The sequence below is a fragment of the Meriones unguiculatus genome, chromosome 19, assembly GCF_030254825.1.
Source record: "Meriones unguiculatus strain TT.TT164.6M chromosome 19, Bangor_MerUng_6.1, whole genome shotgun sequence".
Lineage (NCBI taxonomy): Eukaryota > Metazoa > Chordata > Mammalia > Rodentia > Muridae > Meriones > Meriones unguiculatus.
Window position 1 is genome coordinate 69,549,561 of NC_083366.1, and position 72,089 is coordinate 69,621,649.

Below are 72,089 nucleotides of genomic sequence, written 5' to 3' on the forward strand. Positions count from 1 at the left end.
AATCAGGGGCTTGGAGGCTGCTTCTGAGGTCACTGTGCTGGAGGAGAGGCCCGAGCATATGAGGAAACAGGTAATAAGGGAAGAAGGCAGTTTATGGGGGTGGATTCCGGCTCAGCTCTCTTACGGTGTTCTCAGTGGATAGCATGATTCCTGTCGTAGGACATCATTGAAGTCTGTTTTCCGAGACTTTGGCAGACACTTGAGCGCTGGGATGGGCTGGCAATCGCAGGCTCACAGGGCCCCTTTAGCAGTTGAGGAATTCAAAGTATGATGAGGTCATGGGACTAGGCAGTACGAACTCAGCCTTAGGACCCCAAAGTCTTCCTCCCTGCAAAAGCATGATTTATTTCCCTATTCTCTGATAAGTCTTAAGAGGAGACATTGGGCACGACCTTTGAAATAAATTTAAGTTTTAGTGTTGATTCCCTCCTTGGCCCCAGCTTCGGAGAGAGGGTCAGGAGTTCTCCTCTGCTGGTTTTGGCACCAGTGCTGAGCCATTTTAGTGGAGGACTTGTGGTTTGCCTTGTAGTTTGCAGTCTTTTCCCCATGAAGCTAAAGCTTAATGATGCTTCCCTTCTGGGTATATAGTGAGGAGGGTTAATTAGACAATGTTTGCACGGGGCTTTGAAGATGAAAGCATCGTATAATTGGTATTACATCTCATCTCTTCCAGAGACCAGGAATGCTTCTACTTCAGGGAGTTTCAGCATGTCTTCACTTGTACCATTCACTTTAGGATAAAACTTGTCAAGCACCAGTGAACTAATGATACCATGTAGCGAGCCAAAGAGCAAAATAAACAGCTCACACTAAGACTCACTGGAACATCAGGAAACAGCTGTCAGGGTGATGAGATGAGCCCACCCATCCAACTGAGAACTGCCAGGAAGCGCTTCTGCCTATGATGTGGTCTCCAACCCAAGGGAGCCCAGGTCACAGAGCTCTAGGCTGCTCCATGCCACCCCAGACAGGAAAGGGGGCGAGGAAGGGCGCTTTTAAAGGCGTGAGCTACAGAGCAAACCCTGGGAGAGGAGGAGTACATTGACCTTCCTGTCTCTGGTGGTGCTGTGACGCATCAATTCACGTCTCTCAATGACAAGCTGATGGACTCTTCATCATGGTGAGCCCACGGCTCCAGTCTTCTGAGCTCTCCTCTTGCCTGGTTTTCTTAAACTTTTACTCTTTAAGGTCCTCTGCTTCTTGCTGATTTTTCCTTTTCCCTTTCCCACTGACCTCTATGGAACCCTCTTTCTAGGCAGTTCTCGTAGGCACATCACACTCAGGCTAAAAGCCCACACCACCCATAGGACCGCTTTTCCACGAAAATCAGTGACATCTGTCAACTTTTACCCAGGTAGGTACTTGAGGCCCACAGCTTTTGTGTAATTCTGAAATGCTCTTTGCTTGCCTACATAAAAACTTGATACCCAGAAGGTGGTGCTGTTATGGGAGGTTGTGGGATCTTCTGGATGGAGGGCTTACCTTAGAGCTGAGTCACCGAGTCACTGGGGTGAGCCTCTGGGGGTTTTCCCTTGGTCCTGCTTCCTGACCTCTCTCTCTCTGATCTGCCAATGTGCAGGATGTGTGCTCCCCCAAACGTCTGCAGCCTAGATGTATTCTAAGCCAGGATGGTCACAACTTCTGAATCTAAGCTAAATTAAGCTTCTGCCCTGTTACTGGAATTGTGAGGGTCAGAGCTGGGGCCCTGGCAGCCCTTACAAGCTAAGATTGGCCCTTTTGTCTCAATGGGCCAATTAATTAGACAAGTAACAGCAGAAAGAAGAGAAAGATTGATTTAGTATGGCCACTTTGGGAAGAGGAACACATAAAGGATTCCGGTGACTCACACCCCAGTCCATCTTTTTGATACTGACGTGACGTTTAGGTTTAAATAAAGGGCAGTCCTAGTCAAGGTGTCATGCCCATCACGAAGGAATCATTGTCTTAGATCCTACAAGGTGGCCTAACAAACCGTCTCTTCTTGGGAGACAAGTCCCCCCTCCAGCCGGCAACATCAGGCTCCAGGCTTTTTTCTTCTCCTAGGAAGAGATTCCTGGGGAAATTCCAGTTCCTTGGATCCTTTGTCTAGTAGCCAAAGGGAGAGAAGTGTCTCCTGAACATCAGATAAACCCTCTTTGGCTGCTTTCTATTGGGCATAGCACCCCATAAAAGGTCTCATGCTTCACCTTTAACGCTAGAAAGCCATGTCTGGTGGGAAATGGCATAGACCAACTCACAGATTGAGGATTTGGATGCACGAGGGCAGGGACAGTGATTTTGAAAGTGAAGAGAGATGGACTGACATCATTTGGAGGAAGAGGCCTAGTCTAGCAAAGAGACCAGATGGGCATCTGTGGGCAGCAGTGAAAACAGGTAGGAGGAGATGGGGAAGGCCAGGCTCCGAGGGTTTGGTGTCTGGCATGCAGGTGGAGGGGCGCAGGGGGAGGGGCGCAGGGGGAGGGAGCTGAGAAGGAAACTCGTGGGTTGGGCAGCCAGGACAGGCAGAGCGAGGCTGATGGGAAAGTATGGCGGCTCACATCGGTTCTCAGCCTCTCAGCAAAGAGGCCTTACTGCAGTGGGAGCAACTTTCTTCCCTGCCGAGGATGTCCTTAGAGCCAAGCACGGCAGCACTGCTGTACTGAGGACCAAAACGGGAAGATGACGAGTTTGAGGCGAGCCTTGGTTATGGAGTGAGGTTCTGATTCAGGAAATGTGCAAATGTGCCCAGGTTTGGTACCTTTGTCTCTCAGTGTTGTCTGTAATTCCTGTCAGCGGTAGAGCTGATGCTTGGCAGGGCTTACTTCCCTGATAATATTCTTTGGGCATTTTTTTTTTCAAAGAGTCTTCTAGGTACTTCTTGCCTCACATAAGTGGGTATGCTGCTATTTTCTGAGAAAGCTTTCCCCTCTCAGCATCGACCTGCAGGCCCGTGGGGGAGGTGAAATGCTTTCATTTTTACCATTAGGCAGAGGGGATGGCTTCCTGGCCTGTGTCAGGTGGAGTTAGAATACTGAATCCCGTTCCCTGGGGCCAGCTGCCTAAATTCCCCTCTCCTCCCTGGTACAGCTGAGAGTGAGCTGTTTGTTCTGCCTCCAAACACCGGCGGATATCCAGAGAGGAGGTGCTTTATATGCCAGCTACATTTAGGCGTGATTAGCTTTATTTTGCAGGAGGATAAAAAACAAAGTCCAAGATGAACCAGGGCTATTTCTTCCACAGCAGGGCTACAGATGTGGCCATTTCTCTGTTTGTTAAAAAAATCCACATTTGGTAAATGAATCTGATGGCCTGTGCTGGGGATCCCAGCAAATGTTTTATCCTGTGCCCTTGCAAAGAGCAAAAAATGGCTGCTATGTCATTGTTAGAAGGTAAGGATTAAAAAAATATGTGTAATGACAAGTTCTCAGGGCAAATAGCAATGCTGGATCTTCATGGTACATGTCTATCTTAGAAAGAAATTGGGTTCTCTAAAAATTAAAACACAGAATTCTAACAATCTCAGTCAAATTCAATTCAAATTACATTTCAAACCATCTCTCCTTTTATGACATCTCTAGCTATTAGAAATTCATGATTGCTTCTTTACAGCATTAGTTTAGGATTACTAATGCAAACAGAATTAGAAAATAGCTAACCACTTGGAAAAGATGATATAAAAATATAGCTGACATTAGCTGCACTGTATAGGCAACACACACACATAGACACATAGAGACACACCCACACCTACAGAAAGACAGACAGAAGCACAGACATACACACACTGAGACACATACACAGACAGAGATACACACAGACACATAGAGAAACACCCACACCTACAGAAAGACATACAGAGACACACACACAGACAGAGATACACACAGACACATAGAGATACACCCACACCTACAGAAAGACAGACAGAAAGAGAGAGACACACAGAGATACATACACAGGCAGAGACACACATACAAGATACAGACAGAGACACACACATAGAGATACACACACACACACACACACACACACACACACACATGCTTGCTCCCAGTGTCACAAAGCTCGTCTTCTGGACCAACAGATTTCTCCATGCAGTGATTTAGCGTACAGTCCCCTTCGGTTTATTTGGACGGAGCTTGTTTCCCCATGCTTAAGCTGTTAGCATGCATGCAAATACTTGCTTCCAGGGAATTGAGGCCTGAGCTGCTTTGGGCCTAAATTGATTGCTGAAGTTACAGGACTGAAATGCCTCAGGTGAAAAATTCAGTCAAAAGAAAAACATTAAGTCGACAGCTATGTGAGGCGTGCCGCCTGACAGCCGGCGGTGCTGGGGGATGGAGGAGCGGTGGCAAATAAGGTCAGCGGAATTAACATTCAATTACCCCTTGACTGCGAGGGGGCCATGTGAGGGCCCAGCCACTTATCTGAAAAAAATGGCTGATGTCAAGCAAGTTTATCTTAGGCCCTTTCTCTCCCTGCAAATTAAAGATAGGCGACCAACTCTCCCTCATCTAGGTTCTGCAATGTTCTCTCTACTATCTGTAACTCTTTGGGTGTTCCAGTGCAGAAAACTGTGTGCGTGTGGTCAGCTGTGATGTTTAGCTTGTGCTACACTAAAGAGAGTATAACCCTGGCCCGGGAGCTCATTTCCTTCTGTTTGCTTAGCCCCACACCAACCATGTGGCTGCACATGGCGCTTCCTAAGCATTCAGAGAGCATCAGACTTCTGCCCATCACACCTACGAAACATCCGAGGCGCTTCTGGTGTGCGTTCAGATGTAAGTATCGCCGCGGAGTGTGCGAGGCCAAACAGCTAACATAGTTTTCTTAATTGTTCCGATATCAAGTTCTTGGTAACTAATTCATCTTCTTTGAGCTCCACATGGAGAAAACATTGCGTGTGCAGGCAGCACCTCACAGTTTTCTCTGCTGTCAGGGCTTAGCCTTCGTGCACACTTATATGCAAAGTGTGTTCATTTGTGTGCCTGTAAATGCAGTGTTCAGTGCTTGTGCATGGTGTGTGGAGGCCAGAGAACAATCTGCTCTTCTTCAGGCATTTAGTATGTGTCTGGTGTGTACGTGTCTAAGTGAAAATTTACAGTGTAAAGTCACATGACTTATGGGCGTCACTTGGATTCTAGGGGTCAAATTCAGGCCATCAAGCTTATGTGGCAAAATCCTTTATGCACTGAACCTCTGCCAGATGCAAATCAAATGGTTTTACCTATCTATCTACCTATCTATCTATCTATCTATCTATCTATCCATCCATCTCTCTCCTGTGTGTGTTGGATGAGTAGCTTGTGGGAGCCGCTTCTTTTCTACTACAGTGGCTCCAGGGGATTTCACTCAGCCATTACTGTTGGCAACAAGGGCTTTTATCCTCTGCGCTCGGAGCTTCCACTCAACCTGCAATCTGCCGATAGGTGAGGCTGGCTGCCTGGCAAACCTGGAGATGCTCCTGTCTCCCCCGCCTCTGGCTGGAATTACATCCTGTATCATGGTGGCTTTTGTTTTTAAACTGTATGTTTTGGAGACCTAACCCAGGTCTTCATGCCTGGGAGAGTTTACCAGCTAGCGGAGACATCTCCCCAGACCCTGTTCTAGGATTTTTACATGTTATTTTAAATTGTATGTGTGAATGTGTGTCTGTGTGTAGACAGGTGTGTACATGCAGTTGTGTGTAGGTGCCGGAGGAGTCAGAGCTGGACTTACAGCAGTCATGAGCCCCTGACACAGGTGCTGGGAATCAAACTCAGGTCCTCTGGAAGAGCAATACATGCTGCTAGCAGCCGAGCCATCTCTCTGTCCAAATTCTAGCAGTTTTATACACGTCTGTGCATGTTCTGGCCTCTGATGTGCATTTTTAGGGACTCTTGTGTTGTGGAGCGTGTCCCCACAAAATTCTGCTCACATTGCTACATGGCGTACCAAAATGGCTACACAAACATTTGCGAACTTACCACTTGAGCCTATTCCTTACCCCACACACTTGCTAACAACAGCTACTGTCTGAACATTTATTAATTTTGATATAGGTGTAAATCGGTGCCTGTGGCTTGGACTCTTCTGACTACCCATGAGTGAGAACCCTCTTCCTCCTCACCCGTAGCCTGTGCCATCTTCCAGCTGGGTTACTTTTCCTGTTGTTATGATTTGCAGGCTTTTTATCAGTCTTCTGGCACCAACCCTTCCCAGGCTGCACACAGTGAGATGGTGTTTTGTCTCTGTCTGTCACTGCCTTTTAAGCTTGTCTGCCATGCATTTTGGAGCAGGGATTTTCATCAGCTCCATCCTTTTCTCCCTTTGCTTCTTCTGACATGTCTAAGAAATCCGCTCTGATCCAAGGTGAGCAAGCTTTCTCCCACCCCACCCATTCACTGAGCGTCTTTTGTGCTGAAGTTGTCGATTTGTCTGATTTACTCTTGGTTATAGAGTGAGGTTAGGATACAAGTGGATGTTTTCATTAGCATGAGTTCATTTCCCAGCAGACGAGCACTTTGTTTTGTGCTCACATACAGCAGCGCGTTTGCTATGTCCACTTTGCCATGTATGTAGATCTGGCTTTGCCATGTATGTAGATCTGGCTTTGCCATGTATGTAGATCTGGCTTCATACCCTTCATCCTGCTCCATTGCCCCATCTGTAACTGAGACAGAATGGAACCTTTTAGTCCTTATTGAGGGAGCCGTATCTCCTGTGTGGTAAGACGGTTCCCATGTTAGTTATTGCAATGCAGCCATGGCTTCTCTGAAGCCCTGTATTCTTTATGAGGTTTTAGGCATCCCTTTCTTGTACATATAAGGTGTTATTAGCTTTATTTTGTACACAAGAGAACTAAAGCACAGCAGTCCCAATGGTCTGACTACTGGCTTGGGAGGGGTGGCTGCTCTTCTGATGCCTTTTGATTCCAAAAGACCAGTAAATTCCACCTCGCCACTCTGCATGGGCCAGAGTACATTATCAATCCGATAATTTGCCAAAAGGGCCAGTGGCTATGTCTGTATCTGGGAACCAAAAACTGTGCTAAATCCTGTGGGTTTTCCCTATTCCCCTTACTCGGGCACCCATATGAGGACCGAGCTCTTCAGTGGCTATATTAGTGTAGGAGGCCTAGGTCCAGTCCATGGTTGAGATTCAGTCTCCACAATACCCCCTCCCACCTGGGCCCTGGCTAATTGGCTCTGCTGGTTTACTTGTGGAGCTCCTTTCCCCTCTGGCTGCTTCTATCCTTCCCCCACTCTTCCACAAACCTCCCCGCACTCCACCCAATTGATTGGCTGAGGGTCTCTGCATCTGTTTCCATCAGGTGCTGGCTGGAGCCACTCAGAGCACAGCTATGCTTGATCCCGTCTGCAAGCACAGCAGACGCTCGTTAATCATGTCAGGGGTTGGCTGCCTCCCCTGGGGTGAGTCTCAGGTTGGGCCGGTCTGTTGCCTACTTTTTGGTCAGTTTCTCCTGGCAGGGATACCTCACCAGGAAACGGAGGAAGAGGATTCGCTCTGATGCAACTTGATGTGCTAAGGTGGGTGAGCAGGGAAGGTGGGATGGGGGAAACAGAGGGAGGAGGACTGCGAGGTGAGGAGGGAGAGACCTACAACTGGGATGCAAGACGAATAAATAAAAATTAAAATTAAAAAAAAATTTTGTGGGTTTCTTTGTGTAGCCTGGCAGTGGTGTGTTCGCAGAAAGCCTCTCATTAAGGGGGAATTACTCTGACCTTGATGTTGAAAGACCCCAGTTGATCCAGCTCTCCCTGGGGCTTTTCACACTGCTGTCTGTCTAGGCTCTTCAGATATACTGGTTCCAAGGCTGACAGAGGGGAAGATGCCATCTTCTCATCTGCACTCCCGCCCTTTGCGGCTTTCAGCGTTCACAGCACAGGGCGCTTCAGTTAGTCAGCATATCACTGACACAGTTTTGGGCAGTTTTTCCTAAAATAGCTTTTTTTAAAAGGCAGAAGGAGATGACCTCTGATCCCGGCAAGTTTAGCAAGGCCTTCTTGTTAGGCAGGACTGAACAATGGACTGAAGGTCCAGCTCTTTCCTGGCCTAGTGCTGGCCTCCTGATGCCTTGGGGTGGGTCTGAGAGCATTTCTGCAAGCCTGACAGGGTCCTGCTTGCCCTCAACAGGCAGCACACACTTAGTTAACTCTTTAAAGTTAGACGATCTCATTTTTATCTCCCTTAGCTTAAGCTCATTCATTATTCTTTTAAATTGCATTAATTTTCAGTATCCTAAGAAATGGATTCCCAAGAAAATTAATAAGAATAACATGTGAGATTTTTTTTTTTACTTTGCTTCTTTGAGTAACACAGTGATTTACATTTGATGCATCAATTACAATCACTCTTCCACTCATCTTCCTATGGTGTGAGCTCTCAAAGTATCTCAAGCTAGAGAGAAAATGGTGGCCACTTGGCTTTCTGTCCTGACAGAGGCACATGATAAAAACAGCGGAAGGCATAGCTATGTGACTCACACACAGAATCTCTGCTGGCAGAGCTGGACTCACAGCAGTGTCGATGGGGTGCACTGACACAGTGCTCATCATCAGATTGTGCTTGTTAGGATGCACGAGATGACATAAATAGTTGTTATCAGAATGCACTAGGTGATATTAATAGCTCTATTACCAAAGTAGAGAACCACTGGTGTCTGGGAAACCCCAGTTTGAAGATGCAAAAACCTTAGAGGATACAGGTTTGAGAAGTGAGCCAAGCAGGACTACCCCCTCCTGTGTGTGTGTGTGTGCAGGCACATGTGTGCACACGTAAGGGGGAGGCATAGGTGTCCTCTTCTATTACTTTCTCTCTTATTTCCATGAGACAGGGTCTCCCTGAACCCGGAGCTTGTCACTTTTCAGCTAGGCTGGGGGGTTCAGAAAGCCCCGACCGTTCTTATGTTCCACTTCCCACAGCTCTGGGGTAACAGGGGCAGGTGACTGTGTCTGGCTTTGGCCTCACACTAGCACAGCAGGAGCTGTTCCCTGCCACGCCCTGACACCATGGCCAGCTTTCTGTCAGGGCTGGGGATCTGAATGCCAGTCCTCATATTGGTATCTTAGGTCACCTCTAGCCTCTCTCTTCTCTTCGAAAGTCAGAGTGTGTGGAAGAGTGGACAGGGCAAGGAACAGTGCTCTCGTGTCTCTGCTGACAAGAAGCTTTGGAAACTTACGAGGGAATGACAGGCCCTAGTCAGCTCATGACTGTACTGTGCTGGTTCGTTTTGTCAACTCGACACAACTGTAGTCCCTTAGGAAAGGGAAAGCCTGACTGAAGAGTTGCCCTCATGAGATTGGCTCGTAAGCTTGTCGATGAGGCATTTTCTTGATTAGTGGTTGATGCCGATGTGGACCGTGTCACCTGTGGCAGGTAGGTGGTCTTAGGTGGCATAAGAAAGCAGGCTGAGCCAGTGAAAGAAAAGTAAGTCAGTAAGCAGTGTTCTTTCATGGCCTCTGCTTCAGCTCCTGCCTCCGGGATGCTGCTTTACCCTTCTTAGATAACAGGCTATCACTTGAAAGTTCAAATAAATTCTTTCCTCTTCTCCAAAGTGCTTTTATGACCATGGTGTTCATCATAACAGCAAAAAGAAAGTTAGGACACACAGCGTAGACACTCACCACTCTAGAGATTCCGAGGGTCTCAGCAGCCTGTCAGAGAAAACACATGGAGGTCAGAGACCAGCTACGGGAGCAAGACTCCTCCAGCTTCTTCCTCTCCAGTAGTTTCCAGAGGCCTGTGCAACACTGGAGGAGATCAAATCTGTACTTTCTGTCTCTTTAATGTTCCAGCCTTGGCTGGTGAGCCTCGGAAGCAATGTTTCCTATTAGCATGATACTGCATTATAAAATGTGTGTGTATTCACTCCTGACCACAGCACACGCTGATTGCAGGTACCTCAGAGCTGCAGAGAAGATGGGCTCCATGGCAACTCTGCTATCCTGAGGGGAGACTAGGACTTTGGCTTTATCCTTCAGTAATCATTTATCTTTCTCCTTATTTCAGCATCTCCTAGTCACTGATGTACGCAGTACAGAGTGAACTGGGACCCCGCAGGAAGAGAAAGATAACGAGGACTTCTGTGGGCAAACAGCATTGTGTCCTTGCGGTTTGAAAGTACTAAGAACTCACTCTCTAGTTAAGATTCCAGGGGATGGCATCCCTGCCGGGTCTTGCCGTGTTGTCTTAAATAAGGCTTCTTGGGGATGGAACACCGAGTCAGAGAAGGGACCTGGAGTCTGCTCATGGAACCTGCTTTGAGGGCCAAACTTCTGCCAGGCTCCTTGGCTCTGTCATTGCGTCTAGGTCTGTCCTGAGTCGTCCTTCTTGCATAAATGGTATGATAGTAAATTCATAGATATGGCTTCTGTGGGACAGCCTGTTTTGGGGGACCAGCTGCTGCCCAGATACCTATGGGGCACTTCTTCCAGACCGACATTTTCTGGTTCATCTTTCCAAATGGCTTCAGCTTTACAAATTCTTTCCTCAGTGGATCTGATCTGATGAATACTGAAGACCTGCTGGTGATTTGTAAGAAATAAAAATTTTCTTGAATAGTTTTAGCCAGGATGACAGATGGGGGAAAAGCTGTGCTGATTCAGGGTAATGGTCTGCAGAGGCTGAGCAGCTCCAGAAACCACCATTTTATACATATGTGGACAGTGCTGGGTTTGATGAAATCCTGCTATGGACAGGTAAAGTTTCAAATGGGTTGGAATGTTAGGAAGCACAGCAGTTTGAATTATAACTAATTAAGAGTAATTATGACTCCCTGGAAATAGGCAAAGACACACCTTGCTGGTGGCATTGTTCTTATATCCGTCAGGGGCAGAGCAGATGACAGTCCTTTGTTCTTTCTAGCTGGATGCCTGGCTTGGTGGCCAAAGCTGTTTTATGCCCATGACTCATAAAAAATCAAATCAAATCAAATCTGAGCAGTGAGACAAGGGAGGAGAAAGACAGACAGAGACCTGTGGACCTCCAGGCCACTCCCAGACCCACCCTTTAGTGCATGGCACAGAAGGGCTATAGATACCCACTTGCTGCCATACCAGGCCATTCGGCATGGATGGAGGCTGTCATGCAGGGGCCTGCCAGCCTCTTGGCCAGCCTGCAGCGGGAGCCACCACAGCGCACGAGTATGCGGTGGGCAGATGGGAGAGAGAGAAGTGGAGCAGCCTGAGCCTTATGAAGAGATGGGACTGGAGGGTGGAGAGGAGAGCCTGGTGTGAGTGGCCAGCCCCGCCACCTGGGGCCGTGGTGAGGTCCCAGCCTCTGGACTGTGTTTGAGTTTGTGGATGCACAGCAGCAGGGGCTGGTGTCGATGTCCATGGCTCATATTACCACTAGAGAACATTGGGATATTCATGGTTGGGGCAGTCTGAGGCAGCTATATGGAGGTCCAAGGGCTGTACAGAACTGGCTCCATCCCTCAATGGCCGCGGAGCTCTGAAGAGCTCGTTTCTTACCTGCAGTAGCACTTGGGAGAGCAGGCCCTGCACCCTGCCCAGGAAGCACAGAGGCACTGGCTCAGATGGCAGGGGTGTGGGTGAGCCAGCCCGAGGGCGTGAGAGCAGAAGAGCTGAGCCTGCCTTCTGTGGATGGCAGTACCAGCTAGCCTACCCAGAGCAGCCCTGGAGAGCCCTGGTGGTGCGGATGAGGGAGAGAGCCTGTACTGACCAGCTCAGCACCCACCCAGGCCCAGATCCAGAGCTCCGAGTTGACCCACCCCAAAAGTTATGTTATCTGTTAATGGTTGGGACATGTGAAAGGGCCAGTCCTGCTGACCCGAAGCTGCAGGATCTCCACACACAGGGCAACAACAGGATAACTGGGAGGAGGCCCAGTGAGCATCCAATATTGATGAGGTCACAGAAGCCGGAGACCTTGAACCAGACCAATTACTCATTGGTTTGAACATTTCCAAGTGAAGATGTGTGGACGGAAGGATGCTGTGGGGCACACTGACACTCTACAGCTTCCACGATGGGATGTTTTCTGTGCTTTTTATTTTGAGGGAGACTTTCAGGATGAAGGTGGACATGAGAGGATAAGAAGACCGGTGTGACTGGGTTGCATGACATGAAACTCACAAGGATTCACTAAAAAGTCAAAAAAAGAGAATAATTATGATAGGGATATATCCTTTTGCTTATCAAAAAATAGGAATACATCATACGACATTTTTATCTTTTCTTGCCGTTTCTCCCTAAAAGTGGGAAAATATTCCAAGTAACAGAAACCAAAACCAGAAAGGGACTCACTTTTTCTAGCAAAGGCAACATACACATGCATGGAGTGGCTCCAGGCATGATAAAAGTGGCTTTATTTCTGGGGTAACAGCACACTCTGCAAGACACATCACTTGATGATGATGATTTTGGACAGAGTTAGCGATTTCTTGAAACTGTTTGGTCTTTCCAGAGGACGTGGGAGAAGCGTGTTAAAGTGGTTCCTTTATTTCCTAAAGCAAAAACAGGTCAAAACATGCATTCAAAAGTTTGTCACTCGGCAGACGTGGGTGCTGTTGCATTAGTCATTTGACTATGACAGTGCTGTACATGATCAGTCCTTTCAAAGTGATATTTAATAAAATCTGCTCCCTGGAATTGGAGCATTTAATAACATTTGGGCAAAAGGTTTTCTATTTTCTATGGGAACTTAATATTGTTCAAAGATCAGTATCTATATAAAATATAGTAGTTCATAAAAATAGAATTGATTTTTAGCATAAATAAACTCTAACACATTAGCTATACTTACTGAAGGAATGGATAGCAATTTTTAAGAAAGATGAACTTGGTCAATGTTTCCAAGAATGTATGGCACTGAAGTTATGAAATCTTCTTGTTAGGGTTTAGGTTCAAGTTTGAGAGGGAACACATAACAACCTGGAACACTGACCCCAGATAAAGTGGTTACATCATGTTACGCTACAGGCGGGCGGCTGCTGTATGTCTGGGTGACAGAAGACAGCTCTGGTGCTCGTGGCATTCTGAAATTCCAGACTCTCCTGGCTAGCTAGGTGAAAGCTCTGTACAGAAGCAGGTGTGGCAATCCCAGACAATGTCAAAACCATGACCCAATTCACCAGCACCCATTTACTCCTTTCCCATGAGGGCTGGCTGCATAGCACCTGGGTATGCTTAGAAGCTATTCGACAGCTGTAAAACAGTGCATGGAAAATGCTCAAAACTGATATGGGGTGGAAGTCTCTTAAATTTCTTGTTCAAAAAGCAACTGGTAAATTTCCTCTAGGTGAAAATAAGAAACGCTCAATGTTATGCACACGGTACTATCTCGGGGAAGACATGAACTTTGAAAACCTTAATTTTTCTCAAGACCCTTCATAACGTAATAAGCAGAGCTTCAAAGGCTTGATCAGTGGCTGGGGAGATGACTTAGTTGGGAAAGTGCTTGCACAGCAAGCCTGAGGTCCCGAGTTCAAACTCCATCACCCACATAAGAAGATGACTGTTTGGTGTGCACTTCTAATCCCATGCTGAGAAGCCAAGACAGTCAGGGCCTTGGAGCTCAGTGGCCACCCAGCCTAAAAAAGGGAGGGGAGCAGTGCTGGAGAAATAGTACCTAAGAAATGATCCTCTGGCCTTATGCACACGTGACACACGTGAGCGCACACACACGTGCACGGAGTGGAGGGTGGGCCATGCATAGTCTTTGTCAATATGATTGTTTTTCCTGAGTTTCTTGTTTAGATCCTGTGAGCAGTAACATGAAAGGTGAAACTCATAAACACATCTTTGGCGTTTAGCATGAATCAATTGCTTTTAAGTGGGTTCTGCAGGGCACTGGCCTTGTTTTTAAACTGAGGAAACTCAAGTTTGATACAGTTTTTCTGAAAGCTTACTGCCAAGAAGTGAGGGTCCCAGAGTTTGATCCAGAAAACCAACTCCTGTGTCTGGCCTTCCAGCAAGAGCTGGAGAAAGGCCTCTTCTCACACCAGCGCTAGGAAAGAACTTCAGGTATTTAAGTCAAATGCAAGCTACTGTGCGCTGCTTTTCTTCCAGGGATCTCCAGTTACAGATGACTAATCTGCTGTGATTGTTGGTCTCTCATGCTTGTTAGTCCCAGTCACACAGCCTTTAGCCAGCTGAGAGATGCATGGTGCGGAGACACATCCATAAAGCATGTTCCAGACACGCTGAATGCTCGCTCATGGACGTGAATGCCCTGCTCTCAGCAGCCAGTGACAGGGTAGGGCAGCTCTCCAGCCCTTTCAGACGACTCTGACATCTCTCTCTCAAGCTGTGAAAGGTTATAGGATGCAGTGGAAGGACCTTAGGCTCTGTAGTCTGTGGGAGCTTCTTCTCCAAGCACGAATGACCTAGCAGGGCATGCCTGACCGTCTCTCTCAGCATTTGGGAGAAACGGGGAAAGAAGCAAAGCTCACGTTTTTAAAGTATAGATAGACAAAGCCAGGGGCAGCAGGAAAGTGCTGGAAGGCTAAAGTGTGTGCAAGAGTCTTAGGCTTGGTAGATGAACCCAGCAATCTTAACTTGTAGTTCCTTTTTGCTTGTTGGGTTTCTGAGACAGGTTTTCCATGTGCAGCCATGGCTGGCCTGGCACTGTGCAGACCAGGCTGGTCTTTACTGGGAGCAATCTTCCTGCTTTCTTACCCTCTCTCCCAGTCTTGGGGCTGCAGGCACACGCCACCCCACCTAGCCTCTATCTTGTAACACTTCCTGCTTGAACTTCAGGCGTCCTATGAGGCCACATGTTTGTATAAACTCTATGTCCCTGTATACCTGGACATGTAAAAGGCATGTTTATTGTGTGCCTGTTAATTTGCGTGTGATAGCATTAGGCAACTAAGTGATAAGTTATTAACCACCAATAAAAACTAACAAAACAGCATATTCTAACTCTTATAAAATATGAGAGAGAAAATGTGGGGCCACGGAAGCCACATAGCAAAGGCACGTCTGCCAAATAACATCTGTTAGAATAAACTTGTCCTATACTTACAGAAAGGGTGAAAGATGGAAACAGTACTTCATCTAGCTCAGGTTGGCATCTAACTTGTCCTGTGGCTGAGGATGACCTTGAGCTTACAGTTCTCCTGTTTCTTCCAAGTATTAGACTTATAGGCATGCTCCGTTAGAACTGCATTACGCAGTCCTGGGGACTGAGCTCAGGCCTTCACGCATGCTAGGCAAGCCCTGACCCTGCTGAGGAAGTACAAGGATCAAGGTTTGACAGACGTTAGACTGGTTGGTGTTGACAGAAGAAGCAAACATTTAGATCCACAGTGGCCTTCAAGGAGAATACAGGCACCAGCTTTCCAGAGCGGAGCTGGAGGGAAACCGCAATCGTGTTGCCGTGCCCTCGGCAGAACTCAGTCTAGCTGTGCCCATCCCCTCCCTGCGCCGTCACAGGCAGCTCGCTTGTTCCTGTTCTATGTTTTGTGTAGTCACATAATAATAATAATTATCATTATTCAGGCCTTATTCAAGTATGTAATGCATTTGTGGGCATATTTTCCCATACCCTGCTCCTTCTCCCCAGTGTCCCCTCTTAGAACCCCCTTTCCTCAGTTTGCTGTCTCCTTTCTGGCTATTCATACAGATATGATTTTTAAAACACCAAATTCATATTTTTAAGCATGTTATGTGTATGTACTCCTGTAAATGACTATAGCTTCTGTTGCCTTTTTTCCTCTGTATGTCTGTTTTAGAGGAGAAAAAAAACTAATGACTGATCCTCCTGTTTCGGCCTCCTACATTCCAGGATCACAGTCATTCACCCAAATGCCTGGTTCTCTGTGAAGGCGGGGATGAAACTCAGGACTCATACATGCTAGTCAAACATTTTACCAGCGGAGCCACGTCTCTAGCTCTGGGTCTTTAGTTTTAAAGTCTATATGACTCCACTTTTTAATAAGGCTCTGTTCTCTGTTGTCATTCTGATCAGTGGGGGCCTGGATTTCAGCTTCTGGATGGAGAATGGGGTTCTGTTTCTCTCAGGAGCCACTAGAGCACTTTAGGACAAGGGCCAGGCACTAGGCTGGGGTGTGGGAAAAGTTTTCCATGAAATGTTACAGAACAGGTCTTTTAGAATGGGATCCCTGGAGGCAGTGGGAACTCTGGCATTTTAAAGCTTATGGCCATACCGAAGTGTTACAGCTCTTGGTTAAGCTGCTGTGCTGAGCGTGGCAGGGGTGCCTGCAAAAGCCCATGCTAGGTCAGCTTGCAGCTGAGACAGGCCCAACAGGCCCGAGAACAGGCCCATTGGGGAATAAATGAGGACTCTCAGGCAACCATGGTGAAGGCTGATGGTGTCACCTGGTACACAACCAGCCAGCAGCATGTTCACTTGAAATCAGGGATTTATAAACCCTGGGTGTGGGAGGGATTTCCAGGGTGAATGTGTTTGATTCGCTGGATCAGGGGGTCAGGGATACTCAATTTGTATGTAGTGGTGCAGTGCCTCATCTTTTATACAGTAGCATGGTCCTATCACAAGAAGAACATAGTACCTAATTATCCTATGGGTGGAAGAATCTTCAAGTACAGTTGAAGGCCACTGCTGAAGACTAAGATTATTAGCAAGGTGGGGAAGTTCTAGGAATTCCCAGATGCTTGTTGGACCAGTTTCCTTATAAGGAAAGAATCCAGCCTATAATCTGCCCTGAGGGCTATGTGATGCTCCTTACAAAATCTGGGGTCACCCAGATCAGGGGGGTCTTTTAGAGCCTCGCTGAGAAAAGGGAGTCCACTATCATAGACCAAGAACAAACAAATGGCTATCCCGAGCCATCAGACTTCATCCTAATAGAGCCAAATCCCATAGCACGCAATGGCTAGGGAGACTGAGGGAGATGGGAAAAATGAAAACTGAAAATCAAGAACCTTGTCAAGTAGTATAATGCTACTGGGAAAGGATTCCAGGATCCTGGCATCCCCCTGCTGTCAAGTCCCCTGAAGTCTTGAAGTGGAGGGGACAGACCCAACTTCAGGGAAGTTGGGCAGAAGGCAAGTCTAGCCTGTGGAGTTCTTTCTGGAGTTCCTCTTAGAGGGGGGAGCTTGGCTATAATGCAGCACTTTCTGAGACATCGAAGGCAGAAGTCAGCACAGAGCGGATCTCCCCAGCCTGTCATCAGGCTGCCATGGCACTAGCTGCAGTCGCTCTCTGGCGTTATTGGGCTCTGAGCATGGGTTCATTTGCAAGACCATTTTGCTGCTTGTTCTTTAGAACGTGAGAAACTCACAGCAGTGAGATGACAGCTCTGAGAGCTATGCACAGGGGGTCTGATGCTCCCAGTGACACACTGCGGCTGCATTCTCAGGCCCTTTCCTGTTCTTCAATCAGACCAAAGTTCTCAGAACTCAAAAATGATTTTCATAAGTGCCTTTAGAGTGCTTGAAGTGCAAGCATACAGACTTGAGTTCAAATTCCCAGCACTCATGTTAGAAAGGTGGGTGTGGTCGCCTTTGTTTGCAAACCCCTTATTGACAGCTGGAAACAGGCTGATCTAGGAGCTTGAAAACCTGCCAGCCTACCCAAAACACAAGCTCCAGTCAATGAGAGACTCTGTCCCAGTAGAATAAGACAAAGAGTGAGAAGTATCCTGACCAAAGTAGCTTGGGAAGGAAAGGCTTCATTTGGGCTCTCCTTTCTGACTACCAGTTGTTACTGAAGGCGGCAGGCACTGAGCAGGAGCAGAGGCAGGAGCCCCGGAGGTGGCTGCTTACGCGTTTGCTCCTGTAGCTTTCTTGCCTGCCTGCCCAGGTTCTTAGCATTCACAGGTGGCTGGCTCTCCTACATCAGTCCTCAATTAAGAACATTGCACACAGGCACACCACAAAGTGGTAGGAAGAAGGCAATTCCTCAGTTGAGGTTTCCTCTTTCCGGGTGACTTAGTTTGTGTCAGGCTGACAGAAACTAACTGGCATAGAGGATGCCCACATTTCCCCCGGCCTCCGCATTCACACACAGCAGTCACCCACATCAGTATGCACACACATATACATACACACACATGTGTGTGGGCACACCACACATACTTAAAGAAAAGGAGGCGTCTTCCACAAGGCGCTCATTGCATGCTGAGTGTGTGAATGAGGCATAAGGAAGACCTGATGTGAGAATGTCTCCACTTCTGTTGGAGAGGAGGGGGCTAATTTAGTTAGAGCTATGACTAATCATTTAATGTGAGCATGCTGAATGGCAGAGCTTTAGGGATACAGAAACTGAGAAGGAATTTTGATGGCTTGCTGCTAGGGAGAAATAATGAATTACACGATGAACCAGAACCCAGAGTATTCTTGTTGGAAATGGAAATTTATAGGGCTTCAGCAGATCAGCATATTGATATAAATTCTGCACTAAAGCCCAGACAAGCAAGACTTAGGAAGCAGTCAGAGGAATACAAGGCAGAACAGCAAGCAGACTACATTGACAGAGCCTTGGAAGGTGAGAGAAAGGATTGTGTGAGTCACTAAGTCACAGGTTCTACTGAAAAAGAGCCTCCCTAAAGCAAAAAAACAAACAAACAAAAGTATGACTTTCTCATATCATGACAGGGAGAGAGGATCATAAAAAGCAAGCAGTTGAGAAAATCTAGTAAATCAGCTTGCTATACTGCAGTAGCCAGAGAGGTACAGGTACACAGACTGTCCACCGTGCCTCAGCCAAGTCCTCCTTCCTCCTGAGAAAGCAAAAAAGGCACAGGGGCCTGTACTCCATGGCCTCGGATTAAACTATTTTGACCCATTTCCCTAAATGTAGTGCGATCAATAGGCTTCAGCCTCTTTTGACAACCTCTCTACAGTATGTAAACATCAGAGCCCAGAGATTTTTTTTTTTAAATACATGAGGTTTTTAAATTGTATACTGGTTTAAACATGGGACAAAAACCTCCTGTGGAAACAGGAGAGGAATGCGGCGCTGAGGTCTAGGGGTTACAGAGTTTTTAAGGGGAAAAAATGCAAGCAGTGACTTACATGCTTTGGCATTACGTGATTGGATTAGGGAAATTAACTTTTGAAATTATTGGTCCACTTTAGATGCCAAGACTACAAACAGTTCTGGCCTGGTCATATGGGCCGGTTTCCTAGCAACTGTATTAGAGGGCTGGAAAAGAAGGCAGTAAGGCTAGTTCTTCCCCTCAGGGCATTACTGGACATGCCTCCAACTAGCTAGCCCTACTTCAGGCTTTAAACATTAAAACAACACCCACTGATTTTTAAGTCTTTGGTCTCTCATTCCCCCTTCTCATGATCATTTGAAGACCCAATCTTGGGTTTTCCAGATATGACCCCTGGAGTCAGTTCTCCAAATTTACCTTTCCACAATGGGATCTGAGTACCATTACTGTATTGCTCCCAAGCATTCCTTCATGAAAGCCATCAAGTGATTTAAAGCACATGGCCCAAAGGTAAAAATAAAAATGAGTAGGGGTCCCTTCAGAGTGGATATGCCAAGGAGAACTATTATACCAAGATTTAAACCATCCTCTGGAATCCTTTCTCTCCAGGCTTTTAGTCCAGTTGCTGCAATACTAGTTCCTATTCCAGCTAAGCAGATGCCCAAGATAACAGTTTTTGTCAGGGAGCCCCTTTTAAGTTAGCATTTCAGCCTGCTAGCTGGGATTTTGGGTTGAGGCTCTCATCTTCTGAAACTGCTTCAGCTCTGACAATAGGACCGTTGGCAGCAGGGGCTAGGAAGGCTGAAATGCCAATCAAAGGCTGGGCAATGGGGTAGTCCTCAGAAGCATCTGAGGATGATCCATCTGAAGAGGCAGGGAACAATCATGTCAGCTTCCAGCAAGTCTAGATTTTTGGCTTGCAATCCATAGCTGATCCCGGAATAGAGTCAAACAGGTGAAAATCTGCTGAGACAAATTCAGACTAGAGACAGAAATTAAATTTTGTCTATTAAATGGGAAAAGTGAGGAATCCCAAGACCAGGGGAAAAACTCATCCGGGGTCCATTTGAGCTATGCCAGATCTCATGACTTTTTGGTTTCCTGAAGCTAACATGAATTTTTAGTACACAAAAGGAAATGTGTATTAAAAAAAAATAAAAATAAAAAAAAAACAAAAAAATTCAGAAAAGTAACATGTCAGCAAATCTAATATAATAGCATTCTGAGAGTAACAGGTAAAACTACATCCAACAGAGTGAGCATCAGTTCTTCTTAGCTGTTTGTTTTGTAACTTTATAAACACTTTAGGTGTGTCCATGGTTTGAAACTCTAACACTTCTTCTATGATCACAGCTATTGGTAATCAGCCACCAATGGAGTGTGGCCATTTTTGTTTTGTACACTCAGCATCTACTTTTAGCCCCCATCTCCATGTCACACTGGAAAGTTAGGCAGAAATACATTAATGACTTTACTGCTAAACCCAGGGTGCTTGGGCTTTCCTTAACAAAGTAACTAGAAGGAATAGATTTAAGATATTTCTAAATCCTGTGTCAAAGTCTACCTCAGAAATGGCAGATATTAAGAATACCATAGTAAAAGCTATGGCTTTTGGGTCAGATATACACATTGAATAGATGTTTTTAGCATGATGAGAAGTACCTTTAATTCTATCTCCAGAAGACAACCAAAGGAAATTAAAATCTCAAGCTGGTGACTGAATAATAAGCAGTCAGTTCTCCATCAGCTTATCAGAACTCTATTGATCAATGTCAAAACTTTGAACTTATGAAATCTTATAACAATATAAGCACAACAATAGCAGAGAGGAGGGAAAAATCTAAAATATCTATTTTCAATATGCCTTAAATCATTTTTCTATATCATTACAACTCACATTCATATACCTTAAAACACCTACTGAGACTTTCCAATCTTTCTTGCATTTACTAACTTTTCCCAGACCATCCAACAACATTCTCCAAATTCTCACAGCCTAAACTCCTATATCCTCAGACCCTGCATAAACTCCATGTTTTTCTATCCAGCTATTCACCATAAGACACTGGCAACTAACATGAAACCTGTGAGCAAGGTAAACCTGTTTGCCTTTCTAAATAAAAGATATAGTACCTAGTAGTTGTAACCAGCTAATGAACTGACCAATGAGCTAACAGTGGATCTAACTGTCTGCTCTTTAGCTGAAAAGCTACCATAAGCCTAGCCTAGCTAAATAAATATACCAATCCATGTACCAATCAAAATGACAGAGATGAGTAGTTAGTCCATCACCTAGGCAGTGTCCCTGGCTCCTGTGGTCTCATGGCATCATGAGCAGAGGCAGTCCATCTGGTCACAGAAGTTGAGAGACTGCTTCTGTGGAAAGAGGAACATGAGAGATTGACCTCACCTTGCCTCCCGCAATGTGAGAGAATGACTCTCCAGATATCCACGGCTATGTCCACAGTTTAGGCTGGGCCCTAGCAGTGGGCCAGTTGGGGCAGTCTTGCCCAATTTTTAGCATACCAAAATCCAGAGTAGTAGTCATCTGTTGTTGTGCCCAAATCTTCTTGGAGACCTTGGAGAAGCTATTGCCAGGATTTTGGGACTCTGTTATAATAAGCTTACACATGTTAAAATGCCATATTCATCAGATCTCTGTCAAGCTTGAGGGCCAGCATCTCTGAGTTACTCTTTATCTATCTTTATCATCTGCTCTAAACTGTATCCTATAAAACAGAATGCTATAATCTCTAATTCTGGGATAGTCTTTAGATGCATGTTTTAGAACTATATTTCAAGTAGATCTACATAGGCAAACTTTTGTTACCCATCCTAGGCTTAACCTTAAAAAAGAAAAGAATAGGTAAAGCTCAACATTGCAACCAACTGCAGTTGTTAGCATGACTTTAAATATCTTTCCAAACTAAAATCAAACCAAAACTTTTAACCAGATACAGTTCGTAGAGGGCCTAGCAGATATTGCTGATCCTACCATTTTTGCATTAAAACTGAACAGCAAAAAGCTTAAAGGACCAAAGTTGCATTTAGCACTAATCAGAGAACTGAACATAGCTGGTAGCCCTAAACAAAGATGGTGGCAAAACCATGGCTCCACCCTCTTTATCTCTGAACTAACATGGTGGCTAGCCACGTGTTGCTGAACACAGCTGGCAGCCCTAAACAAAGATGGCAGTAAAACCAAGGCTCCACCCTCTATCCCTGCACCAACATGGCGGCTAGCCACGTGTTGTTGCAGGCTGTGGCTGACAATATAAAACATTAGGTGTAGCTGATGGCATTGCTACCTCCCATGGTACAGCAAGCTCTGTGGAACATTCACAATTTCCCACAACCAAAGGTTCTAACATTGTAATCAAATAAGTTTTAGAACCAACTGCATAACAGAACAGTACAGAATAATTTTAAACTGTATGAACTATTCTGGCCATACCAAAGCTATCGGCCAGAATTCTTCCCCCTTTAAAGAGCATGAGAAAATATTTTGCATTGAAGAATCACCAGCCTTTTAAACGAAGAACAACATATCTTACAGCTCTTTCTCAAATTATATTTGCAGGTATAAAGAACCAAAGCAAATACACTTCATATGCCTCTGGCTCTCCATATACACACTGACCTTCTGTAACATTCTATATACCTTCAGGTTAGCTTTCCTACCTCCGTTCTTCTGGTTTAACCAGACGTTCTAAAGACAAACCATTCTTTTCTTTAATATCCTGGTGTCTTGCTTTCTCTCTTGCTTTTCAGACAACATAAAAACTCCCATCAAAACCCTTTCCATCTTGATATGATCCTGCCGGAGCCCACTGTGGGTTATTCCATGTTTTATTTTTTATAGGGAAAGCAAAAGCAAGTCACATCAATACAAAAAAAAAAAGTTCTGGAACTGCCAAACTCTTTTTCTAAAATTACTTCCCTGTAGCAGATATGGTCCAAGATCACATAAACAAACTTTAAGGAACTTAGAACAAGTTTTAAGGAATTTAGTGAAACTTCTCTTCTGTCTCAAGGTGAAGGCCAGGGTGAAACATGTTTTTTTTGATAAATAAAGCAGCTTAACAAACAAGCAGCTCTCCACATGATGCACTCTAAAAACTGCAATTTTCTCAACTGGTCAAATAGTATGGCTTGATTTCATTTGGTAAAATTAATAAAATAAATACCAAAGTTTTTGTCTTCCCCCAAAGGATTGAGAAACTGTTCCATGATCTTAGTTAGACTGCCCAAAGTCACTGCTTAAAATTGCTTAAAACTTTAAAACATTTCATCACCTTAAACATGTAAACATCCTCCAAAACCTGTTTTTGCAATATCAAAACAAAGTACCCTTTTTTAGGAGTGAAGTCACAAAGCATAACCCTAAAAGTCAAGACTAAATTATCAGTGCAAACAATCCAATCTCTAAAACCAGTATCAATTTAAAACGAGACTCATCTTAGTCAAAGGAAACAAAATTCATTTGGACCAGGAGGTTCTGTAATCTTTCTTTTCTTTCCCTGACCCACACCACCGTGGCAATCTCAAGATGGCGGAGTCACATCACAGTCCATGGCAAGCTACATTGTTGCTATTTAAACACGTGTTTATTGACCTTATAAACACATAGGCACACATATATGTTGTAAACAAGCGTTTGAATTTAACCTTTAAACATATCCAGTAACTCTTAATCTACAACCAAGACATACAGAGTGTATTAATCAATTAAGATCAGTCAAAAACAAACATATAACGGCCATACATTCATTTAGACAGATAGACCTGTTCTTACTCGTTCTAAAACCAATGGTAGATGCAATCATAAACACTACTCAGAGACCCCGAGACAGAAAACACTCACCAGCTGGCCAAAAGCAGTCTCGGACAGTTTCATGCACATCTCCACCCTCGAATTCTTTCCCGACCCAGAGCATCCTCCAGTCCGCTGCTGGCAGAAGCGGGGCGTTCAGGTGGAGTTCGGAGAAACAGGGCGGGGTTACAGGAAGTCCGTCCCATAATGTCCGTCAGTCCAAGTCCCGTTGCCAGCATAAAAACATCCGGGTCAGGTTCGGGGAGTCTTGGGATCCCAGGAAGAGCCCCCAAACATGTTATGCCTAGTTCACGAACCCCAAAAGACCAGGAATAAATAGACTCAGTACTGGAGGTGGGAAAACTGGTCACCTGAAAAGGATGTTGAAGCCAGAGGCGGTCTTAGTCCCTAGCAGATCAGCATTCTCTTTAGTTTCTGTGGCTTGTGTTCTTGCTTCCTCTTGGTTCGCTGGCCCTGATGTGCCTTTGCTGTGGGCACACTGCTCTCATTTGTATTGCGTGTATTACATGAGGGCTGGGCATGTGGTTCGGCTGGTGCAGAGCCTGTCTGGGAGCTACAAAGCTCTGGGTTCCATCCCCACCTAAGACAGATGTGCTGACACAGACCTGAAATCCCTTCCAAGCTGAGGTGGAGGAGGGGGATCAGGACACTATGTACCCTCAGCTACTTAGGAAGTGTGACAGCCTGGAAATATGAAGGCTTTTCTCATTTTCTAAAATTTAAAATACTAAATTAAAAAATTAAAGTATGTTACAATGTGCAAAACCCTTAATTTTTACTTAATTAATCATTATTATTGTGAGTAATCTGTCTGGGTGTATGTGCCCATGCCTGAATGTGTGTGTGGGTCAGAGGACAACTTTGTGGATTTGGTTCTCTCCTTCCACCTTTACTTATCTTCTGTGAGTCAAGCTCGGATTATCAGCACTGTCACTCTCTGAACTACCATGATGGCTCCAAAGGACATTTACAGGTGTTAAGACCTGCGTGTTGGCTACAGTAAGTTCTCTTGATCACGGAAGTGTTTGACCAGTGGACTAGAGAAGCACCGCTTTGTGAGGAGGTGGTAGGTATGGCCAGACACCATGGGATTGGGGGATCTGAACGCTTAAAAGACTGGGAACCCAGAGGAGACTTCCATTCCCCTCCCGCGCAGAGCCTGACCTTCACCTTTGCTGCCCTGGTAGCTGGATTTAGAAGGAAGAGTAATGAAGGCTTGGGGTGGTGGAAGGCAGAGCAGGGCACAGGAACTGCTCAATCTGATCTGTTGTCCTTTTCCTTAATTTAAAAATAAGAATTATTTTACTTCAAATGGACTTTGAGTTCTTCTGCTGCTAGTCTCTGAAGGGCTATCTCCTGGATAATTTGTACTGTTATATGGAAATGATACAAATGTCAGGGGTGCATACACCTACATGCTGGCTAGCCTTATTTATCACTCCTGTATTTTCATATCTAGCCTAGAGCTTGGTTCATAAGAGAGATAATATGCTTCAGCATTTCCTCCAGCTTGCCAAAATATTTCTCTGACTTGTATTGAGTCTTCGGATATCTACCCCTGCCCCCCACCCCCCAAAATATACAAAAACTTACCTTCATTTGTGAGCTGAATCCCTTTGGTGTATTTATTTCTATTTTGCTTCAAATGACATTTTTAGAAAGTTGTCTTTATTTTTCAGGGTTTTGTTTAATGCGTTTGTTAATCACCTGAGTGCAGGGCTTTGTGAATAGCAGGCAGCCGAGCCACAGGCCCAGCCCTCACCGTGATGCACTCCGTAGACATAAAAGCACTGTGTTCCTGCAGCACAGATAAATCAAGCATCTGATGAGGGATCAACAAGCCGAAAAGAAGCAAGACCGCGAACCACAGAAACTCAGGAAGGACGCTGATTCCTGAGAATACCAGACCCCCCTCTGGCTTCAGCTTCCTCTCTGGGAAAATGTTGTTAAAGGTAGACAGCACGGCAGTTTGTTGCATTTACCAGCAATGGTCAAGCCATTGCCTTCAGTAAGTGGGTAACGTTCTCAGCGAGAGCAGCTGGTTCTTCAGGAAGAACCACAGGCTCCGAGGCCTCTGCTGACTTGCTCTTAGAGATGGCTAGCCCGAATGAGCCGCCCAAATGAGCCGTGTCCCTCTCCCAGCACACTCCTGGGCTGGCTGCAGTCTTTGCCTTAACCTGGCTTCCCGCTTTCTCAGTTGCAAGAGTGCAGGTCTGTGATCCTCATGCTTCCTGCAGGAGGGGTCCTGGGACACTGCAGCCTCCTGGTAGAGACTCTGTCCCACTGTGTTCTACAATGGCTCAGGGACATTCTCGTGACAGACGATGTAGATGTCCCTTCCAGAAGCCGATCCTTCCGGCCCCGCATCTTCTGCTCAGATGTTATACTCTGTGCCTGGAAGAGGCAGAAGAACGCATGTTCTAGAACACAGCAACAAGGCGTGTGTGGACGTGCTGCTCAGTGAAACGTTGGCCCCGGTGAATGGTTGAGTGGCATCCGTACGTCTGATTTGTACTCTGCCGACTCCCAGAAGGTTGGGGATTTTCCAAGACACGGGTTAGTCTTCACAATCCGTGTAGGCTTCCCTGCTTAATGTTTTTGTCTTGAACCGACCTCCACTCATCAAAGTCGCCCAGCTGAGCCACTGAGGCGAGAGCTTCCCCCACCACCAGGGAAATGGAGGTGCTTAGCATCACTGGCTCCATCCTCGGTGCTCTGTCTTCATGACTTGTCAATCCCAGTAATTTAGCTTATTTTCAATGTATAAAAGGTCTGATTTTAATTGAAAAAGTCTTTTTCAGCATTTAAAAACCAAAGTAAGTATTAATAATTACTTTGTTTTCTTCACTTGTTCTGACCAACTATAAAATTATGTTTGCTGCTACTTTATAACTGTAATTGTGCTACTGTTATGAATTGGAATGTAAATATCTGTGTTTTCCAGCAGACTTCAGGGCTCAAGACTCACTGGTTGAAGACCACTTCTTTAAAGTCTCTTTTAACTGATTTCCTTTGACAAATGTTTACTGGAGAAAAACAGATGTAGCTCAAGTGGAACCGTGCCTCTCTGCCAAGCGCTCAGCCTGTGGCTCAATCCAACACTGCACCAAACATAATGTGGTTGGGGCAGTGCCTGCTTGTATACCAGGGACTTGGGAGATGGAAGCAGGAGGATCAGAAAATTTAAGAACGCCCTCAACAACATAGTGAGTTCTAGGCCAGCTTGGCCACATGAATGAGGCCCTGTGAGGGAGGAGGGGGAGAGTGAGATTATTTAATGAAAATGTGTTTTCTAATTTGTGTATGTAATAATTTGTTACCTGGGAATGAGTGTTCCCTGTGGACGCCTGACAGTCTTGGTAGCTGATGAGGTTCTGAGCCTCCCTGGAGGGTCAGGATGCCAGGTCTCCAGAAGGTGAGGTGCAGATCTGTCTGTTTTTTACAGAGAAGCCAGCACTTCACGGTCCTCATGGAGGAGCATCGAGGCCGAAAGAGGAAGTGAGTAACAACCACCGCAGGGAATTCTGAGCACAGACCAGGGAGGGACTCTCGCCTCAGGTGTGAAGCTCAGGCTTGTCTCACTCCTCCCGTGATGCTGCTGCCCTTCAGGGAACCACAGACCATGGGAATGCTGAGATGGGAGCGCCTGGTCCCCCCATGTCTTCATGCGGTTCTGTTACCACATGCTGGCTTGGCATGTCCCGTCTCCTTACACTCAGAACTGGTCCAGCATCCTTCCACATGGTCCTGGGCTGAGATGGGACCCACACTTAGCTCAGTATTTGGCTCCTCCCATCTTGGATTTCTTAACATTTGTGAACAAGGACTTTTATTTACAGCTTGAATAGCCAATCCTGTTTATATGCATTCATTCATTCAATAGTTTTTAATGTGCTTGTATGTGTGTGTGCATGTGGAGGCCAGAGGTTGGGGCCAGATGTCTTCCTCAGTCATGGTCCCTTATGTTTTGGGGCAGTGTCTATCACTGAAACTGGAACTGACCAATCCGTCTGGACTGACTGCTATGGCAACTGTGCAGCAAACTGCATTTTGCAAAGGTGCTTGGACTGAGCTCAGATCCTTACGCGTATACAGTAGGCACCTCTTGGGTTGAGCCACTGCCCTGGCCCCTCCCTGTATCTTTTTCCTTTGGTTTTAGTGTCTGCCAAAAACTGTTCTAGATGCAAGGATGTATTACCCATCAAAATATTACTTGTTTTTATTCTAGTTTTGGGAAAGAGACAGACAGCAGCCACGCATAGGTGTTAAGACAAAGTACGAGTCTGAAATATGACAGGAGGTACCATATGAAATGGCAGTTTTATGTGTTTATAGACATTGATCTGAGCTTAGTATTATCAGTAAAGAGTGTCACAAAGCCAAAACAGTTTTGTCCATAGAACTCAGCTGCATGTCTTATTATTACCTCCAAGAATTGCTGCTTTGCAGAAAAATTATGAAGGGATCTAGTGTGTCAAAATCCGATGACAAGGCTATTCAAGGAATATGTTAGAGTCTAATGGGCCAAGTGACATACATGTGAAAAGCTTTAGCAATTGGACAGAAAGACCTTCAAATGCTGCGAGAGGGGCTGGGATTGTGGTTCGGTTGCCAGAGCGCTCACCTAGCATGCAGGGAGCCCTGGCTTCTATCCCTAGCACTGTTTATACCCAGCTTTCTCCTCCCAGGAGGTAAGGGAAAAGAGGTCAGAAGGTCAAGGGCATCTTTGGATGGATACATGCTTTCTATTCAGCAAGCTAAGGCTGGTGCTGCGTTTTAAGATACCTTGCTTCAAAAAAAGAAATGTAAAAAGTCATGGTAAGGCAACAAAACAAGACAAACCACAAATCCAAGCAAACAGAGAAGGACAGTTAACAGTTACATACAGGATGAGTTCCAGCCTGAGGAGAGGCCTGGGAAATGCGGAAATCCCATCCGAGGGTATGGGCTGAGAGGCTCCCTCTTACATCATGGATGCCTGTGGCGACTGCGAAGTGAGAGTCTACTTGGTCCGTCAGTTTCTTGGGCAAGAACTGAACCTTACATCTCAGGTCCCAATCTTTAAAATTAATATTTAATCTTGGCATAGTAAGTTGGAAAGTCCCACTTTCTTGGGGTAATACAAACATTTTAACTCTGGGAATGTCTGGGAAAAGTACAGAAACAAAGAACATGAGCATGTATCCTATTTAAGAATCGTGTGTATACATATGAGCAGTTTAATTAAATAATTAATCTTTGTAGTCCTGCAAGCCTTCCTGCTACTACCCAGTAGTAGTCTGAGGTCTACCCAGACTTCCACTGCTCTTTTAAATACTTCTAAACTCAGAATGTTCAAAAACAGGCCTCAAGGTTCAAGTTCAAAAGAGATTTACGTTAGGATGCTTCTAGCAGAAAGTTTTGAGCAGTTTACCACATAATAGTGCTAAAAAGTTAACAAAATCTCAGATTTCCCAAATTTGTACATATAGGATGTTTGGCTTACAAGAACAGGTTTTTAAAGGCTCCTTCTTACCAGTGAGGTGTGTAAGACAGACTGAATGAATTAAACATATGCAGGCAGCCTGAGGCAATCTAGGGTACTGAGTTTGTGTAAGGCCCCTTGTAAATGACGACTAAGCCTATCAGATTATAAATAATATAATTAAAATGTGGAAGACAATAAATCTTTTAAAATCTTTAGGAATTATAAACTAAACTTAAAACTTACATAAGTAGAATTTTGAATTAGTGCCTATAATAAGTCATATTAATTTTAAAGTACAGGTTAGCTGACATTAAACTTTCCTGGAGTAAAACACACATTCAAGCCCCCTATAGTTTATATAGACAGCCATGTTTGTTTTTCGTTTTCTCATTCATTCACTCATTCAAGAATATCATTTCTTTGAGTGTTTCCTGACTGCCAAGCCAAGCACTTTGCTTAGGCACAAGAGAAAAAAAAGAGAAATTGACAGTTCTCTGAGACAGTGGCAGTGAGAACTGGTGTGCTGAGGAACGCCGAGGAACTTCAATGTTTACGTTGTCTTTTATTCCATTTAGTGAGGCAGCTTCCAGCGGTTAGGCATTCTGCCTTTGTATTGCCTCGTGCTGAGCCATTTTGCTATCCCCCAACTGGTAAACAAACAAAAACAAAGAAGCAAAAAAAAAAAAAAATATTAAGCCTAAATTGCTTCTCATTTTCTTTTTGTGTGTGGGGGTTTCGGTTTAGTTTTAAGACACGGTCTCACTCCAAAGCTCCAGCTGGCCTGGAAGTTAGTCTGTAGTCAAGTCTCGCCTCAAACTTCTGCTTCTGGTAATTTTTTTGTGTGTCAAGTCCCCAAGTGTTGGGGTTATGGGTGTGAGCCGCCATGTCTGGCTCTAACTGGCTCTTGGCTCTTGGAGTGATAGAGCTTTTTTCTAAGACAAACATTCATGCAAGATTCTTCTGAAAGGGTTTCCGGGGAATCTGGAAGATGAATTTCACACAGTGAATTAATGTTCACCAAAGCTTGAGATTCCCATCACTACAGAGACAGTCATTTATCCTAACAGATTTCACAGTCTTGCTGGGGACACAGCTGTGCCAAATAGTGACTGAGGCTCAGTGCACTATAGAACACACGATGTGACAGATTAAAAGGCAGAGCTCCACTGGTAGACATCAGAGGGCACAGTTGGCCTATATGGAAGGGCAGCTTGATAGGGCAGCCAGCCAGACCAGTATGATCAAATATAGGTGGTGGTGCAAATACATTGCCATGTGACGGCTGTGTGAGTGGATGGCGAGCAACAGGCGGCGTAGCTAGGGCGTCAGAGTCTAGAGGTAAGGAGGGGAAGTAGGGTTCCACAGCTCGGGCCTTGCTCTTGTTTTGCTGCTATTCTTTTGGCAATCTGATGTGTAGCTATGTATCTGGGGAGTTATTTATGAGCAATGTAGACTAGTTTAAAGACTAAGGCGACACACGGGTTATATGTGAACACTGTGCCATTGTTCTTAAGGATTTAGATAATCTTCAGCCTTTGCTGTCATGGTCCTAGAGCTGAGCTGCTTGTTTTGTCTCTGCAATGAGACCTTAGGCACTTCCCCCCCTCTGTTTATTAAGACAGGGTCTCTGTGTAGGTCAGGCTAGCCTCCAATTCGTCCGATCTGGTCTTTCTGATCTGTCTGATCCATCTGCCTCCACTTCTCAAGTATTGGGATTAGAGTGTGCACCACCATGCCCAGTTCACCCAGAGTTAGGGATGACTCCAGAGCCCGGTGGACACTGAGCAAGCACTCTGCCAGGCGGCCGCGTCCAGGCCCCAGTGCATCTTCTTGACTTGTGCTCTTCTTCTCAGCAAATGTGTTTAGTTGGCCACCGTCTCTGCTGACAAATGCCTAGGTATTATATACATACACACACACGTACAGATACACACATGCGTATGTGTACATACATATGAAGCATATCTAATAGATATTAGAATCACATATTCTAATACACATGTATGGATTAGAGTTACGCTATAAAAATGGCAGAGACACGGGGCTGGAGAGAGCATAGAAGCCAAAGTTCAGTATCATCCCCCACATGGGGCGGTTCGCAATCATTTGTAACTCTAACTGCAAGGCTGTCCCGCACATCAAAACACACATTCACATAACTAAGATTAATGAAAAGAAATATTTAAAAATCTAAAAACACGCAAAAAGCTCCAATTTCTTTTTGATTGAATACCCAGGAGCTTGGACCTTGTCCCCTCAGGAAAACAGTGCCATCACTGGGAAAGCAGACTCGTCTAACTTTTCCTCTCCCTTTCCTGGTAGCGACCTGCTTTTCTTAATTTCACTTTGACTATAAAAGTACTAGGTGTAGTTACAGAATTTTCAAACAAAATGTGATTCTGTTGTTTCTCCTCACCCATCTGTTTGTTGTACCCTTGCAACCATAGCTTTTTGGCTTTCAGGTCATGTGTTCTAACACCCCTTCCATTTCCTCAGCACTTTTATCTCTCTAGTGGTATCCTTTCTAATTTCATAGTCTATATCCACACTCTTACACACATACATATAAACATAAAATCCACATTGAGAAAAAAACAAAACAAAACATGGTTCTTGTTTATCTGAGTCACAAGTTACCTCACTTAGTACAATACTTTCCAGAGCCACACTTTTTTCCCCACAGGTTTCTTTATTTAATTCTTCTTTGCCCCTGAATAAAATTCCATTGTGTCTGTGTAACATATTTTCCATTAGCCATCTGTCTGCTGATGGATAGATAGCCAGGCCATTTCCACTTCTTTACTATTGTGGGTAGTGTACACTAGATTTAAAATGTAGTGGAAACAGGGATCACTTTGGCCATCCCTTCCTTAAGGTTCGCCTGCTAAATCTAAGGAACAGCAACAGTGATCTGGGTGTAGAGAGAATGAGCATGTGTGTGTGTGTGTGTGTGTGTGTGTGTGTGTGTGGTCAGTCTGACACACTTAGGAGTCAATGATACCAGTGAATGGGAAAAGCAGGATTGGGGATGACAGAAACCCTTCCCTGTATCTGCCCTCTGAAATTTCCTTATCTCTTTTGAGTTGCATCACAGAGCTTGGCAGCTAGACAGAGACTCTCCCTGCTCTTCACACTTCTGTCTTTAGTCCTTCGGCACCAGCTCTACGAGGCTCTTCATCTGGAACAGCCTGCCAGTTTGACAGACAGGTCCCCTGGGCTAGGCTGAGATATGGAAGGTGATACCTGATATTAGACAGTAAAGATGCAGTTTAGAAGGTTCAGATTCTCCGTTTATTCACACCGGAGGAATGCAGCCATTCCGTGCTGTGTTCCAATAAGCAGGGCCATGGCAAGAGAAAGCCATCTCTTTCCCTCTACCTGACGAAGTCTTACGCACTGGGATGAGTCTGGGAAAGCTCCCCATGCTAGCGCCCTGCGGTTGGGACAGACTCGAGAGCTCAGAGCGTGCGAGACAGTAGCACGCAGATTCTGCAAGGCATGGTCTGTTGTGCTCCTCCCTAAATCTGGAATAAGATCAAGCATGTTGCTAAAAGAAAGATGGAACTCCTTTCACCAGAGGCATTCTGTGTAATCAAAACCAAAGGCTTTGGGGTCTACTCAGAATCCTGTTACTTGTCATGATGTGTTTATGGTTTGGAGAGAGGCTTGCATGAACATGTGTGTGTTTAATTCCCTAGCCAAGCCTGGCGCTCTGCTTGATATTGGTTTTCACCAGCTGTTTGGGGAGCGAGACATACAACAGGTGGGTGAGGCTGGCCGACTCGACAGCTCGCTGCTTTGAGTGCCAAAAAGTAGATGGGCTGGCTACAGGTGGGGGCAGGGTGAGGGCTGAGGGCCGCTTACCCTAGTGAAATGTGGCCACCCTGATAGGGAAAAGCAGCAACGTGTCTGAGCTCATCAGGGTGGTCCAGTCACACCACCATTGGCCCTCTTCAGCCACAGGACAGATCTGCCCTGGGTAGAAATTGATTGACAGGCAAAAGGCAACACCTGTTTTTTTCTAAATTGTACCCAGTTGTCACAGACTCTGAAATTCCATATTCAGGAATCCAGTAGGTGGGTCGTGGAGGCTTTGCTATCCCTTTCAGGAGGCCCCGTGCAGACAGCTGACTTACCATGCTGAAGTGCTTGTCTCTTGCTGCTGGAAGATGGTATGACCAGGCAGAGAAATGCTCTAGGGGTTTGGGCATTCAGAAAAAAACATCAGCTTCATTCAGAGGTCACCTTGGATAGCTGGCTGGCTTTAAGTCAATTTGACACAAGCCAGAGTCCTTTAAGAAGAGGGGAAATACCTCAGTTGAGAAAATGCCCTCCAGAATGGCCTGCGCGCAAGCTTGTGGCACAGTTCCTTGACTGGTGACATGGGAGGGTCCAGCCCACTGAGGGGGATGCTACCTGCTGCCTCTGGCTAGGTGGTCCTGCAGGTACATATGAAAGCAAGCTGAGCAAGCCAAACCAATAAAATACACTCCTCCATGGCCTCTGTATGTGTTTTCACCTTGAATCCCATTCCACCCCTAGGTCCCCGAATGATGAGCTACCAGCTGTAAGCTGAAATTAACCTTTTTGTCCCCAAGTTACCTTTGCGCACAGTGTTTCATCAAAGCAGATTATCCTCGCTGAGATGAACAGAGCATATGGTCCCACTATAGAGGCCATGGCCGTAGCCTGCTCCGGTCTAAGCACACTGCTCTGTTTTAGAGTGTTGTGTGGACAAATGGTGTCTTTGACACTAGCAAAGACGGCACAGAAGACCTCGAAGGCTCTGCAGGGACTACCTTATTGTCATTGGTCTGCTGCCTATATCTGCTAAATCTCACAGGAAAATTTTAGGTGCTGTCTTTACTGGGCATTACTGAGAGGTGCTGACTACAGGCTCATGTGTTTGAAGGCCTGATAACCAGTTGGTGACCATAGTTTGGAAGGCTGTGGAACTATCTAGGTGAAGCCTTGCCGGAGAAAGCGGGCCACGCCTGGAGGGCCGTGGGGAGTTAGAGCCCAGCCCCGATTCCTGTCTGCCTTCTGCTTTTGGACTGCAAACACAGTGTGACCTCCTGTGGCCATGGCTTCTTCTCCATGATGGCCTGTCTGTTCCTATGCTGTGACCCCAGACCAACCCTTCCTTACCCTGAGCTGCTTTGCCTCAGTTGTTTGGTCACTGTAACAAATCGAATGCATTGGCCTGTAAGTGACCCTGGAATCCCCTAATTCCTCATTTCCCTCCTATAATACTGTGGAGGTTTGAACAGGCATAGACTCATGTGTGTGAATGCCTGGCCCATGGGAGTGACACTATTAGGAGGCGTGGCCTTGCTGGAGTAGGCGTGGCCTTGTTGGAGGAAGTGTGTCACTGTGGGGGTGGGCTTTGAGGTCTCTTATGCTCAAGCTATGCCCGGTGTGACAGTCTCTTTCTGCTGCCTCGAGATCATGGTGTAAAAGTCTCGGCTTCCTCTCCAGTACCGTGTCTGCCTGGACGCTGCCGTGCTTCCCACCGTGATGCTAACGGACTAAACCTCTGAAACTGTAAGCCAGCCCCAGTTAAATGTTTCCTCTGTAAGAGTTGCCAGGGCCATGGTGTCTTTTCTCAGAAATGAAACCCTAACTGGGACAAATACCTTCTCCCCATTCTTCAGTTCTGTCTTCAGCTTTGGTCTGGTCTCCATTGTCTCCTGTTCAAGGCTCTGTCTTTTCCAAATCGATCTCTCCTCAGAGTCTGGGTGTTGGAATCTCTGGGACTGTGATTTCAACCCCTTCTTGCCCCCTTTTCTCTGTTGTCATAGGCCACCTTTTCTGTGGCTGTGACCACTCCTACTTCCTCCATCAGGCTGGAACCCCTTTACAAATCAGAGAAAGCCCCTGCGCTTTGATCTTGGCTTTCCAGCTTTCCCTTTACCTTTCCCCGCTCAGCTCTGTTACCGCCTTTTCAGCACCCCCCCCCCCCCCCGTGCCCTTTGCAGACGCCAGGTGGTGCTGCGCCATGCCAATGTTTGAGTCACTTCTTCTGGTCCCTGTCCCTCCCGTGAGGACTTTCTGACTTGCCTTGGGAACCCTTTGTGGACCCTACCTGACAGTCATTCCTAGCTTCTTTCTCTCCTGAGCATCACTCAGGACAGAGACAAGTTTTATTTTCTTATTTCGTTATGATCTGTATAAAGCCAAGGAAAGTACTGTATTTACTTCTGGTTCCTGGTACTGCTAGTGACTGTATGGACAACTCAGTGAGGATTTTTCAAGCTGAATATAGGACAGCTCTCCTCACCAGTAGGAATGGCAGCTCATGGTAGCTCCCAGCTTTTCATCTCTCAAGTCCTCAAACTTTAAGTACCGAACTATGCTGAGTAATTACCACTGAAACCTGACGACCCAGTGGATGATGGGGGAATGACAGGGAGCACCATCCCCCGTGTTTACTGGTGGGTAGTCATCCTCTGACAAAACTAGCCAATTCAGGCCAAGTTAAAGTATAAAGGCAGGTTTACTGGTTTATTGGACCAGGTTCCCTGGTCCCAAGGAACAGGCCACAGAAGTCACCAGGGAGACAGAGAAGGGGAGAGGAAGAAAGAAAGAGTGTGAACATGCAGAGAGGAGAGAGAGAACCAAGCTGTCTGGATTATATAGTGAAGGGCCTCTCGGAGGAAGGGAATTTCAGCTTAGAGGGCAGCGTGTATCAGCCCCGCCCTGTTCCAGGTAGGGACTGAGGGATGCTGGGGGAATCCGGAGGCAAGGTCTACTTTGACAGGTTAGACAGGCACCTCAGCTGCTCCCCCGGAGTCTAAAACTCAACACTCCCTTTATGGGACGGATGATTTCGGTTGCAGCCCATCATTTCCCTGGCAAGCGTTCTCATTTCAAATATGCCATGTGTAAGGTTTCTCTAAACCGGTTCTCAGCCTTGCTGACGCTGAGACTCTTTAAATGCAGCTCCTCATGCTGTGGTGACCCCCACCCCCACGTGAAACTAGTCTGCTGCTACTTCATGACTAATTTTGCTACTGGTATGAATTGTGATGCAAACATCTGACAGGCAGGATGTCTGGGTCATGGAGTGACCATCCGCCTCGCTGCTGCCCTCTCATTTGTTTGTGTTTCCGGCCTTCCTGCTCGGCTTCTGCGATCATTTGCTGGTGCTTTCATAGCAGAGCAAGTGGACTTCCATGCTGAACGACAGAAATGTTTGCAGACTTCTGAAGCCTGGAGGTCCATGATAACTGCATAGACAAAGCTGGCGTCTTCTGAGGCCCCTGACCGTGGCTTGGGGTGTCGTCTTGTCTGGCACCTCTGTCAGGCGGACTTGCCCTCCGTGTTGTCTGCCCCGAATCTCTTCTCTCACCAGGACTCATCGCTTGGCCCATGCAGAGGTGGCAGAGTTCTTCCTCAGAAAGGTCTTTGCGCTCTGACGTTTCTCCCCACGAGACCACACGGCGGGTTTCATGGAGGCCCTTTCACAGCACTCCTCCTCAGTCATAGCCACCCAGCCACACTTTCTTCTGTGCCTAGTCACAAAACTTGGTGCTGCTTCTGGGGCCGCTTTGCCAACATCTAATGAAATTCTTGGTGCTGCTTACTTCAGACCCTTCTGGAAATTCTGCTGTTGGTGATGACATTGCTTGCCAATATGGCTGGTCATCAAAGGACCAGGGGAGTCTTCAGCTCAGACTTCCAGGCTCCAGGCTTTCCTGACTCATCTTCCTGGGCTGACGTCCCATCCTTCCAAGGAGCAGCCAAGCGAGGAACACCTGCCAGCTCCTTCGGGATATTCCAGTCTTTGGGATAAACGCTGACAACTAGTGGTTTAAGTTAAACTTAGTAGTTTCCCATATGACCCGCTCACTCCACCCCCTAACCTCCCCTCCATCCCTTCCGCCTCAGTCTTGTCAGGGCCTCTTGCTGTGGCTTCACTCCTCTCGCCCACGGTCTGTACCACCATTAGGCGGTGAACTCTTATTCTCCTCCAGCAGTCTGCTTGCTCCTTCAGTAACGCTCTCCCGGTGGAGCTTGGTGGCTTCCAGCTTTAATGACATCCCTCTAACGCAGGGCATTACATTACAGGGTGGTTTGTTTTCTAGGCATGTCCTCACCTCTAAAAGGAGTTTCCTCGAGTGAGAGCTTTGCCAGGGCTTGCTGCGTGAATGATCTTAGCGTCTTGATGCAGTACTCTTAGGAACCAGGCAGGAGGCGCGGGATTTATTTGCCAAGACAGGAATGTTTTTCTGTTTGGAGTACTATTCTGGCGAGGACCAAGGAGCACCTCTGTTTGTTGAGGGACACGGGACAGATAGCCGTGAGTCGGGACTGGACTGTAGGTTTAACAGTAAATGGATCCAGCACCACAAGTTGAAAGGTAGGGGTACACACAGCAAGGGGCATTACCTGATGCTGTAAGCACACAGAGATGGGTTTAAATGTCTGTAAACCACCCCAGCGTGAAGACCAGCATAAAGCACTTGGCCTGTCCTATGCATTGCCCTGGGTTCAGTCCTTCCCAACACAAAAATAAAAAGTCCACATATCTTTGTGTGTGTAAGTGCATATGTGTAAGAGTATGTATTCATGTGTATGGAGAGTGCACGTGTACACATGTATGGAAGTTATAAGTCAGCCTCTAACTTTTAGCCACGCCCTGCAAGTGTGGATTGCTCCTTAGATTCCGTCCCCCTTGTTGGCTTTTGCATTTCTACTTTGAGCTCTTGGTCTCCCACTGGCCTAGAGCTCACCAGACGGCTAGACTGGCTAGAGAGTTAGGCCCAGGGATCTACCTGCCTCGCCTCCCCGCTGCTGGGATTACACGCATGTGCCACCAATCGTGGGCTCTTCGGGTGTGTTCTGGCAGGGAGTGTCTTGCACAGGTGCTCATGCCTGCTCGGAAGGCACCTTCTGGACTGCACGTCTCTCTAGCCGCCTTACATGGTGAGCTCTGCAGACTGTCACATGGTGATGGACAATGATCCTGGCTGATCGACAGGCAGTGGTGTTTTGGAACAGTAGAGACTCTTCTAATCAGAAGAACCTGGCCTTCAATTCCTGATCCTTTTGCCTCACTCTCTATATGCTGACATTACAGGTACATGATACCACACCTGGATTGCACTGTTATTTCAATGGTCCCACAGCCTAGCGAGTTCTGAATCCCTGTGATAATCCCTTGTCTCTAACTCACTTCTAAAGAAATGTTAGGTTCTCATCCTTGGCTGGCCTGGTGGCCTGTTGTATATGCTTAAGCAGAGGGACAAGACATGAAAGGCTCTGGGGGACTCTGTGTGAGGCTCCTTTTGGTTTCTGATTATGGCTCTTCAGTAGGTGCATGTCCTGTGTCCCGCGCCCTGTGCTTAGCCCTGGTGTCTGTCATTGCGTCCCAGTGTGTTACGGATTCAGCTTCTGCTGGGACTTTTCACTCTTCTCCTTACAAGATTGTATATTTTCCTTGTTTCAATCCAATAGCCAATGGCAAAAAGAAGGGGAAGAAAAGGAGGAGGAGGAAGAAAGACCAAAAAAGAAAAAGAAAAGCACAGCTGTGGTGAGTCATTAAAATGATTCTTCAGTCACTTGACAATTGTGCCTGGCTCCACAGCAGACTCTAGACAACTGAGAAAATATTCAGCTTGACTTTTGGGAGCAAGAGTTCACAGATCACTGATGTTTCTTATGTTAATAAACTCTTGTTGCTGCTTCTTGAAGATAGGGAGGAAACAAAGGCTAAAAATACTTTATGTAGCATTAAAAGTCCAGTGATTGAGCCAACAGCCCAGGAGTTAAAGCAAAGGTCAACTCTCCCGTAACTTGGGACACTAAACAATTTACTTAAGCTTCTGGAGTTGGCCTTAATTGGTAGTAAGGGATATTATATAAGTAAGTAGAAGAGGAAATCAATTGCTATCAGGGTGTAGTGTCATGCCCCTGCCGTCTTAGCCAACAGGAAGGTTGAGGCGGGAGGAGCACATGGGCCTAGGAATTTCACGGCTGATTTGGCAACATCCCAAGGTCCCATCTCCAAGAAAGAAAGGATGGTGCTGAGCAGAAATGCTTAGAAAACACTAGAACTGTTCTGTTGGGAACTGAGTATCAAAAAAGAGGAACATGTTTTTTGATTAATATGAAAAGAATAAATTCAAGTTATATTTTCATCACCATCCTGTGTTAGATGAGACCCACTACAGAAATACATCATACAAATTCAGTGTCTCTGCCAATCGTGACTGGGGCAGTGCAAACACGTCACTGAGTTACCTTCCCAGCTGTGTGTCATCAGGGACCTAACTTGGAGAGAGAGTTGGTGGTAACGATTGATAGGGTGTTTTTTAATATTTTATTTTACGATACACTTTAGGAAACAAAAGGAGAGCTGTGGCTTCACAGTACTCTCTAGAGGAGTATCCAAAGCCCAAATCTTCATACGAATTGAAGTTCTCGTAGTCTGTGCCTTGAAGGCTTTCTGAGCTCCTCAGTGTCTGGATATCGTGTCTGTCCAGGTGATGGGAGTCACATGACTTACATTCGTCAGTCCATGGGTGAGATGGCTTCCTCCAGCCTGCTAAGCCCTGAGGTTACCAGCATTCAGCGGCGCTGGCACCAGACATCCTAACATCTGTATGGAAGAAGGCCCTGGCATCCCTTAGCTACAAGGTCCTCCTAGCTTCCCTCAAGCTCTGTCACAGTTGCCTGCGTGACCCTTCGCTCCTATTTGGAGACCACAGTACGGTCTAGAAGTCATAAAACACCCCTTACACCTCCCAAAGACTCTGTCTGGCAGTGTTGGAGACTCCCCAGGATCATAATTCCGCTCTGTGCCCACCTTATCTCTCATTTTGGGGGCCACAATGAGCAACACAAAGGATACATTGTTATTAGCGCTTCCTTGGGTTTCTTGGAAAAAAAGGTTGGGACCAGTGGAATACTGGATTAAATAAGACTTCCAGTTCTTTTCTGATGAATGATTCCCAGAAAAACTTGTGTCCATAAACTTTAGTTTTAGTTTTTTTAAAAAATAAAAGTCAATAAATTTCTAAATACTTGAATTTGAATATCAGTTCTCAGAACTGACTTCTCCTTTTTTTGAAAACGTTTCCAAGCTGGTGTTGAATGCCAATAGGGATGAGTTCACATGACTCTAACGTAAGTTGGCAGTGGATAGCATGTGCTTGTCACCAGGCCACAGATAACACAGGAGCCCTGCAAGCCACAGCAATCCTTCTGCTCTCAAGGATTTGCATAACTGCGGGAGTTTGATTAACTAGGAAGGTGTTTATTTATTTATTTGTGTGTGTGTGTGTGTGTGTGTGTCTGGGGATAAGGGCTTGTTGGGGGATTTTCAGTTTTGGGGCCAGTTTGTTCATCAGAGGCGAGAAGCTGTGCCTTGGGGTGATCAGGCGCGGGGAGCAGCCTTCCAAGGCGTGGCTGGTCCATCACCACAGATGTGGTCTCTCCCACAGCTTATTCTGGATTCTGCCTTTTCCCTCCTTCTGGGGCTTTCCTTGGCCAATTACTTTGTGATATCTAGAATTATTATTTTTTCATTATTGGTAAACAATTTATTATTTTATCTGGAAGTTAAAATTCAAATGAGATGGCGTGAAACTTACTGATTTTGCTGTTGGAGGTCCTCCAGGAAAATGAATTCGATATTATAATATAGAGCCATTCATATCTTAGCCTGTTCTCCTCCATTGAAATGAGGACTTCTTCGGCTGGGCACACGCCCGCCCCAGCTGGTGGACCACTTGCCTAGCGTGTCCCAAACCCTAGGTTCAGTCCTCAGAACCATGTAGCAGGATCAGAAGTTCAAGATTATGCTCTGCTACACAGAATGTTAGATACCAGTGTGAGCTAATTGAGACTGTATCTCAAAACAGGACAGAACAAAACAGACCAGCCAGCAGGAGAGTAAAAGACAGGTTTGCTCCTGAGAAATGACACCCAAGGTTGTCCTCTTGTCTCCACATATATGCACATATATGAATACACATGCAGATGCACATACACACACAGTAAGAGAGAGAGAGGCTTTCTCAGCCATGATACTGTCACTGTTTGGGGCTGGATGGCATTGGATCCCCTAGAACTGTAGTTACAGGCAGTTGGGAGCTGCCTTACCTGGGTGCTAGAAACTCAGGTACTCTGCAAGAATAGTACCTGCTCCTGACTGCTGAGCCGTCACCTCCCCAGCCTGGAGAGCTTGTCTTCTTTATTAGTAGTTCACTTCAGGAGTCGGACCACAGGAAGGCTGAAGTTCTCCGCTAGCATGCGTAAAGCTCTGGGTGGAAGCACCAGTACCAATTAACTAAGTGTGCTGGCACACGCCTGTAATCCCAGCACTCAGGAGGTAGAAGCAGGAAGATCAGAGGGAGGGGAGAATTGGAATACCTCTGGACTCATGTGCAACACTCTTTGATATTAAAACATAAGCATTTATTTTTCACCAAATATAATTGAGAATGTATATAACAACTAACTTACCTTCTACCTAATGTCCCCAGAAATATTATCATGGAAACTTAAAATTGAAGGGCTTTGATTGACAAATGAGAAATAAATACCTTAGCTAATGACCTAAAGAAGCTAATGAAAGAATTTCAAACAGAGGCCAAGTATCTTAACTTCCAACTCATTAGCTGACATAGATACCACATCCCTTGTTTAAAGGAAAGTTTAATGTCTTAATCTTTTTATATAATCAGAGATACTGGACATAGCCAGGCTACAATCCTTAAAATTTTTTCTTAGTAAAACTTTTTCCAAAACAGTAGGGTCAGGGGAAGAAGCACAAGGTCGTTCTTACACACAAACTAAGTTCGAGACCAGCCTGGGTGCCCTGTGACCCTCAGAAAACAAAGAATGGGACGACTCCAGGGCGTTGCAGACAGCCGGCCAAACGTGCAGACTGAGTGGCCCTCTAGCTTGAATCTAAACTTCTCCTTCCTCGGTGCTTCAGGAAGTTGCTTCTGCAGCTGTGCCTTAGCTTGGTGCTCAGACTGTAACTGTGACTTTGCCAGGATGCTCCCCTGGCCTGGAGCCCTGCTGGGGCTGCTCTTCAGCTGCAGGAGCTAGCCTGCTGTCTCAGGGTGGGCCTGCTTCAGTGTGAGTATTCCAGTCTCGGCAACACAAGTCTGCAGGAACTTGATTGCCTTGATGGGTGAGCTCTCCGGAGGCTGGTGCTCCAGAGCCACACAGGAGACGTCTGTCTTTCTCCTCCCAGCTTCCCCAGCAGCCTGCAGACATCAGCCAGCATGAACTGTTTCTCCTTTTCCTAATGCTGTGATTCCCAACTGCTTGTTTCCTTTCAGAAGGGAACTGCCAGGGCACAAAGCCTTCAGAAACCACCCCCACAGAAGGTAACAGGGATGGCTTGGAGAGGGGTGGGGTGGGGGATGCTGCTGGCTTCATTTCAAGTGTTTCAGATGTTAACTGAGATTCCAGTTCAGAGGCCTCGGCAGCCTGGATTTGCCCTTCCCCCCACCCCAAGTGAAGGGGATTTTTACAAGTAATGTTTGGCTTTAAATAGTGTCTTCAGTAGCTTCCTAAAACACTGGAGAGAGAGAGAGAGAGAGAGAGAGAGAGAGAGAGAGAGAGAGAGACTGAAGTAAGCCCTAAACACAGTCTCAACTGTTTGATTCCATGATTGTTATTAAGCAATAAAAATCTACACCAACCCTGCAGTTTCTGTGCTTCTAAAAAATGTAAATGTCACTTTTGGGGAGTCTTTAAAAATTATTAAGCCGAAAGAAAGCTAGCAATTGCCAGTGTTTGCTTGGGTGGCGAGCTGCAGATGGATCAGCATTACTCCCGAGAGCTGCCACTGGTTAGCTGGAGGGAAAAAGGATATCAATTATACATAATCTAAGGAGCCTCGGCATGGTAATCAGGCCCAGTAGGGGCTTTGGGGCAGCTTCCTTATTCTCTTGTAAACACAAGAGCCCAGATAGACTTGTCAGTCAGGGGTAGCGGCAGCAATTCTTCCTTTTAACACCTTCACATTCTATCGCCTCAATATGCAAACAAGGCTGTTTGGCTGAGGGAGAGCCGAGCTAATGAGCTCCCGCGCTCACCCCGAAGTGAAAAGGCTCTGTTCCACAGCTGCTCGCAGACAGCTCCTCTGGGCATGCTCAGGTACGGAAAATAATGCCTTTCAGACGGAGGGACGCCAATCAGGATTTTGTGCACACTCCCCTTTCTCTATGTGCTAATGCAATGACCTCATAACTCGAGAACTTCCAACGCGCCGCTCGGGGGCTTTCTCTCTAAATGATGCATTTGGACCTTGGATGCAGGGAGGGAAGGTGTGGAACCGGCAAAAGGCAGAGTTGCCCAGGCTCCTTCCTTCCTGGCAGACAGGGCTCACTTTCCACCTGAAAGATGGACTGGGCCATTTATTGCTGTTTTTCACCTCCAAGTTCACCCCCCCCTTTTTTTCCTGGGGTCACCTTAATGACCTCAATGGACAATGCTGTGAGCACAGCTTCTCAAGCCTGAGGGTGTGTGCCCCAAGCTCTGTGCTTTGGGACTTGTCTTGGGTCCCAGGCTCCCTGTATCACTTCAAGCAGGCAGCCCTCTAATTGGCTGAGCAAAGTGCCCAGGAACAAGGGAGGGGGCTCTCAGATCCTGGACCTCTCAGATCCGCTGACAGTTTCAAATCAAGACACAAGCGATGGCTTCTCAATGGCCAATTATTCTCATGAATAAAGAAATCTGCACAGAAATATTCTCTCAGTCCCCACTGGGTTAATTTACCATCTACAGACATCCTCAGCTTTGCTGGCTAAATAGCAAAGATATGGTATCACATGTGGTTACAGAACAACCCCCTTTCTTTACATTAATACAGTCTCAGGCCCAGTTCATCCCCACACCTGACAGGGAAGACAGGCTGTCCACGTGCCTGTTAAATGATGGTAAGTGCTAGAATTCACATCCTCGGCTCCTGGCCGGTGTCTTAACTCTCTCACACACAAACTGTTCCTTAGCTAACCAATTGGCTGCCTGGCTCCTAGCTGAGGTCCTGCTCATGACAGAACAGGCAGGTGATTCCCAGTTACTGAGAACGGCTGTGCTGCAGGATTCCAACCCGTAAATTATTTATCACATTAGCTTTATGGCACATCACAACCTATTTGAGGCAGGTGGAGTGAACTCCCTTCTGCCACCTGGAAGCTCATTAAATGGCCATCATCACTGGTCAGGTTTAATTGCTTTATGTTGGATGGTGCTTGGGCATGCTTTAAGCCCTCGGTGGAACAGCTGACCCCAATTCTCAGGGTGATTGGCTTCACCCCTAACTGAGAAAATGAGAGCTGGCTGGGTTTCCTTATGTGACGTGGCGTCTGCTTGAAAATACGCAGGCTGGCAAGTTGCTGCCCTAGGAAGAACCACTGGATGAGAAAGTTCCTTGGAACTTCTAGGCAGATCTTGTTTCTGTTAATTGCCTGAGTTGTTTTGAAGGCTGCACACTTATAAAACACTGTAAACATTCATAATCTCGGTGCTTTTCAGATTAAAATATAATAGTAATGGTTGCATTCTATTCCAGTTCCAACCAAAATTTTCAGGTCTGTCATTATTTCTATATCTAACTAATGTTTTAGGCCATGATATCAGTTCCGAGTAAAACACGTGTTGAACAAAGTGAATTTCAGACATAGTCCTGGTCTATCTGCTGATACCTCATGCGTGCTAAGACTGCCAGCACCCAGCTTTATCCGATCTTACCCATGCCAGCCTGGACGACTCGGCAGTGTGTACTCTGATGAAGTCCCTGATGACTCTCTGCAGATACTTTCTGTAATTTACTCCTGATGTAACTAAACAGAGACTGGTGTGCTATTTCAGTACCGTGAAGAACTCCTCCCCCTTCCTCCAACCTGCTGTTTGCAGGTGTGAGAACAGAACCTGGGGCCTTTTCCTGGAAGGCAAACATTCTCCGCTGAGCTACATCCTCACCCCTGGGCTTTTCTTCTGCCTTTATGTTCTGATTGGAATATACTGTTTTGTATATATTTATTATATATTAGATATAATCTAGATATATAAATTAATTATATGTGTAACTTATTGTTTTGTTGGGGGACATATATCCTGGTGCGTGTGTGACAGCCAGGGGACAACTTGTGGGGTCAGTTCTTTCCACCGAGGGGGTCTCTGGGGCTGAGCTCAGGTCACCAGGCTTGGCAACAAGTGCCTTTACTTGCAAAGCCATCTGTAGCCTTGGAAGGCACCCTGACAACCTGTGGCAAGCTGTCGCAGAACAAGTCTGATTGGAAGGCTGAAAGCGGCATTTCCACCATTAGGCCCTGCCCCCTGCACTGCCATAACCAGGCTGTGAGACGTGTGAGAACAGGCACACACTGAGAAGCTGCTATAAATTATTGCTTAAGAAACAAAACAAAACAAAACAGGCCTCCATTTCCAAGTAAGCTGCTCTTTGCTCTCTAACTGGAGGGTCTTAGCCAGACAACACTGAAGCTCGGGGAAGCTCCCACAGCCTGATAGTTAAGCTGATGATAAGTGCAGATGAGCTGCAGAATCCTGCAGCACATACGTGGCAGGAGGGCCCACACACGACTGTCGTTGGCTGGAGAGCCAGCCCTGGGAGTGTGTGGTGGCACACGCTTATAAAGCCAGTGCTCAGGAAGCAGCCGGCCGGCCGGCCTAGCCTCCCGGGCAGCTCCCCAGGAACGACTGTCCTCCACATCATGTACACACGTGCACACATGTGTACACGAACATGCGCATAACACGAAAGAGTATAAGAGACTGCCCTTGCAAACCGCCTTCAGAAGGAAGACCGCCTGCTAGCGTCTGAGAGTCGCTTCTCAGCTTCTGGAAATAAACCACAGGAGGTGTCACAGTTGTGCGCTCTGTTCCGTCTCTCCTTGAAGGTGGCAGCTGTTCTGTGCAGGGTTTTCTGTCTCCGGCAGCTGGGATGGCTCAGGACTCGCCACCTGCAGAGGTTGAGAGTGAACTCTGATGAAGGTTCTCGTTCATTGTCTCATTCTGCAGCCCTGGCAAGTATGAAGTTCTTTCTGTAGCCCACCCTGGCCATGGACTAACGGCAAACCTCAGCCCCACACATACTGCAATGATAGGCATGAACCACCCTGTCCAGCTCCTTCATTGTCTTAAGCTTCTCTGAGCACAGGGCCCCACATTCACCCTGGTCTGGGCCTCACCAATCGTTTACCCAGAATGACTTACACTCACATTTGGCTGATGCCATCTGTAGGTTTTGCACATTTTTTTTTCCAGTGAGAATTCAGATGATTTGTGTCTGTTTGTATGCAAATGTATGTGCATGTGTGTACCTCGTGTGTGTCGGTACATGTGGAGGCCGTGTTGACAACGAGGTATCTTCCTTTATTGCTTTCTGCCTTGTTTTTGGAACCTGGAGCGTCTTGATTTTGTCAGAGCGCCCGGCCAGCAAACTGCAGGGGTCTTCATGTCTCTGCTTCCCCAGATTGCACCCAGCTCCTCATGCTTTTGTGGCAGCACTTTGCTGTCAAACCTAGCAGCAGAGCCAGCAACCAAGTGTGGGAGTCATAGCACTGCTGGCTTCTCTCGCCATTCAGGTGATGTACAGACAGCTGTATGTGACCAGGAAGGATGCTGAGCTCTGGGGGGTTATCACGGGAGGAGGCTGGGGCACGTGATGTCGATGACCAGTGGCTCAGAGCGGAGGCTGAGGACTGGGGAATGGACTGCATTCACGGTGCAAAGGCAGAGCGTTCTGTCACATCAGTACACACGGTGCAGGTTTGATATCCAAACAAAGCAGGAAGCCAGCATGAACCCAGTGGACAGGCATAGCCTATGTGACATCCTTTCTCCACAACCCTGAGACCACGGTGAGACCAGAGTGCGACAAATGTGGGACTTTTCCTGGGGCATCCATTTCTGTTTTCACCAGATAGAGAGGTAGCAACTCACCAAAGAAAGAATTCCATCCAAGTCTAGCTGGGCAAACCTATGAGTGTACTGGGCTCACTCTCGGGGGGGGGGGGGGATCGGTCACTCAGAGGAGCATGAGTGATTGGTCAACTACAGGGACATGGGGGAGGGGCCACTCAGAGGATCAAGAGTTTTACTAAAGGCAGCTGCATCATTAGAATGCCCATCCCAACACAACACGGGTAACTAAAAAGTCATGAAATCTGAGACTCGGAAGATCTCTGTATAACTTGAAGGGAGCTCCATGGACGGGTATCCTTCCCCCGTAATTGTCGTAATTGTCACTGCTCATGTATGTTAGCATTTAGGCAGCCTGCCTTTCGGTTGCCTAGCAACCCATGATGTCATCATGTGTCGCCCGCACCTGGCTGGTGCGGTTCAGCTGTGCAGAAGCTATAAGTGGACTGCTTCCTCTTACCCCTCCCTCTTGCTCTTCCTCTCTCCTACTCTCCCCTTTCTCTGTCGGGGAGCTCCCTCCCCCATCATGTCTTTCTCCATCTCCATTCAATACACCTCTTTTATATAATATCTGTTGTGTGCATCATCATGTCTATATAATCTTGGTGAGGAGCCTGGTGCAGCAGCTAAGTTCCATGAGCCTCAGCACAGAGCCTGATGGCAAGCTTAGATGTAGTGTAGAAGAGAAATAAATCAACAAATAAGCCTTGCTTTCTTTTGTGTGGGAAAGTGCGCATGTAAGCAAACAATTTGTTACGTTTTTCTTGCTTTCTTTTGTGTGGGAAAGTGCGCATGTGTGCAAACATTTTGTATTATGGTGCATAAGGAGGTCAGAGGTTGATGGCAGAATGTTGTCTTTAATCACTCTCTATCCAATGTCTTTTCTTCTTTCTTTTTCTTAAATTTTAATTTTTACTCATTTATCATAAATCCCAGCCGTTGTCCCCTCCCTCCTCTCCTCCAGGTCCCACTCTCCTTCCCCGTTTCTCCTATCCCCTATCCCCTATCCTCAGAGAAGGTGAGCCCCCCCCATCCACCCACCCACCGCAGCATATCAAGTCGCATCAGGACTGAGCACAACCTCTTCCCCTGTGGCCTGGTGAGGTAGTCTGGCCAGAGGAAAGTGATAAAAAAGCAGGTAACAGAGTCTATGTAAGAGTCAGCCCCCATTCTCCTTACTAGGGAACCCATGTGAGAACCGAGCTGCCCATCCACTCCATCTGTGTAGGGGGCCTAGGTCCAGTCCATGCATGGTCCTTGGTTGGTGCTTCGGTCTCCCTGGGGCCCCCTTTCCCCCTCTTCCACAAGGCTCCCTGCACTCCATCCAATGGTTATCGTGGATCTCTGCATCTGTTCCCATCAGGTACTGGGTGGAGTCACTCAGAGCACAGCTGTGTTAGGCTCCCTCTGAAAGCATGGCAGAGTGTGGTTAATAGTGTCAGAAGCTGGCTCCCTCCCACGGGGTGAGACTCAGATTGGGCCAGTCATTGATTGGACATTCTCTCAATCTCTGCTTTATTTTTGTCCTGCACATCTTGCAGGCAGGGTCTACAGATTTGGGGTAGAACTTTTTGTAGTTGGGTTGGTATTTCCCTCCCTCCACGAGGAGTCATGTCTAGTTAGAGGGTGGCCTTTTCAGTCTCCATGACCCCTGTCACCAGGAGTCTCAGCTAGAGTCCCCCTCATATCCTCTCAGGAGCCTCCCCTGTCGTAGGTCTCCAGTTTCTCAAAGAGAAGTCCCAGCCCAAGGTTTCTCTTCTGCCTTCCCATCCCCACTCTCTCCAGGTCTAACCCTGACTTCCTCCCTCCCTTTCTTTATTCTTTTTCTTTCTGCACCTCCTTCTTTCTTCTCCTTCTTTTCTTCCTCCTCCTCCTTCTCTTCCTCCTCCTCTTCTTCTATTTTTTTGAGACAGGGCTTTCCATTTTAGATAGTGTGGCCCTTCCTATTTAAATAGATCTGCCTGTCTCTGCACACTCCCACACCTGTTTTTTTACATTTTTCTAAAGATCCAGACTCAGTCCTCAAGCACTTTAGCCACTAAGCTGTGTCCCTTGCCTCCTAAACCACATTTTCTTGATAAACTTTCTGAGAAAAGATTTTGTTTCAGGTCATGCTAACAGTGATCTCTGGTATCTCTAAGGCATGTCTGGTAAATCATCTGTAATAGATCTCTGTATCCTGCTTCCCCTTCCCTCTCTCTTTGCTTTGCTCTCCTCCTCCTCCTGTCAATGCTGCAAACTCTAGAAAACATTTTGGCTATAAGAAACAATCCCATAATCTCCATTTGGTGCTCATTTTCAAAAGGAAATTGGCTTCATCTTAGTTGTACACAGGTGTGTCCTGGGGGGGGGTGCATGCAGGAGGAGTTTGGCTTTTCCTAATGGCAGCGCTAGCTTTCCTGCAGTGTTTCTCCCTGGGGGAGCATGTAGATGACATTACACCAAGTCACCGGATCTCAAACTTGGCCTCACATTAGAGTCATCTGGGGAATCCTTACATGTACAGATGTTCTGGCCTTGCTTCACTGCAATTAAGTCCACATGTGGGGCTGGCAGTAGAGACAGGCAGCTTCCCTGGAGACTGATGCATGTGACCACGCCTGGCTTTTCACACTCACATGGCCTGGTTAGCTATACTGCCAGCATGGTCTCTTCATGACATTTGGGATGAGGAAGACAGAGAAGCATAATAACTACAGGGATAAGTTACAGGTTTGGATGCCTCATTCACACCCCAAGAGGATTACAGGTGAAGGCCTGGAGTTATTTCAGTTTTTCATAGGGATGACTCTGTGTTACTGAGACATCTCTTCCACATTGGATCAGGGACAAATATATCTCCACGATCATCAGAAGAAAAGAACCAGAGGGACTTCTAGATGAAGGGTCTGGCGGTGGGTGTGGTCTAAGAAACACCAGAAGAGCCGCAGGAGAAGGGACAAGGCCTTCCTAGGTTTTTGTAGTCTAGACCTGAATGGTTGAGTGAGTTCCCCACACCACCCACTCAAGGATTACTTAGGTTCACAGGTATAGAAGCAGTGGACACAGAAAGCTGGATCAAGGGACATAGATCACTCAGTAAAGAGCCTGATGCCCAAGCATGAAGCCCAGGTTCACACAGGAGCCATATAAAAAGCCGGCACTGCTGTGGCATTCATTTATAATGCCAGCACCAGGAAAGTGGAGAAATGTGTATCCCTGCTGTTCATTGGAGAGCCAGGGTAGCCAACCGATGACCCCAGGTTTAGTGAGAGATCCCGTCAAGAGGAAGAAAGGTGTGTGTGATTGAGAGAGACATCTGAAGTAGAGCCCTGACCTCAATGCATGCAGCGTGCACACACACACACACACACACACACACACACACACACACACAGGAGACAGCGATGGGGTCAATGGATGAAATCTTTTTGGTGTTATCTGTTGCCATGCTAACATGGCATGGCAAAGAACCACGATCCACAGCCATGTGCTGGAGTATCTGCACTTTGGTCCCTGCAGTGGCCACTGTCCGTTTTGGGTGGTTCACATGCCTGGGTTGGTGGCTGCCAGCTGGCACTGCCTATCCTCACCATGTGGTAGAATCACATTGAGAGCGAGGACCAGCTACATGCACAGTGCGAGAGTGGAGGAGGCGATGGCGCATGCTGTTGTCCGCAGGCTGTGACAGCAGCTGCTGCTGGTGTTCGTGGTCTTCTGAAATTACCTAGGGAGTAAACATTGGCACATAGGACGCGAAAGCCAGGAGAAATCACTCAGATTACAGCCCTTTAAAATGCTTGATATGACTGTCTCACCAGCTGATGAAAAGGCCATCAGTGATCACTGAGGAGCTGATCTGAGAAATGATAATACTTTCATGGCTTTTTGTGGATAGCCAACATTCATACTACATATTTGACTGCGCTCCATCAGAATCCATCAAACATTTTCTTTTTTTTAATTTTTATTCATTTATTTATTTATTTTTTATTAATTACACTTTATTCACTTTGTATCCTCCCATAAGCCCCTCCCTCCGCCCCTGCCGATCCCACCCTCCCTCCCCTTTCTGCATGCATGCCCCTCCCCAAGTCCACTCATAAGGGAGGTCTTCCTCTCCTTCCTTCTGATCTTAGTCTATCAGATCTCATCAGGACTGGCTTCATTGTCATCTTCTGTGGCCTGGTAAGGCTGCTCCCCCCTCAGGGGGAGGTTCCATCAAGTATTTTCAAGTGTAAAATGTGAAATTGAATTTTGCTTCTGTGGAACCATTCCTGGTGTTAAGTTTTCTTCAACACATTCCTCTTTAGGGAACTTGGTGCCTCACCTTTGCAAGGAAAATGTCCCAAGTGAGTTTGTTATCCATCCACGCTAAAGTGTTAGTTAACTCAAGGTATCACAGACATCACACGATCTTGGAAGCTTCTGGCAGAAGACTTTTATTCAAACACTGGTCATTGGCTGGATTTATGGGGGCTGACCGAACAGGCTGGAGTTACTTTAATGTATCATGAGATCTAGGGTTGAAGAGTTAAGTAACGCACAGAAATGCCGATGTCTGTTTTACCAAAAGGTTCTAAAGTTTACTGTATCATCTGCACATGTGTGCAGGTGTGGCGCTCGGAGGCCACTCTTAGGCACTGTTTTCAGGAGCCTTGTTTGAAACACTGCCGCTCAGTGGCTTTGAAATCATTGAGGGTGGACTGGCTGGCCAGCAAGCCCCAGCAGCCCTGGATTAGCCCTCCCCAGCTCAGGGTCACAAGTGTGCGCCACTGTACCGGGCATTTGTATGGGCTCTGGAGATGAGCTCAGATCCTCCTGCTGTAAAGCAAGTACTTGCCTGATTGAGACAGCTCCTGCATCTCCTCTAAAAATTCATTCCAAGTCACTTATATGCCAATTAAAGTTCTCACTGTAGTTTTTTAGAGGTCCTATTGTATGTGTCCATATAAACTGTCCTTCTGCCTTGTAGGCATGGAGGGTCTTCTTTGGCACGGAGACCTGAGTAGTTTTTTCTCTTTCTCTGGATTAGGCAATTCCCCAGTTCTGGCAACTGGCACCTGGTCAGTGTCAGTAAATACTGTGTGCTGGTAAAGGTGATGGTACCTAGGAAATGAGTTGACACCTCCAATACAGTATTTCTCCACAACAAAGCTCCTGGGCAGCTTGGGGACGAGCTGCTCAGTGCTTCTGAAATAAATACAAGGCCTTCTGTACAGCCTGGGCACTGAGCTCTGTGATTCCCTGTTTGATTTTTTGTCATTGAGGTTGGGCCTCATGACGCTCATGCTGACCCTGTATTCACTATGTAGATTAAGGAGATCTTGAACTTCTCCTTTTGCCTCCATTTCCTAAGGCTCCCTCCATCCCCCATTGCCTTGCTGACATGGAAGCTGGGAACCCCCCCAACATCCTTGCTTCTATCTCTCATCTCTAAGGGTAGCTCTTTGCGAACTTTCTCATTCCAGTAAAGCAGGGACCACCTCTGAGGTGTGTGCTCTGAGTGTGTGCCCTCTGCGAGAGTCTGGCCTTGAGGTGTGCAGCTGCCCTGCGGGATGTCCTCTCTGCAGGTCTCAGGATGGCTTCCTCTGCTTCCACAGGCCCTAGATGTCTATGTGATCAGCACTGCCCAAGTCTGGACAGAACATGAAATGTCAGGGATTTTACTTTGCTTTATCTTTATCATCCTTTGCAAAGGACAGAAAAAAAAAATCTTCTTGTGCATTATCAAAAGATACACGCATATTTTTTTGGCTTTCATATTTAAAGCAAGAAAAGAAGCATCTCTTCCCACAGCCTCTGAGCTCATAGATGGGCCTTAAAGGAGAATAAACGTCCCCAGCTCTAAAGACGTGGAGAAACACGGCCATGCTGACAGTTGTTTCAGTTCTTTGACATCATTGTGCTAATCTGCCTCCAGCAGTGGCCTAAACCTTCTCGGAACCCCGAGTGAACACCACCGGGAGCCCCGGGAGATAGGCCCCAGCTAGCTCCATCTGCGTACTGCCAGTCTGCCTCTTTCAAGTCTTCCGTCAGAGGCTGCCGGGTTTGCAGCTGAAACTAAGATGATACTCTCCCAGGCATTCAGACCTGCAAAGGAGTACAAACAAACAAAATCGAATAGCTTTCGAGGCAGACGCACTGTCTTTAAGCTAAACTGCAGCCCGTGGGGTATTTCCTACATGGCCTTCAGTGAACAATGTAGAAAAGGCCAAATGCTTTCAGATGCACATTGTTATTCTCCGGCTTTTATAAAAAAGGGTGTACCAAAAGAAGATACAGAGGAGACTTCCTGGCAGCTCTACATGAGCCCACAGATGGGGCAGAAGGTGGCCTTAGTTTCTTAACTTGTAAATGTAGCCAGAAGTCAATGCATCCGAGATTAAGTGGCCAGAGGCAGATTTCATCTTCTAGCTGCACTGTTAGGGCACAGTGTGTAAGAGCAGGTGCTGAGGTGAACAATAACCTCAAATTAATATCTCCCCAAATGTTCATGTTCTCCCCGAATCATCTTATTTGTCAGGCTTGTGGCAGGAAGAACACAGTCATTATTTAATACAGTCCCTTATGATGGCATTAGCACATGTCAAAGCATTAACCAAGAAGTGCCCAGCTTTGGGGCTAAGTGTTGAGGCAGGGCACCACGCTCGGTGTGCAAGCATGGGAACCCCAGTTCAGCTCACCAGCACTCACTAAAACGCAGCACTCTACACCTGTCATGTCAGCCCTGGAAGAAAGAGGCAAGGCCATCTCTGCTGCTCTCTGGCCTGTCAGTCTATCCTCATAGACAACGTCCAGGTTGATAAAGATAAAGATAAAGCAGAGAGCAATAGAAGAAGAGTCCCAGCACTGACCTCTGACCTCTACACATGCACACATGTAAAACACACACACACACAGTCACCTGGCTAGAGATGACTTAGAAATTCTGAGTTCTGCCCAGTACTGGTGCTCTAGTGTCCATTTAGAAATATTAGTTCTGTGCTTACTGCCTATCTTCTGAGTCTTGCAGAGAAGACGTAAGGGAACGCAGTGTAGTTCCCACCTTCGAGGAGCTTCTGGTTTAAGGAGGAGGAGCAAAGCACATGTGAAAACAGGTTTGCCCCAAGACTGTTCATGTCACTGGTGGACGTAGGGTTCTTTGCTGCTGGCTGCTCAGCCCAGAAAGGAAGTGGAGTTCAAGGGTATCAGAGCTCACCCGGCTCGCCGCAACTCCAGGTCCACCATTGTTCTTTGCTGGGGATCACCAATAGCCTTGAACTGTTTATCAAAAACATCACATTCCTGTTTGTAGCAAAGCTACGAATCTTTTCACTAGCAAAGTGTTTCAGCATCCCAAAGGAGACCCCTCTGGCTATGACTGTGACAGGGACTCTGGTCCAATAATGCTACTTGGAGGAAAAAGTCCACATCCGGCAAAAGATTCCCTCTGGGTAAAGTTTCCAAGTGTTCTCTTGCCTGCTAGTTCTTTTATTCTTATTTCCTTTTCTGTCTCACCTCTCCCTCATTTCCTCTGACCCCGTGGCTCATTTTCGTCGCTTTTCCAGTTTAATTGGGAATCCCTGCAACAGAAGGTCACAGGAGGCTGGAAGAGAAAGTAGGCAGGATCCTGTTACAGAAGCAATTTGTCCATATGTGGAAATTTATGTCGAACAAATACACAGCCCTGTTCCAAACACATTACAATTAGAGTTCAATGATGTTATTTGACTGGGCTGGCTCTGCAAAGTCGCTCTTGAGATGTAGTTTGGAGTGGTCGTGCTATAATTGCTCCATCATAATAATCAGTCCATTCACTCTGGGCCTGGAAGAGCTTCTCTAAGAATGATGTTCTGCCTTGGTGAGAATTCCCATCTAGTTTTTCTGAGAAGTAAGGACACTCGGGACTCTCCCTTTCTCCTATTCTTCTGGATGCTTAACTAATTATCACAAAGCCATCTGATTTAGAGACGGTGTAAGGCCTCTAAGTCAGCAGGAGAGGCTGATGGGAATGGCTGAAGACAAGTCTGGATGGCTAGGGCGTCACTGTGGGAGTTTGGTTCTAAGTTTTTGAAAGCAGCATGATGGCGCAGAAAGGTGTATGGTGGATAGACATTTACCCCCAGGAAGGGAGGCCATTTTGGAGCTAGCTTATAATAGGGTGCTACAGAAGCTGGAGTTAAATCTTACAACTTTGACATCTGGTTACGACATAGCTGTGGGTGTGGTAGCTGATCTCTACTTTTAACCTGACAGGATCTAGAGTCATCCAGAAAGCATATTTTTTGATATATCAGCAAAAAATTTTGTAGACTAGGTGACCCACTCTAACTGTGAACAGGATTGCCTTGTTCTCGAGATCCTGACTACATAAAAAGGAGAAAAGGCTGAGCCGACCAGCCTTTAGCGTCTCTCTGCCTCCACCCAGATGCAATGTGACCAGCTGCCTCAGTCCTACCACAGGGACCTCCTCACTATGACGGGTGCGAGTCGGAACAAACATCCCTTCCTCATGCTGCCTTTGTCATGGAAGTGAGATAGTCGCAAATTCGAGGATGGGTAGAACAAAGGGGAGATGACATACTCAGTGTGACTGTTCTGAGCCACTCATCCATGGACAGATAAAGCCTAATTCTTTCCTTGACTGGGGATCCTGGGATGAGAGGTTGCTCCCCACATCCCTCTTCTTCCACTGTCTGGAGTTCAGAGCAGCTGTGGCATTTCTGCATAACAATGCAGCCCAGAGCCTGGCAGTCATCAGGTCTTTGGGATGAAGCCAGAAGTCTTGAGATGGAAACATTCTTTAGTACGTGAGGTGAGAGTTGAACCCAGGGCTCTGGATTTAGCAGCATCAGCTGAGGTCTCATACTCTGCCCGGAGCCATCATCACTGAAGGGATCACAGTAAAAACCCTGAAGTTACTGAAGTTTCACCAGGAAGGAGGAAGTAAAGTGTGCGCACGGCAGAGCAGGAGGAGTGAGTTGGTGTCAGGTGTGGAAACGGCAAGTTTGCCTCCTCGACACTTCCATCTTATTCGGTGCAGCAGATCAACGCCAGCTGGCACGAACTGTTTACTGCACGCGAGCACACTGTACTCTGTCACTGAAGGCTTGAGATTGTTGGCTTAGGGTCTGGACTCCTGTAGGAAGGTCCTGAGGCCCAACCTCAGGACCTTCCTACAGGAGCTGCGGGCCTTCACAGGATGCAGTTTTTGAGTTGATCTCCTCTTCCTCCACTGCCTCTCTAGTCCTTGCCGAATTAATTTTCCCACCATTAACCGCAAAGGTGGGGACAAAGTCATGCCGCCAGGCTCGCTACCATTCTAGCTGCCGTCTCGAGGTGGGGCTGATGCCTGGGCATTTCCTCCCACGGGAGAGAGTCTATTGACAAGACCCTGTCCTGAACATGTCCTATCATGCAGAGCGTGAAGCAGTTTCCAGAGCATGCGTCCTAGCAAGGCTGGGATGTCAAATGAGGCAGGAGTTCTTACGGGTGAGCAGAAAAATGAAGTATTTTTTAGAGCAAAGTTGTCCAGAGGGTCCAGTCTCACAGAGATGAACCAGTTATAGGTGGGCAGGAATGCAATTGAAAATAGTTGTCTAAGAGGGTTCCTTAATGAGGATCAGGAAAGAAAAGAAATTAAGGATCAACGCTCTAAGAGGACTCAGCTCTCCTGGGGTACACCCGAAGGAGCCCAAGCCAACACCCCGCAAGTACAGTGGCACGGCTGTGTTTACAGCTGAGCTGCAAATAGCCAGGGGGTGGAGCCAGCTTTAGCTGTCCATCATCAGACAGATGGGTAAGGAAAACGTGTACATACACACAGCACATTATGAAGCTGTAACAAAAAGGAAGGCATGACGTTTGCAGCAAAATGGATGCAACTGGAGATGAAAATGTTATGCAAAACAATTCAGCCTCAAAAAAAAAAAATAAGTGCCATACCTCTGCCATATGCAGAACTGAAATTAAATTATTTGTGTGAGCATGTGGTTTAATGTGTATATGTACATGTATTTATATGCACATGCATGCGTATGTGTGTATGAGAGGGGGTGGAGAGAATTAGAGAGGAACAAGGAAAAAGGAACCACCTGAGCTGCGGGCCCGCTGCCCCACCAGGGCACAAGTGATTATAGAGTACAACGCAAATATGTGGGCTTTGTGGAAGACACCATGGCAGTATTTTGTATGCAAACCAAATTTATTAAAAAACACAAAAGACACATGTAAAGAAAGATTGGTGGATGGATTACTAGAAGAGGCTTGATTTTAAAGCTGTTGTTTGTGGATTCTTCCTGGAGTGCTATCATAATTCACTATATGATAGGAAAAAATTAGAACATGAACATTTTTATGTTAGAAAGAGCTCAATGGCCAACACTAACAGGGAGAAAACCTTTAACAATTGTACAATACTTGGAGTGGAAAATCTTACCATCTCTGAAGCTTTCCCTGGAGTGTGTTTAAAGAGGACACAGCTCAGATCTGAGAGAGGGTGGACAGATGCCTGTGCTGTGAGCCATGAGGATGAAGGTGAGGAGAATGAGTTGTGTGATGTACAACTCCCACTGACTAGGTCTCTGAAATGACCTTTCTGTAGAGTTAATCTTTTACCAGATACTGGTAAATGTTGGTAATTGACAAAACTGCTTGTGTTCCTGGTGACGCTCCTGTGTTCTGGGGATTGATCTGTGACATTTACAGGAGTATCTCTCATGTCTTACCTAGATCAAACCTCTTATAGTATTGGCACTAGTATTTCCTGGAATGCTTCGCAAGTACAACCCTTTAAAAGTAAAATTGATAGACACTGCCAAAATTTTCTGGATTTTATTCAGCTTCTTTTATGTTTCTTGCACGGAAAAACAAATGCATTACATTTAAGCACACATCAAAATTCTGCTTTGGACATAGCAATGTTTTTATAAAATGGATGGAGAATCTTGGATTTTAGTAAAGCTCGTGTTTTTTTCTTGACATTGTAAGAGAAGAGTGTCAAAGATAAAAGGCATCCGCAGCATGTTCTCAACAAAGCACTGTGAACTTTGATAAACACTTGGTTTTCTATTCTTACAGAAATTGTGCTATAGATGATTTAGCAGCAGGTGAAGAAAAGATTGCTTCTGTTTAAAATTTAAAATGGCGAAACACATTCAGTAGTTGTGGTTGCCGGCAAAGGACTTGTACAAGATCAAGCCAGAATGCACAAATAGATCATTGGAACAGATTAGTAGCACAGAGACAACCATGCACAAATGATCTAGTCAAGTAACAAGAGCAATATAATTAACAAGAGCGTGTCGTCCACAAACAGCCTGTGGTACCTGGACATTCTCAGAGAAATAATAACAACAGTGACATAGACAAGTACTTTGCTCCCTTCATAGTTACTCAGAATGGACCTAGCAATGAATGCAAAGCTACACAACTCCTGGAAACTCAACCAAGAGGAAAAATCTAGGTTCTAGCAATAACTTTTTTTTTTTTGCAACAGCCAAGACATGGTCCATGGAAGAAAAAAATGCCCAGGTGACTTCATGGAAAAACTTCTGCTGTGAAATACAGGTCAAGGATGAGGAGACCATCTTCGCACAAGACACAGCTGGTCACTATCCCTTGAAACCTCACGATGGGAAAATTAACAAAAGATGGGTAATGAAGCAGTTCTAATAGTTCATCCCTATGTCTAATCCCTGGGAGGCTGAGGCAGAAGGATTGCTGCGAATCCTAGGTCAGCCTGGGATACATAATGAGTTTCAAGCTAGGCAGAGTACACAGTAAGATCCCATGTAAATGAATGAATGAATGAATGAATGAGAAAGAAAAGAAAAAACAAACCAAGGCACTGACGTCAAAGTGACTTCTCATCAAATAAGGTCCACCAGTGGCCAGTGAGCATCGAGATGCCCAGGGCCTGCTGTGTCAGCGAAGACGTGTGGGTTCCAATATGGGCGATATCTCTGTTTACCTATCAGAATTCCCGAGACCCAGAACATCAACAGTACCGCCACTGCTGAGGCTGTGGAAGAGCAGGCTCTCCTTCACTGAAGCTAGGCCTGCAAGATGACACAGCCCGCTTGAAAGAGAGCTGGAGGCTTCTTACAGGAGGAAATCTGTGTGTGTGTTTGCACACAGCATTCACAGGCATGTGTGTGGAGAGGCCAGTGTCAGCCTCAGATCTTAGTTGTCATGTGCTGACATTGGTTTTTGAGGCAGGGCCTCTCATTTTCTTGGTTGGACCAGGCTGGCTGCCCATGGAGCCCCAGAGGTTGTTCTGTGTTCAGCGCCCCAGCGCTGGATGCCAAGCACGTACCACTATATGCTTGTTTACTGTTTGTTTGTGTTTGTTATTACAAGGATTCAGGGCATTGGACTTGGGACCACACGCTTGGGAGGCAGCTGCATTACTGACTGAGTCATCTTCCAGCCCCCAAACCTCCTTGTCCTGACTCGGCAGTGGCCTTTGTATTTACTCAGATGAGCTGAAAACTATTGTCTGTACCAAAATTTGTGCATGGATCATTACCGCAGCCTTTTTCATAACTGTCCCAAATTAAAAAGAATAAAGAATGACATTCACTATGTAGACAGTTGAATAAACTGAAACAGCCAGACAAAAGTATTATTCATCACCATGAAGATAGTCACCACAGAAATCCAGGAGGGAACCTACAATCATAATATGAAGTCTGAAAAGGCTGAAGACGGACTCCAAGAACATGACGCTTCAGGAAAGGCAAGCTGTGGAGGTCAGACGTAGGCAGGACTGGGTCGCCGGATGAATGGCAGAGAACAGACTTCTCAGAGCAATGAAATTGCTCACTGCTGCACTGCTGTGCTTGTATCTCCATGCACTGTAAACAATGAACAACAAACAAACACAGCACAGCGTGTGTAGCACTAAGGTCAACCCTTAGCTCCCTGTGGGTTTGTGGTGAGAACTGCGCCAGTGTAGGGCCAGTCACTGTTCCAGCAGAGTGTGGCAGGCAGGCAAGTCCCTCTGCCTTTTCTCATTTCAGAGACTCAAAATATCAAAGTCTGAATATTTTAAAAAGATAAATCATATACACTTCTTTATGGGAAATATTCTCCTTCCTTCCTTCCTTCCTTCCTTCCTTCCTTCCTTCCTTCCTTCCTTCCTTCCTTCCTTCCTTCCTTCCAGCAACAGAGTACATGACAGAGAGTCCCTGCTCCCCTTACTAGGGAACCCACATGGAGACTGAGCTGCCTATTTGCTACATCTGAGCAGAAGGTCTGGGACCTCTCCTTATATGGTCCTTGGTTGGTGCATCAGTTTCTGCAGGCCCCCCTGGGTCCAGATCAGTTGGCTCTGTTGGTCTCCTTGAGCAGCTCCTGTCCCCTCCAGGTCTTTCTATCTTCCCCTTCTTCCGTAAGACTCCCTGCACTCTACCCAAAGTTTGTCTGTGAGTCTCAACATCTGCTTCAATCCCCTGCTGGGTGGAGTCTTTAACAGGCCCTCTGTGGAAGGCTCCCACCCTATTTCCTCTCTTCAACCACTTCCAGTATATTGTATGGGGACAATTATAAACATTTTCTTTGTCACAGGCACAAATTGAGGATGGTTAATGTTTTGGATAAGAAAAAATTGTTTAGAAGAGATAAACATAAAAGCAATAATGAAGTTGATGTCAACTTTATTTATTTACTTATTTTGAAGCTCTCCAGGTTAAACCAATCTCATTATGGACCATTCCTGGACCTGAAGAGGTGATGTAAGGTCCTCTGGCTACTAGACTAAACAGCTGCTGGCTGCTGGACCACACCTGCAGGGAAGGATAGCTCTCAGCTGGCCTACAGGTCTTCTGGCTACAGAGCACACCTGTGGGGAACAGTAGTCCTTACATTGGCTTCCCATAAGATGCTCTGCAGATGCATAGGTTCGGCCTTCTTTGGTCTTCATTATCTTATGGGATTTGGTTTACTATATTTTAAATCTTGTCCCATCAGCACCTAATTGCCAGACATTTTTCCTTATCACTCACTGAAGTATTCTCTGTCTTTCAGACTTGAATTTTTCTCTGTCTTTCTCTGTCTTTGCCTAATATTCACTGAATTTTCCCTTGGAAGTGAACAGAATATGCTGTTTTAACATGGGGATATTCATGTCTTCCATGTTTTTCTGAAAACAAAAGCAAGAGTTCCAAGTATGATTGGTTCCAAGTATGGTCCTAAGGGCCAAGTGACTGGGACTGTGCTTCAACTACCTTTGGCATCAGCTTTAACTGAAGTGTGCAGCTCTGTGTAATATCTATCTCCCCCTCTTTGACCCTCCTTCCTTTCACAAAGGTAGTTTTGGAGACTACATCACAAGAAACATTGTAGACTCACCTGTATTCCATGCTTATGATGTCCAAACAAGCTGCCCCTTATGTCCAGAGCGAAGTGCTGGCATGTATGCCCTGTTCTGAGAATGTCACTCCAGCGTTATATTCCAGAGCCACAGACCGTGTCCTAATTTTGAAAGTTTTTGTAGATATGACTAGGTAAGATGTCATAGGATGCCTCTTTCCTTGAGGCATTGATTTTCCTTTTGTCCATTCAGAGTAGAGTGCCTTGGCATGGACCCATGGCAACTTAATGAGCAGGACAACACAGTGCTGTCTAGGTGTAGAGAAATTGAGATGAGCTGTTAGTGCCCCCAGTTGAAAGAGGGATGGGAGGGTTACTGAAAACTCACTTGAGATTGCAGCTTTTTCCATCTGTAAGGAAATCTTAGAATATGCTAGCGTATACAGGAAAGGGAAGATTAACTAAGGTCCCCACAGTGTAGCTCCATGAGGTCACCGTTGATGCCAGGATGCAAATTTGTGATACTGTGTCTGTCTGGGGTTCCCCATACTCTTAAAATCCTGCCCACGAGCCTGCAAGTAAAGCCAACAAGCACACTGGCTCGCAAAGTTGGGGGTTTGGGTAGAATTGTGCTCTGGTTCATCACTGGTGCCTGTCTCACTGGTGCCTGTCTGGAGCGAGACAGGCACTCCCCAGAAAAGCGAATGTGAGGAAGACAGCCACACTGAGTCTGACGGGGGAGGGGCTCTGTTCAGTGACGCCTGTCTTTAAAGGGGTGAAGACCCACACGGCACAGAGCAGACAGATGCTTCCAGGCAAGGTAGTGTCCGTTCTGGGGACCTTTGATTGATGCATGGCACTTTCAGCACCTTAAACTTTAATTTCTCGATGTTGGGACAATGGGATAATGATTTGGTTGTATAAAGTCACTCATTTTATGTTCATTTGCCCCGTAAGGCCACTCCAGTTGTACAAGAACAGTGACGTGAAGGTGAGCCCAGCTCCTCTCGCGCTGGGACCTGCTTCCGATGTTCTCAGCCAGCAACAATCTGGTGTCTTAATTTCCTCGCCTGCCGAACTGAGTGAACGATGTTCGGGGCCGCGCAGTGGGCCGAAGGTTAGGCCGGTAGCACACGTGAACTACAAGGAAAGAAGCGCTCTCCTCTCTCGCTCCCGAAGCTGCCCTCCTCCGGGCCTCAGAGCGCGCCAGCCATGCGGGCTTGACCTCTCTGTGACCAGTTTTGCCTTCCTTCCCAGGAGCACTTGACCCGGCCTTTTCTTGGTCTTTCAGCACTGGGGTGTGTCAGGCGAGCCTGTGCTCCAGGCGCTGGGGGGAGAAAGCAGATGGCAGCATCTGGCTGGTCTTTGTCTCTGCTGACCGAACAGCTAGGTCTGGTGCTGTGGCTGCTGGGGTCAGAGGCTCAGCCCGGCCAGCCCCGCCGAGCCACTCACAATAGACCAATTAAAGAGATAATTAACGGTGAAAAACAGAAGGATTTCTATAATGCAGCTACTCTGTGAAGAGGAATAAAGAGGTCAGCGTCCCTGGCACCAAGTTCACCTTCCAGGTCCAGACAGGTTTAGGTTAAACAGCTGAGGGAGCTGTGGCTGGTGAGGCAGGCCCAGGAAAGCTGTGCTCTGGCCCACCATTGTCCGGGCCAGCCTCTCGGGAGGTGGTCTGGCAGCTCCTGAGAGGTCTTCCTGGACACAAACTTCCCTCCCTGGCTGGCCCCAGGCTTCCGGCTTTGCTTCTCCCAGCATGACTTTTCTAGAGAAAAACCAATTTTCTATGGTCCATCTTCTCACTAGTTCAATACCCAGGGAGCGGAGTGTTTTTGGCTTCTTTCTGAGGTGGAGAAGCAGTGAGCCTCGCCTCTCCTGCCCAGATGTGTCGTTCACTCCCACAGCTGGGGTGTGAGGGAGAGCCTGCAAGGGCTGGGGCCTGCTTTCTGTTTGTTTCTGTGTCGCCGAGCAGACTCCCAAGAGCGGTCATATGACGCTCTGAACCTCCAACAGCCATCAAAGGCAAGGCCTCCGAGTTTCTCCCATCCCTGTGGCTTGCAGCAGAGAGGGCCGTAGCATTTACAAACATCTGAGCAGGTAGCTGGCTGTGCTGACACTGTTCCCTCCGTGTAAAGACGCAGAAAGACGAGGATCTGACAGAGACCCGTGCCCTCGGATGCCGGCCTCCCAATTTGTCTTATTTCTGTATGCTGGCTTCTCCACGGCACACAGCCCAGCGAGCATCTGCCTCGTTGGGTGAAGCTGCCTCATTACCCTGCTGCCGCCTATGCTAGAAATTTCACTGGCTTCAGGCAAAAGACTCTGTTCTGATAAATCCCACCGGTGAGAGAGGAAATCTGTGCTCCTTCCCATGCTGAAATTTTACCGCAGGTCCACTGCAAGGCAGGGCTCAGGCCCACACAACAAAGCAGAGGCCCCCACAGGCGGTGAGACCGTTCTGCAAAGGGAGTCACTCTCTCCGTTAATTGCTTTTACATTACACATTTTAAAGTTCCTTAATGCATACATTTTGGGAAGTGCAGGAGCCACACTACAGCCTAAGGACTCAGTTTTCTCCTCCTGCCTTATGGGTTTCTTCCAGGGGCTGAACTCAGGCCATCAGGCTAGCGGCCAAGCAACGAGTGCCTTTATATGTGCGCGCGCGCACGCGCGCACACACACACACACACACACACACACACACACACACACACGCATACACACACACACGCACACACACGCACACACATCACCCACTTAAGAGCAGGGGCCTCCGGCTGGCCTCACACTTCCAGACACTGAAGAACACCGAACTTGCTGCTCCCCACGCTAGGATGGGTGTGGGCCGCCACGCTGGCTCGCCTTCGCCTCCTCCTGGACCCTCGTTCTGCTCCTCCTCGACCCTTCTTTCTCTTCCTTGTCTCTGGCTCCCCCCACCCCACGCCCCGGGCCTGTCTATCCTGTGAGTTCTGTTCCGTACAGAGGAGGGATGGCATGTGAGTACTGAGGCAGAAAGATCCCACAGACCTCGGGAAAGGCCCGCTCACGTTCAGGAAACCACGCTGTGTGTACTGCCGGGAACAAACATGCGTTCACCAACCTGCAGGGTATTTTCACAGACACCACCTGCCTCTTCATAGCTGAATCCTTCCCGTTTCCCCAGAAATAACCCTTTTCTAACCCCAGCTGCGTCTCCGCTTCTGTTCCCACCCTGCAGCAGCCGACAGCTATATCCATTCATTACTTTTCATCTTGTTATGTGATGGGTAAATCGCCTGCGTGTACATCTGTACATCTGTGCACCAGGGCCCACTGAGGTCAGAGGAGGGCAATGGATCTTTTGGAACTGGAGTTGAGGGCTTCTGTGTGGGTGCTGGGTGTTGAACCTGGGTCCTCTGGGAGAGCAGTGTCCTTAACCACTGAGCCATCTCTCCAGTCTCCATATTTGCTTTTTTCAACAGGCCAAAAAAAAAAGGCCAAAAAAAAAAAACAAAAACAATCATTTACACTAGTTTCTTCCATTCTTCCATGCTTTCTCTGAGTTCATTCATTCATTCATTCATTCATTCATTCATTCATTCACACTACTGGAGACTGAACGCAAGACCTTGGTTGTGTTAAGGCTGTACCACTGAGCTGTGCCCCAATCCTTTTTTTTTAAATTTTCACTTTTATTAATTTTTACTGTATGTATCTGTGTAGATCTCTGTGTAGGTTCACATATAAGTGTGCTGGCAGCCAAGGCATCAGAGCTGTCTGCCCCTGAGGGACAGGCAGTCCTGAGCAGCCCAGCATTGGTGCTGGAGACCGAACTCGGGTCGTCTGTGAAAGCCACACACGCTCTCAACCTCGCGCCCTCTCCCAAGCTCCCTCACAGCAGCTCCTTCTGAGGGAGCATCTCACCATACTGCCTAACCAGGCCTTGTGCTTGACCTGCAGCCCAGGCAGACCGTGAGAACCTCCTGTCTCAGCTGTCTCTGTGGCTGGGACTCTGGATGTGTACCACCAGGCTGGGGTCTCAGTGCATCTTCTAACCGTTTCCCACCCCACCTCACCCCCGCCAAATTCTTATCTGACCCTTAGTTTATCCTCTATGCAAGTAGATGCATGTAGTAGTATCACATTTAAACATAACTAGAATTTATTCTAGGGTTGCTAAGTAGCCTATCTAATCGCTGTTCAGTTTTAAGTATTTTAAATTGTTAACACAAGTCATTTTGTTGTTTATAAAACTCAAACTGCTTAAACGCGTGTATGTGCACATTTTAATATTTCAGCTTAGATTTGGATGGTGGATTCTGTTCTAGTTGTGCTGTGGAGCAGAGAATGTTCATACGATGCTGCTACTCTGAAATATTTTGGGAACTTCTTTATGCTTGTTAGTTAATATTTATAACTCTTCCCTGCATGCTTGAATAGAATGCATATTGTACCCACTGAGTATATTTTCTTTTAGAATTACATGGAAACAAACCTGGTAATTTTATTAGTTGTATCCCGTGTCTTTTCATTTTATTTACGTATGTGGCTATTTTGCCTAATTTATTAAGTATTAGCATAAAATTTGAAATTTGCAACTTCAATTTGTGCTGTTTCCTTTTCTTGTTAACCTGTACAAAGTAGAGTCTCCTGAGAAGAGAGACTATCTGTTGAGAAAATGCCCTCGTCAGATTGGCTTGTGTACAAGCATTTTCTTGATAGATGATTGATGTGCAAGGATCCAGCTCATTGTGGGTGATGCCATCCCTGTGCAGGTGGTCCTGGGGGCTATAAGAAAGCGAACTGAGCAAGCCAGTAAGCAGCGCTCCTCCCTGGCCTCTGCCTCAGCTCCTGCCTCCAGGTTTTTCACTTGAATTTTTGTCGTGACTTCCCTCAGTGAAGTGTGACTTGAAAGTTGTAAGTGAAAATAAACAACAGTGTTTGCTTCCCTAGACAGGACTTGTGAGCTCCAGCACTGTGGGTGTTTGATCGTGTCTGCAGTACCAGGCGTGGGCCGTGTCCTGCGGGGCAGACCCCAGACAATTGATCGGCAGGCAGTTGGTGTTCTCCTGGCAGTTACAGCGCTGTAGCACGGCTGAGCACCTCTCGTCTGGCAGGTTGCTATTATCGTCCGTAGGCTTCCAATCGAGGTAGGTCCGTGGGTGGAGCCTTCACACTGCACTGTGGAGCTGTGGAAAATGAGCAGCAGAGGCGTTTGCAGGCAAGCTCCGGCACCATTTGTCCTCGTCCTGCAACTCAGGTCTAGTTGTGGGGGGCAACCAGGAGGAACAGAAATAACCCGTGTTATTGTGGATGCTCCTGGGACATCCCTGACTCATCAGAAGGCACCATGTCAGCCTGTGTGATTTTTATTTAATGACCCATATCGTCTGGGTGGAAATGCTGTCTACCCATTCAGAATACCTTCATTCAAACTCCTTTAATGAAAAATATTTGATGTGTGTGGGTGTTTTTCCTACATGTATGCACGTGGACCACACATGTGCTAGTGGTCAGAAGAGGGCAAAAAATCCCTTGGACTAGAGTTAAAGACAGTTGTCACCATGGGAATTCAACACAGTGCCCTTAACTGCCAAACTCTTCAGCCCCACAAATCCCCCTCTTTTGGTCTTTACTGGCTTTAGTTATTTTCATACAATTGATTTTGATAATATATTTAAAATTTTTTAAAAAAATTATTTATAGTGTATACAATGTTCTGCCTGCATGTGTGCCTGCATGCCAGAAGAGAGCACCAGATCTCATTATAGATGGCTGTGAGCCACCATGTGGTTGCTGGGAATTGAACTTAGGACCTCTGGAAGAGCAGCCAGTGCTCTAACCTCTGAGCCGTCTCTCCAGCCCTGATCACTGTATTTTTGATACAATGTATTCTTCCCCTTCAACCAAGTCTCCTAGATCCTCCCACCTCCTACCTCACCCATCTTTATGTTCATTATTGCTATTTCTTTCAACATTGAAACCACAAAATAAAATGAACAATATATAAAAATAATAACACACACACACACACACACACACACACACACACACAGAGAGAGAGAGAGGGAGAGAGAGAGAGAGAGAGAGAGAGAGAGAGAGAGAGAGAGAGAGAGAATACTGTGATTGATATATGCAATGCCACCCTATTGGAGAAAACTGCTTTTCCTCTTCTGGCCAGCATCACTTGCAAACAGCATCTTAGTTAGGGGTGGGACCCATGTTCATGTCCCCTTCTTTGTGCTGAGCATCTGCCACGCCTGAACTTGTGCAGGTCCTGTGCGTGCTGTTACAGTCTCTGAGTCCACACTGTTAGCTCTGGCGTGTCTGGACTAACACACTACCAGCACCTATGGCTCCTGCAGTCTTTCTACCTCCGTTTTTTGTATAGAGCCCTGCATCCTGAGGGGAGGTTTAATGGACACCCCATTTAACTACGACGGCTTCAAAGCCTCTCACTCTCTGCACATCGTCCAGTTGTTGGTCCCTGTTAGTTCCCATCTGCTGTAAAAAGAACGTTTTAGGATGAGAGTTGAGCAATGCGTCAATCTTTGGGTATAGTTGTATGTCATTAGAGGTCATTTTATTCTCTATTCCCTGAACAGAATGGTAATAGTAGGTTGTTGTTCTACTGTCTTTAAAGATCTTATCATCTATGTATGGTATCTATGTATCTATTTATGTATCTATGTATGTATGTATCTATCTATCTATGTATTTTCCCCATTTATTTATTTAATCACTTTACAGCCTGATCCCAGCCCTCCCTCCTCTCCCACAATCCCACCCTCATGTCCCCTTCTCTCTCTTGCCCCCACTGCCTCCTCTACTCATAGAAGAGGACACTCTCAAGAGGTATCAATCCACCCTGGCACCTCAAGCTGCAGCAAGACTAAGCACATCCTGTCCCACCGAGGCCGGACAAGGCAGACCAGCTAGGAGAAAGCTGTCCAAAGGCAGGCAACAGAGTAAGAGACAGCCTCTGCTCATATTGTTATGGGAACCCACGTGATGACCAAGCTGCATATCTGCTGCATATGTGTAGGGAGTTTAGGTTCAGCCTTTACATTTTCTTTGGTTGGTGGTTCAGTCTCTGTGAGCAAACATGGGCCCAGGTTAGTTCACTCTGTAGGTCTTTTTGTAGTGTTCTTGACCCCTCCAGGTGCCTCAATCTTTCCTCCCCCTCTCCCCCCAAGCTCGGCCTATTGTTTGGCTGTGGGTCTCTGCATCTGTTTCCATCAGCTGCTGGATGAAGCCTCTCAGAAGATAGTTATGCTCGGCTCCCGTCTGCAAGCATAGCAGAGTGTCATTAATAGTGACAGGTTGGCTGTCTCCCATGGGGTGGGTCTCAGGTTGGGTCAGGCATTGTTTGCCATTCTCTCAACCTCTGCTCATCTTAATCCCTGCACTTCTTGTAGGTGAGACAGATTTGGGGTTGAAGGTTTTATGAGTGGGTCGGCGTCCCCATCCCTCCCCTGGAAATCCCACCTGGCTACAGGGCGTGGTGACTTCAGGCCCCTTAACCCTCACTACTAGAAAGAGTCTCAGTGAGGGTCACCCCATAGACTCCCGGGAGCCTCGCTGTGTCAGAGATGTCCCCCACTGACTTCCATTCTCTGTCTCCCTCCCCACCTGATCCCTGCCCCTGTTACCCTCCCACCCCTCTTCCACCCAGGTCCCTCCTCCTTCCATCTACTTCAGATGTCTACTTTCCCCCCTTCTGAATGAGATTCAAACATCCTCCCTTGGGCCATTCTTGTTTTTTTTTTTTTTTTTTAGGGGGGGGGGGGAGGCAAGTAACAGAAATTATCAATTGCCTGACCATGTGTGCTACAAGGATTTTTTTTTCCTGAGTTAGATTGGGGTAGTTATTTCCCTGATTTTTCCTTTCCCTACTTACACACACACACACACACACACACACACACACACACACACACACACACAGGCACACACACACACCAGGGTCGGGCGAGAGCCTCAAAGAATCCAGTCTTTCAAAATGCCTGCACATCCATGTTAGGTCGTGTCTTCTCCTTTGTTCCTCTGCTCTCTGATTTTTGCCTGGCTGTCCCCTCCAAATCCTAAGCTCCGTTTTCTCTGGTCAGGGAGGTTGCCCTTCCATGTGGTGGCTCTCCCTCTCTGTGTGACATCTGGCAGCCCTCCAGACAGTGAGCTGTTGTTTCCCCAGTGATCACCAGATGCATGGCCTGTTATGTGACTGTTATGCCGTGTGACGTTTGAAAACTTGTTTGATACATTTTTGCTGAGTTTTCTAACTGGTTAAGGCAGGAGAGTAGGTTTGGTCCTGTTAGTCTTTCATGGCCTGAAGCAAAGTGATCCTGTTTCTCCTGCCTCTCTGCACCCCCCCCCCCCCCCCCGTGAGGACTGACAGGCCACACCATGGGCTCCTTCCCCAGGCCTGAATGGCTCATCTTGTACATTCTCCATCTCTCACCTCTCCCAGGGCTCTCTTCTTGGGACTGCTTGTTTTTCTGGCTGTGCCTCTTGGACTCTCTGAAATCCACAGGGGCTCCCTGTCCATTCGTATTACCTCTCCCCTTTTTTGCACCCTCTCTGTCCTTCCTTCCCGAGAATGATGCTCTCTGCAGTGGAGAATGTAGATCTGGCTCCACGTGACAGTACTCATAATGAGAGTAGGACCCAGTATCGTCCTGATCCTTTGTTGTTGTTCTTGATTTTGATTTGAGAAATTATTCTATTCATTGGCAGAGACTGGGAGTGGATGAACTTGGATTGGGAGGTAGCAGAGTGTGACATTAAGACTGAAGACTTCGGGGCTGTGGGAATCAGTCAGTAAAGCACTTGCTGATCAGGTGTGAGGACCAAAGTTAGATTCCCGGAACCCTCAAACACTTGCCGAATGTGGAATTGGCTGCTCATAACGTGTAGTTCCAGTTCTATGTAGTTACACATGGGCAGGGAGATCGCTGGAGCACACCGGTGAGGCACAAGTGAGGAGCTGCAGGTCTCAGGGCACGTCAGAGCATCCCGAGTGTGACACCCGTGCTTGGCCTCTGGGTCCCGCCTCCACGGGTGCACACAGGGACTCACGGTCAAAACAAGGAGTCCTAGCAGGTCCTGTCAGTAATAGATGCTGTGCCGTAAAATTAAGATTTAAGAAGACAAGTGAAGCTCTGTAGCTGGACCGTTAGTTCAAATCTCACGACTGCCCCCTCAGCTCGGCAGCATTGCGCAGGTTGTTCACATGCTTTCGCTTCTAGAGCCACGAAAGGCATCTGAAAATAACATTTAGCCCTAGCGTCCCTTCGGGAGCCGCTGCTTTATACGCAGGGATCATTGTAGCAGGGGTTAAACATATTCAATCAGCTACGTTGTTGCTTGGCCCTCCCAAGGGCTGGGTGATTCCACCCAGCGTGAGACCGTAGGTTGAACCGAGAAACTGTGAAAGTCACAGCTCTCCGCATCGCCTCACTGCTAGCCATTGTTGGTCAGCTCATACATTCCAGGGAAAAACGAAGGATGCTTTGAAACAGACACCAACATTACAATGGTTCTTCCTTGTCGGTATGTTTGTGAACCTCAAAACTAGATTGATGCATAAATTTCTAAATTAAGGAAAAAGGGGGTACTGCTTCTTTGCTGAGTTGCCTCTGAAAGTGTGACCTCTTCAATGAGTGTTTTCCTCTTAGGATTTTGTTTGTTTTTTGAGACAGGGCTTTATAGTTTTCAAGCTAGTCTCAGCCTGTGTTCCCTTGATCTTTGGATCCTCCTTGTATAGTACTCCTTCGTGAAGAGTAGGCAAGTGCTTTGCTGCTAAGCCCATCGTTGGGAGTCTGAAGGCAGCTCTGACTGAGGGAGTATCACTGTGTTAGCTTTGCGCCAACCCTCTCCTTTAGGGAGCAGGACTTGAGGAAGCCCCACCTCCTGCTTCTGCTTTAGAGCAAGTCCCTCCCTGCCCAAGATGTACAGCCCCAGGGACTCTAGTCTTGTCTTTTCTTCCTAGAGAAACAGCTGCCTTCGCTCTTCCCTCTGTCGTTTCTAGGAACATGACATTTGTCCCAAGGGTGACCTTGAAATGTCTCTGGTTTGTGCTAACTGATGTGCTACGGGGCCATGTCCTCTTCTCTGCCAGTGCACAAACAAGTGCTGCAGTGTGTGAAAACTTCTGTGGGGTGCGTCATGGCCTCTTCTCTCCCGTGGCATGTTCCGTCGGCTTCTTCAGGGACACTGTGCTGGGGGTTCCTGTGTGTCTGTGTCATGCAGGCACAGCCCACTGTCCAAAAAGTAAGTTGTGCCCTAACCCAGATACTGATTTTCTGGCTTGCTATCATAGTGTTCATTGAAGCCATCAAGCTAGGGGCGGTGCCTATAATTTGAAACTTACTGAGTTGTTTGAGACCGGCCGCTGAAGGAAGATATCAAGAGAAGGTGGAGTTCTATTCTTATTTAGTATGTGAAGATGTATTTGTTAGGGCTTGGGTGTGTGTGTGACTGCTCACGAACTGCAGAAATGGCCTTTGGGAGGTCAGAGGGAAGCTTGTTGTTTGGGTTCCCTCTTCATGCAGATTTGCATTTTGTTCAGTCATGGAAAGCCCCCAAGGCCAAGCAGAGAGCACCCAGGTCAGGTGGGGGTTCTCACCTATCCTGCCTTCCTATTTCCAGAATGATTCTGAGGAAGAGTATAGGAACTCCCCTCCAGATCCAGCACTTTCCTCCCTACCCACATTAATTCAGGGTTAGGTATCTAACCTCTTGATAAAGTTTTA